General features: G+C 37.5%; 1 protein-coding gene across 1 annotated transcript; it reads right to left on the bottom strand.

Moving 5' to 3' along the window:
- Window positions 1-22756: 22756 nt before the first annotated feature.
- LOC149816741 (uncharacterized) lies at window positions 22757-62268 on the bottom strand. Its single transcript, XM_089986651.1, has 8 exons — window positions 62087-62268; window positions 61236-61352; window positions 54340-54533; window positions 54158-54263; window positions 53910-54057; window positions 53637-53758; window positions 23657-23823; window positions 22757-23112 (listed from the first exon to the last, which is right to left on the bottom strand). The coding sequence occupies exons 1-8, from the start codon at window positions 62163-62165 to the stop codon at window positions 22825-22827; spliced, it is 1221 nt and encodes a 406-aa protein (XP_089842777.1). The 5' UTR covers window positions 62166-62268; the 3' UTR covers window positions 22757-22824.
- Between the last annotated feature and the right edge of the window lie 9821 nt (window positions 62269-72089).

Here is a 72089-nt window from a genome sequence, read left to right as displayed (position 1 = left end):
TTTTATCTACAAATATCCTGTATGCAGGCAGGATAAACAAATCTCTCATTTCACGAACTTGTGCATTCATGTGCATCAATTTGCATTCATTTGCATACAATCACATTAATAACGATCTGGTCAGTATTGAGATTTCAACTATCAATCCCATCACAATTCCTAACGATTCAAGATTGAAAGACAATCACCAGAACTGAACCAAAATCCAGTATCCAAACTGGTACATTTTTAAACCGGTATGCATACCGGTATCCTTTCAAAATCGAGCACTCGTGTTAGTGTTCCACTGAATGGTCATGTCAGTCGACCTATTGAGTTCAGTCTTCGTGCTGATCACTCATCAAATTCCCAATTCCCAATTTCCAATTTCCAAATATCAATTTCCAAATTCCAAAATTCTAATTTCCAATTTCCAAATATCAATTTCCAAATTCCAAAATTCCAAAATTCTAATTTCCAATTTCCAAATATCAATTTCCAAAATTCTAATTTCCAATTTCCAAATATCAATTTCCAAATTTCCAATTTCCAATTTCCAATTATCAATTTCCAAATTTCCAATTTCCAATTATCAATTTCCAAATTTCTAATTTCCAATTTCCAATTTCCAATTATCAATTTCCAAATTTCCAATTTCCAATTTCCAATTTCCAATTTCCAATTTCCAATTTCCAATTTCCAATTTCCAATTTCCAATTTCCAATTTCCAATTTCCAATTTCCAATTTCCAATTTCCAATTTCCAATTTCCAATTTCCAATTTCTAATTTCCAATTTCCAATTTCAAATATCAAATTTCAAAATTCCAATTTCCAAATTTCGACCTTTTGGTCACCTAATACCCAATTCCAAAAAAAAGTTCTCTTGCGAGAGACCCTTTGTATAGGGAGAGTTCGAGGGAGCTCGCTCTTTTCGCATGCTATCCAATTCGTTCACTTAGCCCCTTTTCAGGGAGAGTTTGAAGGGACTCGTGTCTTTGTGAACCGTTTGCAAAATAAAATTCCAAATTTCACACAAGGAACCCTTTTTATAGGGAGAGACTCGACGGAGACTTGCTTTCCTTGTGGCCCCCCAAATTTCAGACTAGGCCATTTCATCATGAAGGACCCTCTTTTCAAAGAGAGTGTGATGAACTCGTTCTTTCATGACCAATTTACCAACCTCACCAATTCCGGCCCCCTTTCCATAAGAGAAGCCTAATGTTAGGAAGTTTTGACGAAAGCTTAATTTCTCTTCGAAAGTTCGTTTTGCAAACACCTCCTCTTCAAGGAAGAGAGGAGTAATTCCCAATTCTAATTTCTGAATCTTCTCCTTTGGGGAAAGGAGAAGAGAATTTATGTCATGGATGTGTTGCGTTATGCTTCAAATGCTCGCTTTCACAAAAGGATTTCAAGAAAGTTTTGCCAATTTGTCATTAAATATTTGTTGATTTCAAAAATCTTTATTGCACAAAATTATTACTTCAGAATACCTCCACTATTACTTCTGAAAGGGCAATGCTTTCACGAAAAAGGATTCAAAGTTCAAAATCTTTTTATTGGCCAACCAAAAGGATGAAGAATAAATCCGCGATATGGCCAGCAAAGAGAATTCAATGTTGTTGCAAAGCCATGAGTGATTGATATTGATCGCAGTCAATGGCACATTTTTAAAGACCATTCTTGAAAAATAAAGCAGTCGAAATATCCTGGGTGATACAAAAAAAATCCACTTAATTTCCATATCTCCTCAATCACCTAAGCTGCAATTAAATATCTGCAAAGGGATCTCTCAATTGTCATCAAGATGAAGGCGAATTAAGCGAGTCGACCCCCGGGGCCAAAGAAGATTTGGATCATCTCCAAGATGACGGAGTTTGTGACGGATCCTTCCAGGGAAAGTTCAGATCACCGTCGAGATGAAGGCGAGTGTGATGAGCCTACCGACAAACCCTAAAAGATATTTAATTTCTGCTATCATCAAGAGATAATCCCTGAGAGAAAAGAAGGATCGGAACATCTCTGAGATGAAGGAGTTTGTGACATACCCTTCCCAAGAAAAAAGAGAGAAAAGTCAGGACATCTCCAAAATGAAGGATGATGTAATTCCCGAAAAATCCAAGAGAGCTCCAATCTGCTAAAAAGAGAGTGCAGAAAGATCATCATGAGAAAAGAATCCCAGGATATCAGACTGACAAATCTATCAAGAATCTTCTTTAACTTTGTGAAATTCTTTTATCAATATTTTTTCACCAATAGCTCTCGCAATATCAAGAATACTTTCTTTTTCGTCCATATCAAGGAAATTGATAGCTTCCTTGAAAGAAAGTCAATCGCAAGCAATTTGAATTCGAATCTGGATTCTACGGAGTTAAGCCCAGTCAGAGGTAATACTTCAGGTAGAAAAGAGGGAATACTTTCAAAACAATGTGCATCATTTTCAATTATTTTGAATCAACAATAATTTTCAACATTTTGACAATATTTTCTAGCTATCCTGGCATAAAGCGAGAGCTTGAGGTTCATATTTGACGCATCCTGACACCATCCCTTTTAGGACTTGATAACGGGAGTTTTCAAGATTTATTCCCTTCTTTGGTATAATCTGAGCGCACGGGCTCTCAGATTCGCATACTTCCTTGTGTCCCCACTGTCCCACCATAGACAGTCCAATTTCGGCTTGAGGTTAAGCCACCAATTTCAGCAAAAGGCAATTTCAAAAGTTAATTAGTCTTAGCAATGAGATGCCCAAAATCAATCCCTTTTCAAACTTTAGGGACCCCAATTTCCTTCCTTTTGCAAAACCCTTATCGGATTCATTGTGCGAAAATCCGAAGGTTCCATCACGGTCTCTTCTTTCGAGGGTTCCGTCCATTTTCTGCCCAATCAGGTCAAGGGTACAAACCTCAGCCTCACGTGATGAGGTATTTCATTTCCCAATCAAGTTAAAGGTTAAGCCTGAACTTCGTTCCATACAAGATATTTCCCGTCCCATCCAGGTTAAGGGCAAAACCTGAATCTCATTTCTTTTGAAATAAAATTTTCTACTTATTTTCCATTTCATATCTACCATCATCACTTGAACTAATTCTTTCATACCCAGTCAAATTTATCTAACTGGGGCATTTTTATGGTTCAAATTTGGTGTGTTTTCTTTGCCACTAAGCTCGGCTTCTAACCGGCTTAGCAGCAAAGAGGGGCATCTGTAAACACCCAAACTTTTCACCCTCATCCAGTGTTTGTCCATTTCATATGTCATTGCATATCATTGCATGTATTCTGCATATCATTCCATCGCATTGCATAGCATTGCATGTCATTGCATTTCATTTTCGAGATCCAGCACTCCTGTTTTCAAAACATTCAATCCAGATTTGAATTTTAAAGCTTTTATTTTAAAATCAATTTCAAAACCTGGGTTTTTATTCAACACTCTGTCATTTTCCAACCCCAGGACTTTATATTTCGAAATATTTTCTCAAGGAAACAATCTGGATTCATTTCAAATTCAAATTTTAATCGATTTCAATTCACAGATGAGACCCATTTAGGTGGTGTCGCTTCTGAATTCCTCTATTCATCAAATTTCTTAAATTTTTGAAAGTTTCAGTCCGATCAGGACTCTATCTCAGAGTCCTAATCTGGTCAAAAGTCTGTTTTGAAGTTTGTTTTACTTCCATTTTCAATCTTTTTCGTTTGCTTTCGAAATTTAGGTCATTTTACAGAGTCCAGTTAGTTCAAAACTCTATTTTAGAGTTCGGTTGAGTTAAGAGTCTAACCCTGACTGTGTTTTCTGACTTATTTCATTATTTCTTGATAAAATCTTTCAAAAATTTTTACATTTGAATTCTAAAATTTAAAATCTCAGAGTCCTAAGAGTTCAGGACTCTAACTCGGAGTTCCAGTTCGCTTGAGACCCTATTTTCAAAGATCTTGAATTTCAAATGTCGATTCTAACCCTTTTTCAAAGCCGTCTTCAGTGTTTATTTCAAAATTTCCAAAACTCGATGTGGGCCCACTCAGTTGGCACCATATCCAGAGGAGTTCTAACCTAGTTAGAACCCTATGCCATTTCAAAAATTCTAATTTTAAGATTACTTTTGAAAATCCTTTTGAAAATCCTTTTGAAAATCCTTTTGAAAACTCCTTCAATTTCAAGTTTTAAAATCATCTTTTTGTAAAAACTCAAGTAGGGCCCACTCGGGGTGGCGCCATATTCGAGTAAGTCAGGGCTAGACTAGGGTTAGTCAGTGTCTTGGTTAGTGTTAGGGGTTTAGAAGAGTCAAAATTCATTTTAAAAACTCATTTTGAAGTTTAGTTTTTAAAACTAGTGTTTTTAAAGGTTTTTAAAAGGTGTTTTAAAATTCAAATGTTAAAAATGCCAAGTGGCATTACATTTGGGGATTTTTTAGAAGAGTCTAGGGGTTAATTAGGTATTAAATAGGATAATTTAGGCTAGTGGTAGGATAGTCTTTACACCCCAAAATCGCCCCCCTTAGAGAGTCCAAAAAATTTAGAAAAACTTAATTTTTTTTAACCTAAAAAATTTTCTTTATAAAGAGGCCCTATGGGGGATGATTTTTCCAGCCACCTCCTATTGGATTCTTGGAGCTTCTCTCTCCTCTCCAGCCTTCCTCCATTGCTGCAACTCCAAGGTAAATAATTTCTTCAATTTTTAATATTTTATTTAGTGTTTTTAATGATTTAAACCTAGATCTAGGCTTGGACACCCCTCCTTGTGAAGATCCAACCATGGTTTCACCTCAAGAACCATCAAGAATCAGCAAGAACGATCCAAGAAGGTGATCTAACCCTGTTTTGGATGATTTACAGGGATTTTAATCCATTAGAATTGATTTTAATATGATTCTTTACATTATTAACCAATAAAATATATGATTTACCCTTTTAATGGGTTAAATCTATGTTTTAAAGGTGCTATCAAATTCCAGCCATTGATTCCCTGTTTTTATTTTATTTTCATGGTTTATTTATGTTTGTTTTACGTTCTATAGCATACAAATAATTTTTATTTACTGTTTTATGGTTTATTTTATTGATTTACATTAGTTAGTGCATGGTTTTCCAAGTTTCTTAAATTTCTGTGTGTTTTAGGTTTAGAACAGTAAAGATAATGTTATTTCGGATTAAAGTTCTCATTGTTTATTTCTGATTTTTTTATATGTGGTGCATGCATGAGTTATTGAGTTACTGTAGAAAAATCAGAGGTTTTGGATCTCGGGAACCCTGTAAAAAAAAATCAGACATCAAATCGGGTTTTTAAAGCTTTAAAATCGTGGTTAAAATCAAGAAGGTAACTTGCTGTGATGATATTTCTCTCATCTTATATCCGATTTTAGATCTGTAAAATGCTATGGATTCACATTGAGTAGATCTGTTTGCTGTCAAATTTTAGGATTTTTTTATCACTGTTTACTATTTTTCCCCTTTCAGAGAATCTGTTTTTAAATTTAAAACTCATTAGGGTTTACCAAAACCCTAATCAGACTTGTGTTAGTCATAAATCCCAAACCACAGATCCGATTCATGATCTGTAAAAAGTGAGTATTGTTATTTTTTCTGTTTACTGTTCACCACTAAAATTTGAGATATTTTTGTTTAGGATTGCTATTTATGTCTGTATTTTCAATCTGAAGTAGCCGTTTTAATCCCTGTTAAAAGTGATATATTTTAGCCCAGATTGCCGGAAGGGTTTCTATCTAACCGGAGATGATTTTTCCGATTTGTAAATTGTGAAATCTTTGTTTTTCTTCTTAGTTAGTCTATGTAAAATTTCATAAATTTCCATGGAGATTTGACCCCTGGTTCAGGTCTTGGACTGAGACTGGTTGGTGAATTAGGTCAAAAATAGCATATTTTTAAAGTTTAATGCAATTTTCGGATTAATTCAATGTCAAAAAATTATTTTTATAATTCCAATTCGACATTAGAGTTATAACAAGTGCAGGTACCAATTTTATGGATTTTGAAATCCATTTGATCTCTGAATTAATAAAATTGCAAAACCGGGTTCCTAAAAGATCCAAAAACATTGCTAAAATCACAGTTTTTTGTGATATTCTTGGATTTTCGTGCATAAGCATATATTTTTAGGGTTTAATCATGTTCATAATCATATTAGGATGCTTTAGGTTTAATTTTGTGCTCATTTGATTTCATTTAGTGCATAAAACCTAAGTTTTTACCAAAATCTATTTCTAAAAACCCTGATTTCAAGGCCATAGTCTTGCTATCAGGGGCAATTTGGTCATTTGACCTCAATTTCGAAATCCCTAACCCTAATTTTCATATTTTTAAGCATGTCACATCATATTTAGTTTAGTATATTTTCATTTGAATTTCAAAACTTGCACTTTACCAAATATATTTCTAAAAACCCTAATTTCAAGGCCATAGTCTTGTTATTAGGGGTATTTTGGTCATTTTGACACCAATTTCGAAATTTCATATCTTATCTTCCTTATTTATTCAATTTTATTTCATACTTTATCAATTTTGATTTAAGGGAATCATGGCAAAAAGGCTTATATCTAGCAAAATCCAGCAATTTCCTGATATTGCTGGATAAATCTAGAAAAGCCAACATATCATCACTAACAAAGTTTTCTAGTTTTGCAGGTACATTGAAGACTTTATTTTTCATGTATTTAAATTTCAATAGTGATGTAATTTATAATTAAGGTTTGGAATAAGAATTTACATTTCCTGCTTAGCTTAGGCTGCATTGCATATAGTTTATTTTCTTCTTAATAATGTTAATGTGTGATGGATGATGATTCATGCATATTCAAACTCACTATGGTCTACACGAATGGCACATACACTAGCTTTTATGAAGTTTATAAACTTGGTGGAATTCGTATTTATGGCCATAATCAGAATATGAAGGATATCTAGATTTATGATCTTCACATTCAGCCTACACTCTTAGGCTAACTTCAAAAATGCACTGCATTTCTCAAAAATACAAAAAAGTATTTCTCAATTCCTCAAATCCATATTCATTCATTTCATGCATTTGCCAATTTTAATTCAAATCTCAATTCAAAGAAGTTCATCTTCTCAAAATATCCTAAGTCTTATAGCAAAATCGATTTTCCCAAAAGCATTGAATTTCAAAGAATATTTCAAGTGTTTCTCAAGTTCTTAAACTCAATTTTCCAAAGTTATGCAGTCAATTTCAAAGTTTGCAGTTAGAATTTTTCTAAGTTTTATTCAAAAGAATATGGATTTGCCAATGATATTTCAAGTATTTCCCAAGTTCCAAATTCAAATTTTCTAAGTTAGAATTTCAATTTCCAAGTTTGAATTCAGAGAAACCAAGTTTCTCAGAATCGATTTTCACCAAATGTCAAAGATTTCTCAAAATCGATTTTTACTTCTCTCAGAAGTACATTTCAAATCCCAATTCATGATTTTTCATGTGATATCATTTCCAAGATTTACATTTTCTAAATATTTCAATCATTCAAAGCAAACATCATGTTTTCAAATGTGCATTTTCTGAAAATTCATAACACATGCCTGATTCTATGTGCATTTAGAAATTAGAATATGATTTAGACAAGTTGAATAGAGTAGAGCATAAATTTGATCTTTGGTTCAATTACCCCTGTTAAAGGTGGTAGGAACGGTTGAACCTCATACCGACAGGCGAGTCCCATTCTACAGAATTTTCCCGCATTTTAAACGGAGGCGAGTTATTTTCAAAAACTATTTCAAAGGTCAGTTTGATTCGCAAAAGTTAAAAATTTTGCGATGATAACACATTCACATGTAAAAATTATTATAATAGGTATCATTCACATGTATAGATTGTTGTCTCATCTAGCCTACAGAGCTACAATTTTGAAAGTCTTGTTGATGGCATCATACAAATCGATATGGAAAGTCTTTTTGATAGCTTATAAATCGATATACAGAATCAGCATATAACTCGATATTTAGAATCATAACAATAACATATAAATCAATATTAAGAATCAAAATAATAACTTAAATTGATATAAAAAATCAGCACATAAATCGATATTAAGATTTAGAACAATATCTTAAATCGATATGGAACACTAGTATAGATATATATAAAACCCTACCCGACCCAACCTGACCTGTTATCCAGATGTAAAACCCTAGTCTATTTAACCTATTTTCTGCTGTAGTGCAGCTTCTTCTTCTTCTTCTTCTTCTTCTTCTTCTTCTTCTTCTTCTTCTTCTTCTTCTTCTTCTTCTTCTTCTTCTTCTTCTTCTTCTTTCTCCTCCGCCTTTGTCTTCTTCTTTTTCTCCTTCTTCGATATTTTTGTCAAACACATATCTATCTTTTAGAGACTCCCATTTTTACAGAAGAGATCACCAAAACATCCATAGCGTTCATCGTCGAGTTCATTTTCTGCTACAAAGCAATTCTATGTGCAGTTGCAGATATATCATCTCCAATAAAATGAGCTTGTTAGTAATGGCAGCCCACTGCACCATTTTCCTTGGGCTGAGGCTGATAGAGACTCCAGCAGTGGTGCACTCTTAAGAATATGCTTCACAAACTTCAGCTCAGACACTGAACCCTTGAAAGAGCGGATGAGCTACATCATAAGTCGCTTTTACATATTTGTCTTCGATATAATTTATGACAAATACATAAAAGAGATTTATAATGTAGCCCATTGACTCTTCAAGGGGACAGTGCCTGAGCTGAAGTTTGTGAAGCATATTCTCAAGGTGTACCATTGCTCAAGTCTCTATCAGCATCAGCCCGAGGGAAATAGTGTTGTGGCATGCCATTACTAATGAGATTATTTTCTTGGAGAGGATGTATCTGTAGCTGCAAATAAAATCGCTTTGCAGCAGGAAATAAACTCGATGATGAACGATATGAATGTTTTGGTGATCGCTTCTGTAAAAATGGGAGTCTCATAAAGATAGATATGCGTTTGACGGAAATGTCTCCCATAAATAGCTTTCCACATTCTCGCACCTGGATTGCATTAGAAGCTCATCATTAATTTGGACTTGGGTTTCATACTTGTGATGATATATGTTTTCTTTCTTGATGATGGTCATGTATTGTATGTAAGCCAAACCATTGGTCATGATGTATTGTATCTAAATTCTAATATTTTTTGTATATGAATGTGGTTTTAAATCATGTGGATTTGTAGTTACAAAATTGCGACGAGAACGATATGTGTTTGTAAAAGCAAATCGCGATAGCATGTGGCCTTCATACGTCATTGTGTAAATCACGTGATGGTATGTGTCATTTACTTAGACAAAGCTCATTGTCTAAAAGACAGATGTCATTGTGTAAATCGCGATGGTATAATGATTTACACAATGATGTCTATGTCGGTTACATCTGGATAAAAATCATGGTGCATGAGTACAGAGCGCGTTTATGCAAATCATTTCAGCCATTTATCAAAATTTATGCAAAGCAATTCATTACTAGTAGATTGCTTTTACGTTTCATAATTCACTGTTTCAGACATTTATTAACTCAACTATGTAAATCGCGATAGGAACAACTCGTAAAAGCAAATTAGTGGCATTTTCATTGTACACAACGCAAAATGATTGTTTCGATTTTTATTTACGAACGCCGATCATTACAATGATTTGTTCAGTGACAACAGTTTAGTTCATTTGCCTTTGTTACGAAAATATTATCATAGCATCATACAAATTGATATGAAAATTCTTGTTGATAGCTTATAAATCGATATATAGAATCAACATATAACTCGATATTTAGAATCATAACAATAACATATAAATCAATATTAAGAATCAAAACAATAACTTAAATTGATATCAAGAATCAACACAAAAATCGATATTAAGATTCAGAACAATATCTTAAATCGATTTGAAAAATCGTTTTGATATCTTAAAAATTGATATTTAGAATCAAAACAATATCTTAAATCGATATTAAGAATCAAAACATTTTCTTAAATTGATATGGCAAATCCTATTGATATCATAAAAATCGTTGTAATGTTTAGTCGATTTGCCTTTGTTACAAAAATATTGTCATAGTATAACGCAAACCGATGATCAAATATCATACAAATCGATATGGAAATTCTTGTTTATGGCTTATAAATCGATATAATGAATCATCTTTATAATCAAGGGTTTAGGTATAGGGTTTAGTTTATAGGTTTTAGGATTAGGGTTTAAGGTTTAGGGTTTACGGTTTAGGGTTTAGTAATATATTGAGGGTTTATGGTTTAGCATTACAGTTTTGTAAGATGTTAAGGGTTTAGGGTTTAGGGTTAGGGTTTAGTAAGATATTAAGGATTTAGGGTTTAGGTTAAGGATTTAGGGTTTAGGTTAAGGGTTTAGGGTTAGGGTTTAGTAAGATATTAAGGGTTAGGATTTAGGTTAAGGGTTAGTGTTTAGGGTCTAGGGTTATGGTTTAGTAAGATGTTAAGGGTTTAGGGATTAGGTTAAGGGTTTAGGGTTTAAGGTTTAGGGTTTAGTAATATATTAAGGGTTTATGGTTTAGCATTACGGTTTAGTAAGATATTTAGGGTTTAGGGTTAGGGTTTAGGGTTTAAGGTTTAGGGTTTAGCATTACCGTTTAGTAAGATATTAAGGGTTTGGGGTTTAGGGTTAGGGTTTAGTAAGATATTAAGGGTTTAAGGTTTAGGTTACGGGTTTAGGGTTAGGGTTTAGTAAGATATTAAGGGTTTAGGGTTTAGGTTAAGGGTTTAGGATTAGGGTTTAGTTTTAGGTTAAGGGTTTAGGGTTAGGGTTTAGGGTTTTGGGTTTTGGGTTTTGGGTTTTAGGTTTTAGGGTTTAGGGTTTAGGGTTTAGGCATTAAGGGTTTTAGGGTTCCTGCTTTAAACGTACAAATCAGTGCTTTAAACGTACAAATCAATGTAGAAATTGCACCCTTCATAAGTACATATAGTTGTAATGTTTGGACTTCAACATTAAACATCGTTGTACGATTTAACAAACTTGATTACAAATCTTGATAACTTTATAAATCATAAATCTCTACTGCATTAAATGTATAAATCGTTGTTGCTTTAAATGTGTAAATCATAAATCATAAATCTTCACAACGATTTGCCTTTGTTACGAAAATATGTCATTTATTTGTAAAAGACACATCTTTTCACATCATGTTCGTTGTCAAAAATTGATATGCCTTATGAGACCTGGATTTCGGTTGTGATGTTTGCGATTTAAGCAATGATGTCTATGTAAGCAACACTGATTTGCCTTTATATAGAAAATATTGGAATAGTATAAAATAAATCGTTGTTGTAGTAACATACTATTGATTTGTGAGATATTGTTTTGTTTGTTGATATCGATTTGTAAGCTATCATGCTAAATTTTCGTATCGATTCGTAATATATTATGCGATATGTATATCGATTTGTAACATATTATGTGTTTGTTAGTGTCGATTTGTATGATATTTGTATTATGATATTGAAATGTGTGCGTGCAACATTTACATTGTTGCACGATTATGGTAGCGATATGCATATTCAAATCGTTGTTCATTTAGCAATTAAAATTGAAATCACTTCGCAGTGTCGTAGATGTCATTAAATCGTTGTCTCTTGAATCGCTATTGTCAACACACATATACGATAAGTCATTTCTTTTATTGGCACGGTAAATAACAACTCGATGCATAGTATAGTGTGATGCAACTGACGATCATGATAGATAACATGAAGAATGATGTGCATATAGATTTAATTTTGCATGGTCGGCAGGAAGAAATCATTTTGCCTCATAAGTGCACATAGTTTTCGTTCTCCTCCTCCTTCTTCCTTTTCTTTTCCTTCTCTTCGTCATCCTTCTTCTTCTTCTTCATCTTTAGTTCTTCCTCATCTTTCTGTGATTGCTTTTCATCTTCAATATCTGATGGATCAGGCTCCGCATAATAAATATCCAACAATTTGTTCCTATCTTTTTCATTCTCAATATTCATTATATTTTGGTACTTTACATAACCCTCATATATATCAGATTGGCAGATGATTTCTCCAAGAGTCATCCCCTCAAACAACGAAGGCTTTCTTGTCTTACAAATTGTAGTCATTGCTAACCTGCACAACACATAAATTTAACTGCATCATTGTGTTATGACAACGAAGCCATATATGACATTTCTAGAACTAGATGTTGATGATGAACAAGTGAATAAACTACATTTCAGATAAGGCAATGAAGAAAGATGACAAGAATTGAACAATTCAATGAAGAATCTTTGAAGACAAATGTGCAAATGTAAATTTCATTAAATGTCTTAGATTCTTGTAAGAGCCTTACTTAGAGTGCATATTTTAATTGCATTTCACCTAAAAAGTCTTTAGAAAAACTTTTCTAAAAGAACCCTTCATGAAAATCATTTTAGAAAACTCTTTACTTAATTTTTTATGTTTATTAGTTGACCAACAGACTCACCAGTCGACCAACTTTCTCGTGCCAATTTTTCAAAGCAAAAATATCAATTTTATGAATTAGTCGACTAATCGACTCTTAGTCAACCAGATAGAATGTTTGATTTCTGAAAAATTTAGCAGGAGTCGACTGAAGGTTTTCTTAGTCAACCGAACAGAATGTTTGTTTTCAGAAAATTTAATAGTAGTCGACTGAAAGATTTTTCAGTCTATTGATGATTTTTATCAGTCAACTAACTTTTCTTTAGTCGACTAAGTTTCAAACTCCAGATTTTAAAACGGCTCTGTTAAACACAGTAGTCGACTGACGATAACTGTCAGTCTGCTAATATTTGATTTCAGTCGACTAACTATTGTTCCAGTCGACTAATATTGTCATTTTTTTTGTAACTTTTAAAAGGTGTGTCTTTTCATTTTTTAAACAAATTGACCATTCAAAAGTGACTGTTTTGACACCCTTTCACACCCTTAACGTATGGAATGTTTCAACTATAAATATGAGTGCATTCACACTAAAAAACAATCGAATCCAATCGAATTACAAAGATTGAATTCTATGCTTTTCACTCCTATTCATTCAAGTATTTGTTTTCTCACTCACTTGATATTTTTACTCCAGTTTTTCACTCAAATTCCTTTGAGAGATAGTGAATTCGTGAGTTGAGTATTTCAACAACCTCAGAAGCCAATTGCATTTCATATGCATTTGTAAGAAAGGCTCGTAGGTTGATTGTAAGTTTGCTTATATTTTTCTGTAAAAAGAAAGAACTTCTTAGTTTAAAGGAGTTGTTTGCTTTCAGTAGGGTTGTTACTAAAAGTGGGACCAAATTTGGTCTGTATATTCTTGTGGCCAGACAAGGTTGATAGTGAAAATCTCAAGCGGGTTTTGCTTGGGGACTGGATGTAGGTCAAGAAGACCGAACCAAGATAAATTCTTGTGTTCTTTGTGTGATTGCTTTGCGAATCTCAAAATTCCAAAGACGTTATTTAAAAGCACTATTCACCCCCCCCCCTCTAGTGCTCGTTGCCTCGATCCTACAGCACTTTCATATTGTATGTTACAACCGCTTTCCCAAGTATATATTATTACAAATTATTGCATTCATTACACAATCACCAATATTAAAAGCCGTCGTAATATTTGGCTTCATAAATAAACATCGTAGTACGATTTAGCAAAATTAAGTACAAATCGAGGTAACTTCATAATTACACATCGCTACTGCATCAAACGTATAAATCGTTGTTGCTTCAAACGTATAAATCATTGTACAAATCACACCCTTCCAAAGTACATATCATTGTAACGTTTTGGCTTCCTAAGTAAACATCGTAGTACGATTTAGCAAACTTAAGTACAAATCATGGTAACTTCATAAATCATAAATACACATGACTACTGCTTCAAATGTATAAATCGTTGCTGCATCGAACGTACAAAGCGCTCCTTCAAACATACAAATCGTTGTAGAAATTGAACCCTTCATAAGTATATATCGTTGTAAATCATAAATCGCTACTGCATTAAATGTATAAATCGTTGTTGCTTTAAATGTATAAATCATGAATCATAAATTGTAAATCGCTACTGCTTCAAACGTACAAATCGCTACTGTATTAAATGTATAACTCTTTGTTAATTTTAAACTTACAAATCGTTGTAGAAGTTTAGTCTTCATAAGTACATATTGTTGCCTTTCATGACTCTTGTTTCAGTATGAAAATAGATGTTATTTAGCATGTATAGTACAACCACTTGTAAGATTTAACATTCGGATTTACAAATCGATTTGTTTACATAACAAAAACTTACACAAAACTCACCTTCTAGGACACAAGTTTTGCTAATCCCACAGTGGAGGAGAAACACCTAGAAGGTAGATGCAGCTGATGGTGGCAACGGTGCTCCGACTACGCTCTGGCGGCAGCAGACGATGGCAAAGGGTGCTCTGGCGACAACAGACGACGACAAAGGTTGCATCATGAAAGGGAGCTCATGTTACAGTAGATGGTGCATCGTCAAAGGGTGATCCAGAATGTTTATGGTGACATATTACGAGGAGCTCCTGTTAAAGCAGATGAGTTTACTCCTTAGGGAAAAAACGATGATGATTTTAACCCTTTCTGGCGAGAGGACATTTTTGTTCTTTACTCGAAACATTGTTTTATGGCACCAATGGCGGTTAAAGGTACTTAGTATTTGCAAACTATGGTGGGAGGACATTTTTGTCCTTTACTCAAAATATTGTTTCATGGCGCTAATGGCGGGAAAGGGTACTTAAGTCTTTGCAAATGCACCGGACTTCGATGCTAAGTGATGCAGACACACACGGGAAAACGAGCCCCATGTGCTTACATACGTGGCACTCATTCAAACCCGAGAACACACACTTGCGTGTTCCGGGGGGGAACATATAACCTGCTTGCTATTCAGCCCCCTTGGTGGGGGGTGGGCAGCTCAAAGAATTAACGATAAACTGGGTTATGATAGGCACAACCTCATTGAATGTAGTAAGTCCAAGTGCCTGGTAAAATTCAAAGACTTGGAGGTTTGGGAGGATCTTGGATTTGGAGTTGGCATCCAATCTGAAAATGGAGAGATAAAATCTTGTTAACCTGATAGGTGAATGGAGAATCCGTGATTGCATAAGGTGAAAACAAAAAGAAAAAGCTCATAAGATCAAATCAGAAATGAACACCCATTATTTTTACCTTTGTGCTTCAACTCATAAGAGGATCAATGGAATTTCATCCATGGTCATCAATGGGCTCAGAAAGGAAGGTCCCCAAGTATTGCCCTGCGCAATTGAGTATTTTAAGGTGTTTCTCTTTGGTGGTTCAATCTGAATATGATGTATCCCATATACCATTTAAATGTTTGAGTGAGGACAAAAGGGTTGGCATCACTAATGCCTTCTCTTTGGAGGATATCAAGAGTGCAAAATGGCAAGTCTCCAAGAAAGGATGAATTTTTTATTGAGTTCTATAAGCACACTTGAGATAGCGTAGGGGGGGTTTGCTTTAAGTGATGGTGGACTTTCACCATAACGCTCGAATTCCCAGGGTAGTGAGTAAGTCCTCTCTCATTCTTATTTCTAAAGATATGCAAGAGGAAGATATTGGTAGATTCAGGCCAATATCTTTGGTGGGCACACATTTCAAGATCATATTCAAAGTCTTGGCCTCTAGAATCAAGCAGGTGATCAAAAACCTTATATCAGAGTCTCAAAGCACTTTTATCTTAGGCCATCATCTACATGATGTGTGTCATTGCCTATGAGACCTTCTATCAATCAGGCACGAAGTCTTTTATCTCAAAACTAGATTTGGAAAATGCTTTTTGATTGTATTGATCGAAGATTTTTGTTGGTTTGGTTAAGACGGATGGGGTTTGGAGAGAAGTGGGAACATTGGATTGAGGGGATGTTGTTCGCAACCTCAATTGCAGTGTCTCTTAATGGAGAGGAGTGGATTTTTTAAGCCAAAGAGGGGTTTAAGATAAGGAGACTCACTCTCTGCTCTTCTCTTTATCTTGGGATGTAAGGTGTCAGACTAGTATCGATAACACATTCTTCTTGGGGATGACGTCTTGATTTTTGGGGAGGGATAGAAAAAGAATTTATGAGCCTTGTGGATTATTCTAAAGTGCTTTTCAAAATTTTTTGAGTTGCGAATGAATAAGGGAAAGAGTCAGGTTATAGTATTTAATGATTTCTCGGGTGAATCTCAAAGGTTAGCATTGCCCATCTTTAATTATGAAGCGGGTTCTTTGCCAATGAAGCTTCATGTGGGGATCTCTAGGAAGTCTCATTGGAGCGAGGTGGAGTATAGGATGTGCTAAAAAATTCAGACATGTGCCTCAAGCGTTCTTTCTAGATCAGGTAGGATCAATTTGGTGAGATTTAATATTTGTTGCTTGGCCATACACTTTCTTCAAATTTTTAGAATCCCTAAGAAAGTCGAAAAGTAACCTTGATGAGAAGTCAAGAGCACTCATTTCTTGGTCGGTGGTTTCTTAATCATTGGGGGTTGGTAGCTTGGGTATTCACAATTTGGCGAGGTTTAATACCACCCTCTTTGATAAGTAGCTTTGGAGGATTTTTAGGAGAGAGGGCACATGTAACATTCCTAAAAAAATTAACTTTTTTAAAAAAATTTCAAAACTCAAAAATTTTAAATTTTTTTTTTTTATTACAAAGTTTTATATGACTCCAGAGAGTAATGTGTCAACGAATTCATCGATGACCACATGCTAACCACTCCAAATACTGGATGGCATACCTCCAAGTATCATATACAATACAAAATCAACCTTAGACACAATCCAATTGAGGTTATTACTCTAGGAATCATCACATATAAAAGCTGATGTAATTGAAAATCCTTATGAACATAAGACTAAAAAAGACCTCGATAGACACGAGCGCCACACACAACTTTGTTTCTCTTGAAGAAGCGCAGTGATTGAGATTCCACTGAGAAAAGGAGAGCCGAATGAAAACCGTCAGCTCCAAAGCCAAGTCTATAGTTTATCCACGATACGCCAATACGCATCCTGAGCTAGTATGGAGAGACCACATTTTTGGTAGCCCCAATTGATAATTTTAAGGTCATCCTTGGAATGAAATTCTTATAAAGCAACAAGGCATTGCTGATGCCTCATCTGAACACTATCAATTTTAAGGATGAAATAGTCTTGCATGATTGCCACACTGCCTGCAGAGAAGCCTTGTGAGTGTTTGGTGTCAGCACTCCAACTGAAGAAAGGTCTGAAGAGAGGTGATGAGACCTTCCTTGTGACGATCCTAGAAGTGAAAGAAGTAAGATATGTTGTTGATGTCCCAAGGGCCTTAGTGCCCATAGAGTTCGGTGATGTGATGCCCCTAAAATTGTCGAAGAAGCTACCTTCACGACATGAGAAAGCATGGACTTCATTGTCAGCTTGCCAACTGCACAGGGGTGTATCACCATGTACTTTATTGTCAGCTTGCCTATTGCATAGGGGTACAACTCAATTATTGTGGTTGTGGACACATTTTTAAAGTATGTTGTCTTTATACCTATCCTGCCACTTGCCTCAACTGCTGACACTGTGAAGTTGTTCGTGCGGTACGTGGTCAAGCATTAGAAAAATCTCAATGTGCATTGTCAGTGATCGCGATGCTTGTTTTATTAAAAAAATTTGGCAAGAAGTATTCCGCTCGATGGGAAAAAACTTGCACTTCAGCATGAGTTTTTATCCCTAGACTAATGGGCAGACCGAGCAGATAGACGATAAGCTGGAAGAATATCTTCGACACTTTTTTAGTGCCAACCACAATCCATTTGAAGTTGCAACAAGATAGCATTCGTAGACTCCATACTCTCTTGCTGCTCGAGGACGTGAAAAAGTGTCTTATGCATATTAGTTCATCAGAAACTTGCATGACCAGACGAAGTTGGTGAAAGCATATTTGAACAAGGCAATGAAGCATATGAAGAAATAGATAGACGAGAAGCATCAATGCGTAGAGTTTTGCGTTGGAGATAAGGTGTTGGTGAAGCTTTTTGCTTCATGCACAATTATCTTTTTGGGGTCACCATTGAGGTCTCATTTGCAAATATGATGACCCATTTACCATCACAAGGTGCATTAGAAACTTGGCATACAAGTTAAACTTAACAACAAACTTTCAAGTGCATCCAGTCTTTCATGTGTTCAACCAGCACAATAAGCAAAGAATTAGAAGTGATCCTGAACCACTCCAACAACTACATCAATGAAGTGAAGAATTATTTGGTGCAGTAGAAATGACTACTAGAGAGTGAAGCAACTTGAGAAAAAACATCCAGCATGAAGAAACATCACCAGCTCGTGGAGGAATACCATGCCCGATTGACGTCGAGGATAGTGCCAACTTAGCAGAAGAGCGTGTTCCGAACTGCCAAGTTTTTCACTTTGTTTAACTTTATGTAATACCTCTCCACCCTCTTTAAGTGTTGTAATGAGTTTTTTCCTAAGAACTCCAGTGTATTAAGTGATACAGAACTCTTTGTACTTGCTTTCTTTTACTATAAGAAGTTTCTACATTCTTACCTTCTCTATCTTTATGTGATTGGATGCACACATGCTTGTGTTGCTGCATTTGTACACCCATCATGTGACTGCTTGTGTCTAATTGCAGCACACTCGAGAGGCCAGCCATCGGTGTTGGGGAGCACCGGGGCAGGTCACGAGGGCTTTTCACTTTCAGCCCATGACACTATCACGGGCTAATTTTCCAAGGCCAAATTTTTCGCCTTTCAAGCCAAGGAACGCCCGTGCGGCACTAGGCCTCACGGCCTAGTCAGCCTCACAGCACGTATTTTCCACACGTAAACTTCTTACCCAGCGGAACGTCAACTTAGCAAACTCTTCTTTTCAAGAAATCCTTCCGAACATGGTCCATCGTGCATCTGATTGCCACTTACGTGCATAGTCGTCCCATACCGGCTAGCACCTTCAATCGTCGAGCCAAGCGTGCCTTACTACTCCCATAAGCAAGCTCACATTGACAAGATCTGAAACATGCCTTCGCAGCACTACCAACTTAACCAACATCCAACACGGGTCATGAGGAGCATAACACATCCCAAAACCTTTACCGATGCATGTCATGCCTCCAACAATCATTGCAAGCCACATTTCCTCAATTCCAGCCATCCGAGCCAACAATGCACGGATGCCTTAGCCTCGCATGCCGTGGAGCAGATAGCGGCCCCATAGGCACGCCCCAACCATAACCTCACCACCGAAGGGACAAGGTCTTTTGACCCCCAGTCCGAAGACCAATTGATGATTCCATGCCATAGCGAAAAGCACCACCCAAACTCATTTGTTGGCGTTGTGCACTCACTTGCACAACCCCGTGCCACCATGCACGGTTTGGACCGCACCGCCGCACCAAGAGTTGCCTACCCGCGCACCCAAGGCCTTTGCCTACGTCCCATGGGGAATTTGCACTACACACGGACACCCCCATGCACTCCCAGTGCTGCCTGTGCGATATAGGGGGTGCCTATGCCAAGTTGTTGCAACATGTGCCAGACAACTCAAATAGGAGGTCCCCTATATAGATGTTTTAGGAGCCAGGCCCCTTGCCAGTAAGAGGAACCCGAATAACACTTGGAGAACCATAAAATTTTCAACTTCCAAATTTTTCAAATCCACCTTCACTCACGCATTCCCCATAGTCCATTTACATGGTGAATCTTCGATCTTGGCCCCAAACAACTTCAAATGCTCGTTAAATTATCGCCTCAAATATTATGCACGCAATTGTGCCCACACTGCGCACATTGTTGCACATGCCAAGCCATTACCAAGCTCACCGCAACCACGTGCCCACTGCATGATGTGCTTCACACGCCACATGCATCACGCACGACAATGGTCTGTGCAACACGCGACACCACTGTTATGCATGTGCACTAAACTCTGCACACATGGGCAATGCCTGTTTGCCACGGGGTTGGCCCGACTGCCTCATGCACGCCGCAACCAACCAATCTATCACTCTTGGGGCACTTCCACCACACTTCACACACATCTGTGCATCTGTTGCCGCATCTGCACTGCACCACACCTGTGCACATGCCACACTCCTTGCACAGGATGCCACACTCCAGCACAGGACACAATCTGTGGCATGCACGCACCTCTTATGAATGTGCATTGCATCCTGCCCGTGCACATGTCACACACTCCTTCCAGTGCCATGCGCAGGCACATGACGCAATTAGTGACATGCACACACCTTTTCAGCACATGCGTTGCACCAACCCGTGCACATGCCACACCCCTTTACACAGCCCAGTGCCAAGCTCAGGCACAGGGCACTATCAGTAGCATGCATACGTCTCTTCAACCCCATGCACCGCACTAAGTTCCTTACCTACGGTACATTGCAAGGCTCTCCGAGATTTGGTGTGCAACACTTGAATTCCTTTTTTTTAATGAAGTTCCTTTTTTTTGGTGCTTTCTCTCACCATCTTTCCGGTGCTTCTTCTTCTTTGTGTAACACAAATTATAGCCTCACAACTCAATCCATTTTATAAGGCCGAACGTATTCTTGTCCCTAGAATTTTCTGGGGTTGGTAAGACTGCACTTCATCCTCTTAGGCTCTTTTCCTATGCTAAGCAACATTACCTATGCCTATGGCTTGCCAACAAAGAGAAGAATGATAACAAAAAAGAACAAAGTGGTAACAATAATATCAATACTTTGGGTAAAATAACTGACAAAGATGCATCTAATTGAAGAAGGTAAACAGGAAATTGACATGAAAGCAAGAAAACATGAGTATCAAGATAAAAGCAATCGTCTTCATGCTCTTCTATTGTTCCTGTGGTGATTATGCATGAGATAGTGCAATTTCATTGCAATAGAGCAAAACATTTGTCTAGGTCAGAAACCAAATCATCAAAAAGCAAGCCCCTTCAGAAAACCCGTAGAGGAAAGCCATTTGTGAGCGGTCTAAACTTGGACCCGTATTTCTCCTATTGTAAGGAAAGATGTCCACTCCAAAAAGCGTAGTCGGGCCTTAACGCACCGTAGACAATGAAGCACATGTGCTGCCTACACAGCGGGCAACAATGGACAATTTCACTCGAGATGTGGTCGGTCTTCATTCCTCTTTTTTCTTTTTCCATAACCTTTCTTAAATGGAATGCACAAGGCCCTTATAACTGACCCATTTTCTTTCCACTGGAAACAATTCATCGGGGGTCACTTCCTTGAGAGAATCTCTTTTTAAGATAATAGATGATCAATCCCCTTGACCAACTGCCATGGCTTCATCGTCTGAATCCGGAATCCGGATCATCGATGGATGGACCTGATACCCTTGCTACTGGATCGACTGCTTCAAACTGCTCACATGGAAGACAGGGTGTGGAAAGCAAAACGAACCGAAAGAGGCTCTATCAGATTGAGCAGAGTGAAGACCATAGTGCAGATCCCTTTAACTTTGAGGGGGTCCCATTTCGAATCCGGGTAGGTCAGCAACCAAATCATCAAAAAGCCGTAGAGGAAAGCCACCAAATTTCTTTGACTTGCACAAAGGAAGAAAAACAAGAAAAGTATACCCCTTGGACATGATAAATTTTGAAAAACACTCATTTTATCTAGTTGGCTTGTTATTTTACATTTCATTATCAAATAGAATTATTGGATAAATACCATGCCTAGGACTGTTTTAAAGGACTACTCTCTCATGTGCATCTGTCGCTCGACCAATGTTTCTATCACAGATCGGTTTATTTAAGGGCCATCCCAACCCAAACTTGGTCTAAGATATGTCAAAACCATATGCAGTTTAATTTGGGGGCTGAGTATCCAACCTAGCATACGAGGGTATCTGAGCAAACTTCATACAAAGCCAAATAATCAATTTTTTGTGCTTTGGAGTGTTTTTCATGAACAGTGCATAGACTTATTTCACAACATCAAAGAATTTTTTTCATCACAAAGCTGCTGTTCATAGGAAAAGGCAAAATAAGATGCACATCTTCAAAATCCTTATAATAGCAGACATGGTAGCACAAGAAACCAAAAAAAGTCTGAAGACATGTTTGTTCATCTTGAGGCAGCCAACTAATAGTAGCTCTGCCGCAAACACCACTCTTGAGAAAAAAATCTTACAAAATTAAGTTTAAAAAGATTAGATGCAATTACCAATTGGTAGCGGCATCAAAAAAATCAAATTAGAGTTTGTCAATGCCATTCTTGTAGCACACAACCCACTGTCGGGGAGTGGTTTCCCCACCAACTTTGGCCAAAAATCATTGGATTCGGACCATCAAGGTTTTCGGCAAAGCTGAAGCCAAATTGGGGACAAATCAAAGGTAACATATTGGACAAACAAATTAGAAGCAAACTGTCCTCCCTATATGGGACACCAACCAAAAGTAACACGTTTTACTTATTTCTCAATATAAAGGATTCAAAACTGAGGAAGAGAACGATGTTTTCTTGAGGAACTAACCCCACCACTCTCCAACTTTGTCATGCAGGAAATGCAAAAGCCCTTTTTGAGCAGCACACAACTTTCTCATGTTAGAATCAACTTGAAAAACAATGTAATAGTTTTCATCGGTCATCTATGACCCCCAAAAGAAGGGTTGTGTTTGAGCCCCTCAACACCAGCAGTTCCATCTTCAAATGGACAACCCCCTCTTATATCACTGAAAAGAAGAAAAGACCTTACATAGAGATTGGACTATCCACTATGAGTCCAAGAAACAGTTCCTTCATTTTCTAGAAATAGTCACTAAGATCAGGTGTGGAGCCTCCACAAAGAACACATAAGCTCCAAGAAAAAGCAATTTTTCATTGTGAACATTGTGTAACTTTTGATGAATGAAAATTGTCATATTTAAGCCTCCTGATGTAATTCTACAACATATTGGTTTAGTCGTTGGCCAAAGATTTTCGTTGAGAACATTTGTGTAACATGATCATGGGCATGTTTACCCATGTCCTCTGCCAAATCTGGGTTTCTCATGAGTGTAGCCATGGCAGAAGAGAACTGCTGTGGAGTTGGTTCACAGAGAAATCCTGTAGCAGCATGCTTGATTGTTTCAACAGGGCCACCACTGTTGCATGCAATCACAGGCTTTTGTGATGCCATGGCCTCCAAAGGGACAATGCCAAAGTGTTCATCCTGCAAAAAAATACTGAAGTTTACTTACATATCTTCACAATCCATATTAAAAGAATGAAACCCATCATAGATTTACAATCACAGTCAATATAACAAACAACCTAACATTGTTTTTTCTTTTTCCTTTTCTTTCCTTTTGTTACAAGAGGAGGAAAAGGCCCAACCGAAATATTTTGTACTCTGGGAAAAGAAAACTGCATTGCAGTTATCCAGAACAGCAGGTTGTAAACATGCTATGTTGAACTAGAAAAGAACATCAACATAACGGGAACCATCTCCTTTTCTTCCTTCTAAGGGGTCACTACGCAACGGGATACAATCAAGGTATGGAAGACTGTTGATAGCAGAGAGGTATGAGGAAATTAAAAACATATATTTAATGCAATTTCACATACGTGAACGTACAACCCAAGGCATTTTCATCAGTCTATTATGTCATAAGGTTTTGGCCACGGTTTTTTGCATTTAAAAAAAAAGTCAAAAAGAAATAATTGATCTTTGCATACCACTGGGTCTAACCAACATATTTGAGCAACTGACAGACCTTTGGGGTATATATAACACATAAGCATTCAGAAAGCAATTTGTTTCTTTGTGTGGTTGAGCAAGATGTGACAAATTCAACTCGATCAGCAACTCCTTCCCTCGTAGCTACACACTTTAGTTCCTCCAGGTACTGCACATTTTCTACAAGACGTTTATCAAAACCACCTAATGAACAGGAAAGAAGTTTCCTAGTTAGCCACATAGTGAACTTGTCATGCTAAATATATATTGCAAGGCCACAAATATTTTAATCAGCAGAAAGTTTTCAATGTTTGGCAAGAATATTATTTGGAGCTAAAAATCTAACGATGTTGAGCTAAAAAATTTTAAAGCAAAGGCTTGCAGACCATTCTATAAAAGCAAACTGAACTAGAATGCCATCTTAACATCTTGAATTAACATCAATATATTTATGTTATAAGTGCAGAAAAACAACTGAATAAATAAACAAAAATTTCAGAAGTAATCTATTTTTTTTCGATAGGCAAACTGGGGTTAGGCAGGCCCCTACCAGTTTATTAGAATTAGAGAACGATTGCTGTACATTTACAAAATACCTTCCTCAAGAAACCACCTAATGAACAGGAAAGAAGTTCCCTCGTTAGCCACATGGTAAATTTTTCATGCTAAATATATATTGCAACAAGGCCACAAATGTTTTAATCAGCAGAAAGTTTTCTATGTTTGGCAAGAATATTATTTGAACCTAAAAATCTAATGATGTTAAGCTAAAAAATTTCTAAAGCAAAGGCTTGCAGACCATTCTATAAAAGCAAACTGGACTAGAATGTCATCTTCACATCTTGAATTAACATCAATATATTTATGTTATAAGTGCAGAAAAACAACTGAATAAATAAACAAAATTTTCAGAATCTCTTTTCTTCGATAGGCAAGCTGGGGTTAAGCAGACCCCTACCAGTTTATTAGAATTAGAGAAGGATTACTGTACAGTTGCAAAATACCTTCCTCAAGAGGCTACCAGTGAGGGGGATGATCTTTCTAGGATTTCCTTAGCCCCAATCTAGCCAAATTGAGTAGCTTCCTGACCAAAAGATTCGTACAACAAGAAGCTTTACAATTTGGAATCTGTCAAAACAATACAAAAAATCAAGCATATAGCAGGGAACTACCTCACGTATAACACCCCACCTCTATAAAGTGGCCATTCTCATCTCCTATGGTGTATCCCAGGGCCATCCTTGTCTAAAATTCCTTTGAATGTTGATCTTTATCCAACCTTTCAGAGGAGAACGCCATAAGATCCAGGCTTCTCCACCAGGCCGCAATCTGACCGGATGAGTTCTCAAGGATACCTAATATATGCACTAACCAAATGGAGTATTTCTCACCTGATCCTGGATTCAAGTGCGTGTCTCAAAAAATAATTCACTCAGTTTCCAGATTTTCTAGACCATGATTTGGAGTGTCACCAACAAACTGTGTCAAACGTTAGACTCTTTGAATTGAACAACCACCCAGCTGACAATAGCCTGTCTCATATTTCCACTTCATGTCCATTTCTTCCCAAAAAAGAGTGCCACTTTCTTCCAATGCTGCCTCACCTTTGGACATCCCAGTAAAAGATAAAAAGTGGTTTCCTCTTCCTGACACATGTACCACAGGTCCCACAATCAAAAAATCGCAACTTCGATCCTCTTGAGTCCTTCGGTCGCAAATTGCAGTACCCGTCCTTCGGATATCCAGACCTACCTTCCGGGCCTTCTTCCAAACCATCTACCTCAGAAATTCCTGAGGGTCTAACAGGATGCGAGGCTGCTGTCGGAGGTGGTCATCTCCCACCACCATTTCCCTAATCGGAAATCTGTCCCATTGTTCCTTTCCTAAGCTTGTAAAATGGATGACAATGATAATGTCACCATTAAGCCTATAAAACTCAATGATTCTAACTATGTAACATGGGCTTCTATCATGAAGCACCTCATTTGGGGAAAAGGGCTATGGGGATTAGTGGATGGAACTGATGAGGAACCTAAACTAATGCTCACTAAAGAAGAAGAAAGAAAAGAAATACCTCTTTCAGAGGTAGAAAAAGTTAAAGCCGTTTCCACTTATGAGAAAAAGTGGAAAGAATGGAGAATGGGTCACGCCAAAATTATGTCTTGGCTCATTTCTAGTGTGGATATAAAGAAGTGTTTAAGCCTTGCGAAGTTTGAACACGCTAATGATGCTTGGGACTATCTCAAGAGAATGTATTATCTTAAAGATGTTGCCCATATATGTAATCTTCAAGAAAAGGTTCGCAATATAGTTCAAGGAGATAAAAGTATTAGAGAATACTATAATAGCTTGTCTGAGTTATGGGAAGAATTGACTCTCCTTGAACCAAAGTGGCATTGTCCACAAGATATAGAGTTTCGCCAAAATCAAATAAATGCGGAGCATTTTTTCAATTTATTAATGGTTTAAGACCGGAATTTGAGACAATCAAGTCCGCTTTTCTTCATCGAGGGAAGGTTCCCTCTATTGAGGACACAATTGAAGAATTGAGTATGGAAGAAAACCGACTGAAGAAAAGAATCTCAAAAAATGATGATGACTCAGTTTTAGCTGACTCAGTTTTAGCTGTTTCAAGACCAAGGAATCATGTTTGTCCATATAAACCTTCCCATTTTGGAAGAACATATGATGAGAAATACAAAAGTAAGGTGGAAAGAAAAGAAGTAATTTGTTATTATTGTCTTGAACCTGGGCACGTCAAGACGTACTGCCCAAAGTTAAAGAAGCCTTATGAAAAGAAGGTTGCTATTGTTGAAGCCCAGCAAGAGACAAAAGAAACATCTATTGGAAGCATGTCATTATCTCAGCTAGTGGAGGCACTTCAACCACTTCTTAAAGGAGCTTACCCATCTGCTGGAGCTACGGCCTCTTCAGTAAGCATCTCTGATCCAGGTAAACCTCTTTGGCTTCTTGATTCTGGTGCATCTTTTCATATGACCCCTAACATAGAATTATTATCTCAATATCATAACTCAAGTGGTTCAAACGTTTTGACTGCCGACAACACTTCTCTTGAGATTAAGCGAATAGGATGTTTTGAAAATTCTTCTCAAAACTCAAACAAATTTCGTGTTCCAAAAATTAGATATATACCCAAACTTAATTTAAACCTTTTATCTGTATCTCAGTTAACTGATCATGGGTGTAATGTTTTCTTCTCCTCTAGTGATTGTCGAGTACAGGATCACCAGTCGGGGAAGCTGATTGGGGAAGGCCATAGAGAAGGAGGCTTGTACTACATGGATTTTTTGGATTTTCTCAAGGGCAGACTATGTTGCAATATTCAAAAGTTGGATTTGGATCTTTTGCACAAAAGATTTGGACATCCTTGTATATCCAAGATTCAACACTTTTCGAACATGGAAAAATTTTGTAATTTTGAAACTTTTACATGTGAAAATTGTATTCTTGGAAAAATGAAAATATTATCTTTTCCGAAAAAAACTTTTGTTTCTACACGACCACTTGAGTTGATTCATTCTGATGTCTGGTGTCCTGCACCAATTATATCAAAAGGTGGGTTTGTTTATTATGTTATCTTTGTAGATAACTTTACATGATACACTTGGATTTATTTTCTTAAACACATATCCAAAGTCTTCTCGCATTTTAAAATCTTTCATAATATGGTCAAAGATCAGTTTAAAGAGGATATTTCAATATTTCGTACTGATTCAGGGGGAGAATTCCTATCAAAGGAATTCAAAGATTATTTAAATTAATATGGAGTTATACATCAAAAGTCATGTCCCTACACTCCTCAACAAAATGAACTAGCTGAAAGAAAGCATAGGCACATTATTGAGACAACAAGAACACTCCTCATATCACATCAAGTACCAAAAATTTTCTGGGCTGAAGCAGCCTTAACTGTTGTTTATCTCATCAATAGGATGCCCTCTTCGTCGTTAAACAATATTTCTCCAATCAAAAAGCTCATTAAACAAATTCCTGATTACTCCAGGTTAAGGGTATTCGGGTGCAAATGTTTTGTATTCTCGGATAAAAATGATAAGCTTTCCTCTCGAGATATTCCTTGTGTCTTCTTAGGATATGCAAGTCATCAAAAGGGTTATAGATATTTTGACTTTAGAGATAACAAATTATATGTCTCAAGAAACGTATCCTTCTTAAAAAATGAAAGCCCATTTGAAACCAAAGCATTTGCAGAAACATATGAGTATTCCTTTCTATTTGATTTAGTCTCAAAGAATGAAGAATGTAACGTTGAGCAAGATGATCAAAGTGATATTTCTCCTATTGAACCAATTAGTGATAACCAAGAGTTCATTCAATATTCTAGACGAGGAAACTCAGAAAGACCATGTGCCTTTGAAAGGTACTCTGCAGAATCAGAACCCGAGATGTCAACAAAAAAATCTACTAGGATCTCAAAAATTCCTGAGAAATTTGCGTCATATAAATCTTTTTCACCAAAATTTCAAGCTTTTATAGCCTTAATTCACTCCTATGAAGAACCGCCCAGTTATGCTATAGCCAAAACTCAACCGGAATGAGTAAAAGCCATGCAAGTGGAATTAGAAGCCTTAGAAAAGGCAAACACTTGGACTATACAAGAACTTTCGCCTAATAAGAAACTTATTGGTTATCGATGGGTTTACAAAGTAAAGACTAAAAGCGATGGCAGTCTTGAGCGGTTTAAGGCTAGATTAGTTGCCAAAGGCTACGCTCAAGAATATGGAATAGATTATGAGGAAACCTTTGCTCCAGTAGCCAGAATGACCACAGTTAGAATCCTAATTGCCCTTGCTTTTATAAAGCAACGGTCCATATATCAAATGGATGTTAAGAATGTGTTCTTAAATGATAGTTTAACTGAAGAAGTATACATGGATCGACCACCAGGAATTGATGTTACTAAAGAAAAAACTCTTCATCTAAATAAAGCCTTGTATGGACTTAAACAAGCTCTGAAGACTTGGTATGATAAATTTAGCAAAGTGATGCTTGATTTTGGTTTTCAATCTTGTCTTACTGACACTGCTTTGTTTGTTAAGAATTCTAATGCAGGTATCATTATCCTCCTTCTCTACGTCGACGACATGATCATCACTGGCAGTGACAAACAGGGGTGTGCAATATTAAAAAAATTCTCAAAACTCACTTTGAAATGAATGATTTGGGTTTCTTAAAGTACTTTCTTGGTATAAAAGTTGTTTATTCTTCTAGAGGATATTTGCTAACACAATCTAAGTTTGCTTGGGATATTATTATCAGGTCAGACATTTCAGATAAAAGACACGTGGACACTCCAAAAGTTGTAAATGTCAAGATGAAGAGTGATGATGGAGAACCTCTTGAAAACCCAACTCCGTGTAGACAACTCGTCGGGGCTTTGTCATACCTTTCCATTACAAGACCTGACATTGCACATGTTGTCCATACAGCCAGTCAATTTCAACATGCTCCAACCTCTGTCCATATGGGAGCAGTTTTGCGAATTATCAGATACATTAAAAATTTTATATCTCGTGGTCTATTTTTGTCTGCTTCTTCTAATCTCAAGCTTCTTGCTTATACTGATGCAGATTGGGGAGACGATTCGAATGATCGTCATTCAACGATAGGTTTTTGTGTCTTCTTGGGAGAATCGTTGATCTCATGGAGATGTAAGAAGCAACAGAAAGTATCCCTTTCATCAACAGAGACTAAATACAAAGCAATGGCTACTACAACTATGGAAGTAGTCTGGCTTCGACAACTGCGTTCCGACATGGGAGTTTAAAGTTCAGAAGCATCCGACATGTGTTGTGACAACAAGAGCTCTATCTACATTGCAAGCAATCGAACGTTCCACGAACGTACCAAGCATATAAAAATGAATTGTCATTATGTTTGGGAGGAATTCCTGCGCGGCAGCATCAATCTTCCCTATGTTGCTTCAGAATACCAGTTGGCCGATTTCTTCACCAAGCCACTTGCTGCTCCTAGATTTCACTTTCTCTTAGGCAAACTTTCGGTTATCCAACAATAAGTTTGAGGGAGAGTGTTAAAATATGTAATCTCATAGACAGCTCATATCTCATATGTAATCTCATAGACAACTCATGTAATCCCTTGTAATATTTTTCTTTCTTTTAGTTAGTTTAGTTCTAGTTTAGCTCTAGTTTAAACCCAAACTCACTTAAAACCCAATTTTAGGACACCTTTAGGATTCACCTTTTTGACCAAGTCAAAAAGGTGCAGCTCCAAGGGAGTCGTTGGGAGTCCAACGACTCCCTTGAGGCTCCTCTCCCCTTCTTCTATAAATATGGGGTTGTTTCTCCTTGTAAAGACATTCTTTGTTCTTTGTTCTTGTGGGAGTTCTCTCCCAAGTTTATGAAATCTTGTTCTTCATTTTATGTATACCCTTTTTTGGGTATTGTGTATGAGTATGAGCTCTTTTGTGTGAATGCCTTTGTTTCGTAAATCCTCTTTGTGAGTGTTGAAGAAACAATCCTTGTTAGGGATTGCTACATTCTTTTTCACCCCACCCAGTGCTCTTAGGCCTAGTCCACACTTTGTTCCAGCTCATAAGGTGAATGTGGTTCTACTACTCCACATCATTCCAAAAAGAAAACTTCGCATATAGCTTTCAGCTCATTAAGAACTGCAGCTTGAACATGGAAACTTAGCATCCAATACATAAGAAATGCTAAGAACACTGCATGAATGAGCATTACTTGACCAGCCATTGACAATTCAGACCACTTTTGAAATTCACAAACCAACCATATACACATTGACTTCCATAGTGTCACTTTGAATAGTGGGAGGCCCAGGCATGAAACAAGGAAGGGGACCAGATTCCACCGACTCCACCTCTCGACTTGGCGCACTTGTTCAGGGGATAAGTTGAAGGCCAAAAATACTGTTTTCGCCTTACTAACTGATAGGTTTGATGCTTCTTTGAACTTCTTAAGCATCCCCAAGTTTTGAACAAAGTGTTGCAATTTCTAAAAAAATAGTGTGTCCGCATACAAAGAGTAATGCTAGTTGAACCATATCCAGTTAATATCCCCAACATGTTCTACGTAGTCAAGGCTTGCCTCAATCATGAGAAGTGTTGTTAAAAATGTGCTTCAAGGCACAAAAAGTGTGCCTCGCCTCAAGGCGAGGGCCTTTGTGCCTTAAGGCGCAACAAAAAAGCGTATATGCCCTGAGGCGTACAAGGTGTGCCTTAGGGTGAGGTGCGCCCCTTTAATTAATGGGTCAAATGGGGGCTACAAAAAATTGGAGCTAATTATCAGGCCCCGACCCCTTAGTCTCGCTCTCTCGCTCTCCCACATCTCTCGTCTCTCTCTCTGCTCTTGTCTCTCGTCTTTGTCTGCTCTCATCTCTCCCTAGTCTCTCACTCTCACAGATCTCTCATCTCTCCCTTTTCTCTCACTCTCTCCCTGCTCTTTTGCTCTCTCGTCTCCCTGGTCTCTCGATCTCCCATCTCTCCTTGCTCTCATCTCTCTTTGCTCTTTTGCTCTCTCGTCTCCCTGGTCTCTCACTCTCCCAGATCTCCCGTCTCTCGTCTCTCCCTGCTCTTGTGTCTCTCTTTGCTAAAAGGAAGGCCGAAAGGAAGAAGAAGAAGAAAAATCAACCCAAGGTACGCATTTTTTTCCTTTTTTTCCTTTTTTTCTTTCCCCTTACCTTTTCTTTTTATTCCTGTTATTTGATTTCATCTTCTAAGCTCTCGCCTACCACTCTCTTTATTTTTCTTCTTCTTCTTCTTCTTTTCCTTCTTCTTTTCATATATAGTTTTTGTTTTTCAGTTATATACGTATATATTTTGTGTTTGGACAGGTGTATATTACATATATATTATATAATCTGTTTTTTCTATCAATCCTATTATGCTTATAATCTGTTTCTAAGTCATATAATTAGTTTCTCAATTATATAATCAATTTCTCAGTTATATATATGTTATATATTTAATTAATTATATAAATCTGTGTGTATTTGTGTGAAAAACAGATATACATACACGTTAGAACGTTATATTTTACTGTCAATCATGTTATGATGTGTAGTTTTTGACATCTATATAATCAATTTCTAAGTCATATAATCAGTTTCTTTAGTTATATATATATATATAATATATATATATATATTATATTTAATTAATTATATAAATTTATGTGTATTTGTGAGAAAAACAGATACATACACGTTAGGATGTTATATTTTGTTGTCAATCCTATTTGTTTCTGTTGAGAATAGGTGGTTTTTGGTTAAGTTCTCCTATATTAGAGGTTTTCTGAAATATTATTTTCATAAGGACTTAGATGTAATTTTTCTGTTTTGCCTCTCTCTATTTAATATAGAGAAAAGCCCTAATCTCAATTAACGAGTTCTATTGTGCAGCCGTCTCTCTCTCTCTCTCTCTCTCTCTCTCTCTCTCTCTACACTCACAGGTGGATGTACAACCCCATCTCATTCTACATGGTATCAGAGCATTCGATCGTGGGAGCGTGATTTTCATCAACAGGTTTTTATTTTTCATCAACGAGGAGCAACAACCCTACGGCTTTTTAAAATCAGGTTCGGTGGGGTTGACTGGGGAAGATCTGATCACAGATCTGGGATGTTACCCAGATCTGTCGTCAGATCTAAGGAGAAGATCCACTACGACCGAGTGTTGCCGAGACTTGTTTCTACTATGACGTGATTTTTTTTTCATGAGTTGTCGAGGTGTGTTCCTGCTGTTACAGATTTTTTTTTGTGTTGTCGTGATTGCTGAGTTCTTGTCGAGGTGTGTTCCTGCTGTTTGGGAGCAGCAGAAATTATTTTTTCTGTGTTGCCGTGATTGCTGAGTTCTCGCCTATGCTGATTGCGTGTTATCAGAATTCTGCCGTGAATTCAACTTCCTTTTTTGTGCTGATTACTTGTGATACTTACTGGATGTCGTGCCTTATATGTTGGAGAACAGCAAGTGTAGTGAATACTTTGGTTTGCAACTGCAGTCTCTCATTTATCGTGATGTGTTTGGGCCTTTCAATGTTCATGATTTCTGTGCTATCAACACCAACTGAAATTTAGTTGTTTCAGTGGATTGGTTTATTTCAGAATGTGGCTGCTGTGTCGAGTTTTTTTTTGGAAACATGGTAGCTTAAGTTTTTGTGTCGTGGAAAGTAGCAGGTGTGATTTCCTACTGGACTGAATTTTATTTCGTGTGTGGGCTGCTGTTTGCTATGGAAACAACAGGTGTGGTTTCCTGCTGAGTTGAAGAAAAAAAAAATTCTTCTTGAACACTTGCTGTTCAAGTGAGGTATTCTGTTTTTTTTCCAGTATGGCTGAAAATTCGAAATGTGATTCCAAACTGGAACATATTGGGGAGTATAAGGCTTTTGCCAACCCATTCTCATATGGCTCTTCCGTAAGGTTGAATGAAACCAACTATGCCAGGTGGTCCAGAACTTTTATGATATCGGTATCTGGACATCGTCGAAAACATATTTTGTTGGAAGGCGAACCCACTGAGAAATTGGGAAAATATGTCACTTGGGATGAAGATAATGACATAGTTATGTCATGGATCATGAATAGTGTCGAACCCCATATTGCCGATGGATTGATTTACTATAATACAGCCAAACTAATGTGGGACAATCTTCGTGATACATACTCACAAGAAACGAATGTGAGTCGTATCCTGCAAGTTGAACAGGAAATATATAACTTGCAACAGGGAGATCAGACCTTGGCCCAGTACTATGCCTCTGTCAAAGCTGCGTTTGAAAGACTTAATGCTCACAGGCCTCTTTGTTGCTCGAAGCAAAAGGATCATCAAGAACAAACCATGGTTGCTCGTTTTCTTACAGGTCTTTCTTCAGATTTCTCTGTTGCAAAAGTTCAAATGTTGACTGGTTCAGATGTTCTCACTCTTGCTGATGCTTACAATCGTCTGAGTAGACTTGCGATCTCTCAGCCACAATCTCAGCCTGTGACTCAGTCATCTGCTCTTGTTGTCCCATCTAGTTATGGGCGTGGAAATATTCAGAATATCAGAGGACGAGGACATGGACGTGGTATGGGAGGCAGAGGAAAGCTTCAATGTACATTCTGTGGAAAATCTGGACATTTAGAAGATCGTTGTTGGGATAAGCATGGTCGGCCAAACTCTTCTTCATCAAAGTCATATAACCCTAAAGCAAATGTTACTACTATTGAGGCAACAAATGCACCAGAGACTATCACTGCAAATGAAAGTAGTATCACCCTTAGTCGTGCGGAATATGATGAGTTGATTGCTCTTCGACCTTTGAGTTCCCCCACTCCTATAGCTGGGGTTGCCTTTTCAACCGGAAATCATCTCCATCCGAATGATAGTAAGTGGGTTATTGACTCTGGTGCATCCAGACATTTGTGTGGAAATTCACGTGTTTTCTCATATCTAAAGGTCATTAAGGCTCAACTTGGAGTCTCATTAGCCGATGGGAGCTCCTCCCCGGTTGTTGGTCAGGGAAATATTTCTATATCCTCCTCATTACAGTTGAAAAATGCTCTTCATGCTCCAAACTTTCCTCAAAGTTTACTTTCTGTTAGTTGCCTTATTAAAGAACAAAATTGTAGAGTAATATTTGATCCAATGGGTTGTCATTTTCAGGATTTGCTGACGGGGGAAGAAGATTGGTGGAGGCTATGAAGAAAATGGACTTTACTACCTACATCATCCAATGGGTTCTGTTCATGCTGCAGTGGAACATTCATTCAGTCCTGTTCAGTGGCATCGTCGTCTTGGCCATCCTTCATTGTCAAAGCTTCGGTCGGTCTTTCCTCAGATTCCTTCCACCACATCATTTCAGTGTGAAGCATGTCAGTTGGGCAAGCATCATCGAAGCTCGTTCCCTTCGAGTCAGAGTCAGTCTAGTAATAAAGTTTTTGAACTTCTTCATGCAGATGTATGGGGTCCTAGTAAGATTCCTACTAGGACTCAGTGTCGTTATTATCTTGTTATTGTTGATGATTTCTCTAAGTTATCCTGGGTATTTTTAATAAAAGAACGATCTAAAGTTCCAAGTCTTATCAAATCCCTAATTCTTGAAATAAAAACTTAGTTTGAATCTATTGTCAAGATTGTTCGCACTGATAATGCTCTCGAGTTTAAATCAAAAGGTCTGTTACAATTTTACCAAGATCATGGCATCCAACCCCAAACTTCTTGTGCCTATTCATCTCAACAAAATGGGGTGGCTGAGCGAAAACATCGGCACCTCTTTGATGTTGCCCGAACCATTATGATTCAATCAAATGTTCCTGCGTTATACTGGGGTGATGCGATTACCACTGCTTGCTATCTGATCAACCGCATGCCTTCGTCTTTTGTGGGTGATCAAATTCCATTACATATCCTAAAACCTGATGCCCCACTTTTTTCTTTCTCACCAAAAATATTTGGATGTGTTTGTTTTGTACACAAACTTGGCCCGGACCGTGATAAATTAGCCGCTCAAGCTACAAAATGCATATTTATCGGTTATCCAAAAAATCAAAAGGGCTATCGATGTTATGATCATATTTCTCGCCGAGAGTATGTCAGTGCGGATGTATCTTTCTTGGAATCTTCTTCATATTACTCTAGTTTTGGTTCCCCGCTGCAGGTTGATCCAGCTGAATCTTTTCCATTACCTATCCCTCCTTTTCCTTTGGAATCTGTGCCCTCCTTACCGGACCAAACTTTATCCTCTTCCAGATTTAATAATCCGCCATTGGTATATGTGCGTAGAGCTCCATGTCCGCAAGAGCCTTCATCTTCTTCTTCTCCTGAGGTAAGTTCTACAGACAATAGTGATCTTCAGGATGATGATAGCAGGCCTATTGCTCTACGAAAGGGGACAAGACAATGCACCTTATATCCCATATCTCATTATGTCTCCCATGCCAGAATTGGACATCAAATGAAGTCGTTTATTTCAGCCTTGTCTGCTGAAACCATTCCTCTGAACTATCACTAGGCAACACTCGATAATCGCTGGAAGCTGGCTATGCAAGAAGAAATGACAGCTTTGGTCTCTCAGCATACCTGGGATCTAGTTGATTCCCCAGCAGATGCTGACATTGTTAGATGTAAATGGGTATATACAATAAAGTACAAATCTGATGGTTCTATTGACAGGTACAAGGCCAGATTAGTCGCGAAAGGGTATACTCAGACATATGGAATTGACTTCTTTGAAACTTTTTCTCCTGTGGCACGGATGGGTACCATCCGTCTTGTTCTCTCAGTAGTTGTTCAGCATGGTTGGAGCTTGTGTCAATTAGATGTGAAAAATGCATTTCTTTATGGGGATCTATCTGAGACCGTTTACATGCAACAACCTCCAGGTTTTGAGATTGAGGGGGAGTGTCAGAAGGTGTGTAGATTGAGAAAGGCGATTTATGGCTTGAAACAAAGTCCTCGTGCATGGTTTCAAAAGTTGTTTGAAGTGATGTCAAGCTTTGGCTTTAATAGATCGACAGCAGATCATACACTTTTTATAAAGAAAACTAGCTCTGGCATAGTTGTTATGGTGGTATATGTGGATGACATCATTCTTACAGGAGATGATGTGAAAGCTATTGAAGCCACAAAGGCTCATCTTCATAAACACTTTGTTACAAAAGACCTTGGTTCACTCAGGTATTTTCTGGGTATAGAAGTTGCTAGAAGCCATGAAGGGATGGTTTTGTCTCAGCGGAAGTATGTTCTTGACTTATTAAAGGAAACGGGCATGTTGGGAGCTAAACCAGCAAATATTCCCATGGACCATAAAGTTCAGTTGTTTGAAGAAGGGTCAAAACCTGTTGATAGCAAAAGCTATCGCTCCCTAGTAGGGAAGTTATTATATGTAATTGTGACCAGACCAGATATTGCTTTAGCAGTAAGCAAAGTTAGCCAGTTCATGGGCAAACCAACTGAGGTACACTGGAATGCAGCCATAATGATTCTCAGATATCTAAAATCCTCTCCTGAAAAGGGGTTACTGTTCAGGAAAGGTGGAACTCTGGAGATAGTAGCCTATTCTGATGCTGACTATGCTGGATCTGTAGTAGATAGAAAGTCTACCATAGGATTCTGTGTGTTTTTGGGAGACAACTTGATCTCATGGAGAAGTAAGAAACAAAATGTGGTTTCCAGGTCGAGTGCAGAATCAGAATATCGGGCTATGGCCCAAACAGCTACTGAATTGATATGGGTTCGCACTGTTCTTAATGATCTCCAGGTGAAGGTTTCCTCTCCAATGACCATGATGTGCGATAACAAAGCGGCAACATATATAGCAAACAATCCTGTCTTTCATGAGAGAACAAAGCACATTGAGGTTGATTGCCACTATGTAAGAGATATGATTCAAGCTGGTCATATCACTACAAAATACCTAAAGTCTGAAGACCAAGTTGCAGATATGTTTACAAAGCCTCTTGCTAGGCCAAATTTCTCCAGATGTTGTGACAAGCTGAGCATGATAGATATCTATGCTCCAGCTTGAGGGGGAGTATTGAGAATAGGTGGTTTTTTGTTAAGTTCTCCTATATTAGAGGTTTTCTGAAATATTATTTTCATAAGGACTTAGATGTAATTTTTCTGTTTTGCCTCTCGCTATTTAATATAGAGAGAAGCCCTAATCTCAATTAACGAGTTCTATTGTGCAGCCGTCTCTCTCTCTCTCTCTCTCTCTCTCTCTCTCTCTCTCTCTCTCTCTACACTCACAGGTGGTTGTACAACCCCATCTCATTCTACAGTTTCTATGTGTAAATCTATGTGTTCTGTAGTTTTTTTAACTATATAATTTGTTTTTATATAATTAATTTCTCAATTATATAATCAGTTTCAGTTATATAATTTGTTTCAACATGCAATTCTTGGTGGATGTTTAATTGGAATTCATGTGTAATATATGTTGATTCTTATTGAATATGAATTTGAATTCACTGGATTATATAAATCATTGTTTCAGTTTTTTTCTTACTCTTTAAGTTTTTATAAATTCCTTTGTTAATATATATTTTTTTATATGCATTTTTGCAGTTGAACAATGGGAAGAGATGTAGGATGGGATCATGGAGCTAAAATTTCAAATCCCACTAAAGATCCCAAACTCATAGGACATGTAATTTGCAATTACTGTCATAAAGATACTAAAAGAGGCATCAACAAGCTAAAACATCACTTAGCTGGTACAAAACATGGTGTAACTTGTGTGAAGCGGTTACACCATGAAAAGGTTTTTTCAGAACCATCTAAGGGATCAGAAGCAAAAGAAACAAGAGAAAGAATAAAACAAGTTAGAAATTGGAATGAGTGTTTATTTTGGATCATCAACAGACGATAATGTGAACAAAGAAGCTAATGAATCATGTAGTGTTGCAAAAACAAGTACAACTGGTTTCATGGACCTCTATGTAAACAAATAAGCACGACAAACTACAATAAACACTATTTTCAAAAGAGATGAGAGAAAAAGTGTATGTTGTGCCATTGGTAGACTTTTTTATTCCAATGCCTTATCATTTAATCTTTACAACAGTCCATAATTTGATCCAATGGTAGAAGTTATTTCAAATTATGGCCGAGCGTTCAAACCACCTTCTTACCACGAGATCAGGACATGGATTTTAAAGGATAAGGTAGATTGTACTCATGAAATTTTAAAAGAGTTAAAAAATGAATAGCCAAAATTTGGTTGAAATTGTTGAGAAGTGTTTATAAGGGCTCGTGTTTATAAGAGCCTTTTGGGGTTTTTATATTATTGTCTCCTTATACGTTATTCTCTTATATATTGTGGGTCTTTTTTGTAATTTGACACAGATGGTTAATCTCTATTTAAGTAGAGATTAAACCTAATATGAAGTAAGTTATTTTCGTGTGTTTCTATGGGAGTCGACTTCAACATGGTATCAGAGCATGGTGAGGTCCTTCTCGTTTGAAGCCTATTGACGTATGCCCATCTTCTTCGGCAGTAGCAGATCTGATCCCTATTGAAGCCTATTGACGTCTGAAGCCTATTAACGACTTCAACGTCGATTAGGCTTGTGCCCTAGCCTTCTACATCATCGATTGGGTGGAGGATGTCCCTCACAGAAGAATCAGATCTGATGTTGGGTCTCTGTTAGACGAAGCACCATTAAAATAGATATGGTGTCGTGACAGAGATCTGGATCAGATCTGATCATTGATGTTGATGTCGAAAAGTCACGATCGTTCTTCCTGTTGATGTCGAATAGTCACGATCATTGAGGTTGGTGGAGTAAGTTCTGCGTGATTGTGGTATGTACCAGATCAGTTTTATTTAAAAAAAAATATTGGACTCATCTAGGCAAGGTTGCCCTGGATAGTATAGTTTGGATTATGAATCAGTTGGTGGATCAATTCGTGTGGACAGTAAGAGCTGTGTTGTGGAAAATTTTTTTTAAAGACAGTTTGGATTGCATCTGCCTATGCCTAATCTCTTGTTAGTACCCTATCATTGAAAGTTGCGTCTGCCTAATCTGTTCATCGGTCTTTATTAGTGCATCAGTTTTTTTTTGTGACATCTGCTTATAGCAAAAAAAATTTTGTTATATCTTATCTGAAATCTGATCTCAGATCGTGTGAAGGTCAAGTGACTGCTGTGATATTTTAACTATTGCTATAATGGCTAAATCACAAAAAGGGGAACAGAAAACAGAGGCTTTGGCAGATTATAAAGCCTTCACAAATCCGTTTTCGTATGGTACATCAGTAAAATTAGATGAGACTAACTATGCAAGATGGTCTCGAACATTTATGATGTCAGTTTCAGGTCATCGCAGGAAGCATATTTTGTTGGAGTCTGAACCTAAAGAAAAAGTTGGAAAATACGCAACGTGGGAAGAGGACAATGATATAGTTATGTCCTGGATTATGAATAGTGTGCAGCCACATATTGCTGATGGTCTTATTTATTATTCTTCCGCCAAACAGATGTGGGATAACTTGAGGGATACGTACTCACAAGAAACGAACGTGAGTTGTATTCTTCAAGTAGAACAGGAAATCTATCAACTGCAGCAAGGGGATCAAACATTGGCACAATACTACGCATCAGTAAAGGTTGCATTTGAGAGGTTGAATGCTCATAGACCTTTGTGCTGCAACCAACAGAAGATTCATCAGGAGCAGACCATGGTGGCTCGATTTCTTACTGGGCTATCATCAGAGTATTCAGTGGCTAAAGTTTAGATGTTGACAGGATCAGATGTTCCTACACTTGCTGATGCATATAATCGGCTGAGCAGGCTTGCTATGTCTCTTCCTAATTCTCAATCAGAAACCCAGCCCTCTGCTCTATCTGTTTCATTTGGTCGTGGTCGAGGAATTGTCCCGAATTTCAGAGGAAGGGGTCGTGGTCATGGTACTGGAGGCAGGGGCAAGTTTCAGTGCTCCTTCTGTGGCAGATTTGGTCATTTAGAAGATAGATGTTTTGACAAATACGGCAGGCCTCCTCCTTCAATGGCTAAAACTGCTCCCAAGGCTCAAGTGGTCAAATTAGATACAGATTATTCCAACATAAATTTTACCAATGATTCAGTGACTCTTAGCAAGACTGAATATGATGAGCTTCTAGCCTTATGGCCATCTACTTCGAGCTCTCCAGTAGCTGATGTTGCGTGCTCTGCAGGTGATGGCCTACCTAGTCCAGGTGGTAGGTGGATTATTGATTCCGGGGCATCTAGACACTTGTGTGGAAATTCGTGTAATTTTTTAAGTTTAAAGCCTGTTTCTGATCAAAAGAGGGTAGTCCTTGCTTATGGCAGTTCTTCCCCAATTGTAGGGCAGGGAAACATGTCTATTTCCCCTACTCTTCAATTGTCAAATGTTCTTCATGCCCCTTCTTTTCCACAAAATTTATTATTTGTCAGTCGAATGACTAAAGAGCTGAACGAGCTGAACTGTAGGGTGATTTTTGATCCCATGTGTTGCATATTTCAGGACTTGCTGACGGGGAAGAGGATTGGTGGTGGCTGTGAGGAAGGTGGCGTTTATTATCTACATCAACCAGTGGGTTCAGTCTATTCTGTTGTGGCATCATCCTCAAGCCCTTTGTTGTGGCAACATCGTCTGGGTCACCTTCCCGTGTCAAAACTTCGTCGTGTCATTCCTCATATATCCTCTTCAATTTCTTTTCAATATGAAACATGTCAATTGGGAAAACATCACCGGAGTTCTTTTCCCTCCAGTCAGAGTCCGTCGAGTCAAAGATTGTTTGATCTTCTTCATGTTGATGTGTGGGGTCCAAGTAGGATTCCTAGTAGGTCTCAGTGTCGTTATTATTTGGTTATTGTTGATGATTTCTCAAGGTTATCGAGGGTGTTCCTGTTAAAAGATCGGTCTCAAGTTCTTGTTATTCTCAAATCTTTAATTGTTGAAATAAAGACTCAATTTGATGTGTGTGTTAAAGTTGTTCGCACTGATAATGCTTCTCAGTTCAAATCCAAAGATTTATTTCAATTCTATTTTGCAAATGAGATTCAACCTCAATTTACCTGTCCTCATACATCCCAGCAAAATGGTGTGGCTGAGAGAAAACATAGACAAATCTTGAATGTTGCTCGTTGCTTAATGATTCAATCCAATATGCCTGCATCATACTGGGGTGATGTTTTAACTGCTGGCTTTCTTATAAATCGCATGCCCTCAACCTCGATAGAAGATCAGATTCCCATTCAAATTCTTCGTCGAGAGGTTCCGCTTTTTTCGATCTCTCCTAAAGTTTTTGGATGTGTGTGCTTTGTGCATAAGTTGGGTTCTAATCGAGATAAACTTGCTTCGCAGTCTATTAAATATGTTTTCCTTGGATATCCTAAGAATAAAAAAGGATATCATTGCTATGACCCTACATCCCATACAGAATATGTCAGTGTGGATGTTACCTTCTTTGAGACTATTCCCTATTTTTCAAGTACTACTCCAAGGCTACAGGAGAGCCAGGGCGATATCCTTCCTCTTCCGGTCCCTCCTTTTCCGTTAGAGTCTTTTCCCTCTCAGTCTTTGGCTCCATCCTCTGTTGTGTCTCGTTACCAAAACCCTCCTATCGCCTACTCTCACAGGTCGCCACCTACCTCAATGCCTCCATTATCTACTTCTCCTGAGGTGAGTATCCCTGAACATACTGAAGTTCTTGTTCTTGATGATGATCTTCCTATTGCTCTGCGCAAGGGAAAGAGACAGTGCACCCTTCATCCCATTTCTCAATTTGTCTCAGAAGTTAATCTCGGTGCATCCATGAAGAATTTCATTTATGCTTTGTCTGTCTCCTCTGTTCCGCTCCATCACAATCAGGCTCTTCTCGACCCTAAATGGTTGCAGGCTATGCGAGATGAGATGGATGCCCTTCGCTCTCAGGGCACATGGGACTTGGTTGATCCACCTGTTGATGCAGATATTGTTGGCTGCAAATGGGTCTATACTATTAAATATAACTCAGATGGATCCATTGAACGTTACAAAGCCCGATTGGTTGCCAAAGGCTATACTTAGACTTATGGTGTCGACTTCTTTGAAACTTTTTCCCCAGTTGCTCGTCTTGGCACTATTCGTCTTGTTCTTTCAATCGTTGTGCACTATGGATGACACTTATGTCAGTTGGATGTAAAGAATGTTTTTTTGTACGGGGATTTGCACGAAACAGTATACATGCAGCAACCTCCAGGCTTTGAGGTTCAGGGGGAGTGTCAGAAGGTGTGCAAGTTGAAGAAGGCTATTTATGCCCTGAAGTAGAGTCCTCGAGCATGGTTTCACAAATTATTCGAGGTAATGTCGGTTTTTGGCTTTGTCAGATCAGCCTCAGACCATTCCTTGTTTATTAAGAAAACTAGTGCTGGAATTGTTGTTATGGTGGTATATGTCGATGATATCATATTGACAGGGAGCAGTGCCCAAGATATTTATGCAACAAAGGCTCATCTTCAGAAACATTTTGTTACTAAAGATCTTGGTCCTCTCAGATATTTCTTGGGTATCGAGGTGGCAAGAAACAAAGAGGGCTTAGTTTTGTCGCAAAGGAAGTATGTTTTGGATTTATTAAAAGAGACTGGAATGCTAGGAGGGAAGCCAGCTAACATTCCTATGGATCCCAAAACTCATTTGTTTGATGAGGAGTCTGAATATGTGGATAGTGTCAGTTTTAGATCCTTGGTGGGTAAGTTGTTATATGTCACTGTTACTAGACCTGACATTTCATTAGCAGTGAGTAAAATTAGTCAATTCATGGATAAACCCACTAAAGTTCATTGGGATGCAACTATGATGGTTCTTAGGTACTTAAAGTCATCTCCTGGTAAAGGACTGTTGTTTAAACAAAATGCATCCTTTGATGTTGTTGCTTACACTGACGCAGATTATGCGGGGTCAATTGAAGATAGAAAGTCAACAACTGGATTTTGTGTTTTTGTGGGAGGAAATCTAATTACCTGGAGAAGTAAGAAACAAACTGTTGTAGCCAGGTCAAGTGCTGAATCTGAATATCGAGCTATGGCTCAAACCGCAGCTGAGATGATATGGGTAAAATCACTTCTAGCCGATCTTCAGGTGAAAGTATCTCTACCTATGTCGATGGTGTGTGACAATAGGGTTGCTACATATATTGCCAATAATCCAGTATTTCATGAAAGGACTAAACATATTGAAGTTGATTGTCACTATGTACGTGACTTGATTCAGACTGGTTATATTTGCACAGATCATATATCTTCTGAAGATCAAGTAGCTGATGTCTTCACGAAGGCTCTGGCGAGTGCTAGTTTTTCTCATTGTTGTGACAAGCTGAGCATGATTGATATCTTTGCTCCAGCTTGGAGTGTTGAGAAGTGTTTATAAGGGCTCGTGTTTATAAGGGCCTTTTGGGGTTTTTATATTATTGTCTCCTTATACGTTATTCTTGTAGAATGATGTAGGATGTTGTACCGAACCCTGGTTAGAGAGAGAGAGAGAGGAGGAAGGGAGGAAGAGAGAGAGAGACGGCAGCACATGAAGAGAAAACTCAATTAATCGACATTAGGGCTCTCTCTATGTTAAATAGAGAGAGTCCAAAATAATAAATTACATCCAAGTCCAATATTTAATAAACTTTTCAAATAACCTCCAAACTAAGAAGGTTTAACTTTAAACCACCTACTCTCAACACTCCCCCTCAAGCTGGAGCATAAATATCAATCATGTTCAGCTTGTCACAACATTTTGAGAAATTTGGTCTAGCAAGGGGTTTTGTAAACATATTTGCAACTTGATCTTCTGACTTAAGATATTTGGTATTGATATGTCCAGCTTAAACCATATCTCTTACATAGTGACAATCAACCTCAATGTGCTTTGTTCTCTCATGAAAGACAGGATTGTTTGCTATATATGTTGCAGCCTTGTTATCACACATCATGGTCATAGGAGATGAAACCTTCACCTGAAGATCATGAAGAACAGTACGAACCCACATCATTTCAGCAGTTGTTTGGGCCATAGCCCGATATTCTGATTCTGCACTTGACCTAGAAACCACATTTTGTTTCTTACTTCTCCACGAGATCAAGTTGTCTCCCAGAAAACACACAGAATCCTGTGGTAGATTTTTTATCCACTACAGATCCTGCATAGTCAGCATCAGAATAGGCCACTATCTCCAGAGTTCCACCTTTCCTGAACAATAACCCCTTTCCAGGAGAAGATTTTAGATATCTGAGAATCATAATAGCTGCATTCCAGTGTACCTCAGTTGGTTTGTCCATAAACTGGCTAACCTTGCTTACTGCTAAAGCAATATCCGGTCTGGTCACAGTCACATACAGTAGCTTCCCTACTAGGGAGCGATAGCTTTTGCTATCAACCGTTTTTTACGCTTCTTCAAACAACTGAACTTTATGGTCCATGGGAATATTTGCTGGTTTGGCTCCCAACATTCCTGTTTCCTTTAATAAGTCAAGAACATATTTCCGTTGAGACAAAACCATCCCTTCACGGCTCCTGGCAACTTCTATACCCAGAAAATACCTCAGTGAACCAAGGTCTTTTGTAACAAAATGTTTTTGAAGATGAGCCTTTGTGGCTTCAATGGCTTTCACATCATCTCCTGTAAGAATAATGTCATCCACATATACCACCATAACAACTATGTCAGAGCTAGTTTTCTTGATAAATAGTGTATGATCGGCTGCTGACCTATTAAAGCCAAAGCATGACATCACTTCAAACAACTTTTGAAACCATGCGCGAGGACTCTGTTTCAAACCATAAATCGCCTTTCTCAATCTACACACTTTCTGACACTCCCCCTCAACCTCGAATCCTGGAGGTTGTTGCATGTAAACAGTCTCAGATAGATCCCCATATAGAAACGCATTCTTCACATCTAATTGGTACAAACTCCAACCATGTTGAACAGCTACTGAGAGAACAAGACGAATCGTACCCATCCGTGCAACAGGAGAAAAGGTTTCAAAGAAATCAATTCCATATGTCTGAGTATACCCTTTTGCTACTAATCTGGCCTTGTACCTTTCAATAGAACCATCAGATTTGTACTTTATTGTATATACCCATTTACATCCAACAATGTCAGCATCTGCTGGGGAATCAACTAGATCCCATGTATGCTGAGATACTAAAGCATCCATTTCTTCTTGCATAGCCAGTTTCAATCGATTATCAAGTTCTGCCTGCCGATAGTTCAGTGGAATAGTTTCAGCAGATAAGGCTGAAATGAAAGACTTCATCTGATTTCCAATTCTGACATCGGAGACAAAATGAGATATGGGATATAAGGTACATTGTCGTATCCCCTTTCGTAGAGCAATAGGCCTGTTATCATCATCATGAAGATCACTATTGTCAGTAGAACTTACCTCAGGGGAAGAAGAAGATGAAGGCTCTTGCGGAGATGGAGCTCTACGCACATATACCAATGGAGGATTATTAAATCTGGAAGCGGATGAAGTTTGGTTCGGTAATGAGGGCACAGATTCCAACGGAAAAGGAGGTATAGGTAATGGAAAAGACTCAGCTGGATCAACCTGCAGTGGGGAACTGGTACTGGAGTAATATGGAGTGGATTCCAAGAAAGATACATCTGCACTGACATACTCTCGGCGAGAAATAGGATCATAACATCGATATCCCTTTTGATTTTTGGGATAACCTATAAATATGTATTTTGTAGCTTGAGCAGCTAATTTATCACGGTCAGGGCCAAGTTTGTGTACAAAACAAACACATCCAAATATTTTGGGTGAAAAAGAAAAGAGTGGGGCATTAGGTTTTAGGATATGAAATGGAATTTGATCACCCACAGAAGACGAAGGCATGTGGTTGATCAGATAGCAAGCAGTGGTAATCGCATCACCCCAGTATAACGCAGGAACATTGGATTGAATCATAATAGTCCTGGCAACATCAAGCAAGTGCCGATGTTTTTGCTCAGCCACCCCATTTTGTTGAGAAGAATAGGCACAGGAAATTTGGGGTTGGATGTCATTATCTTGGTAAAATTGTAACAGACCTTTTGATTTAAACTCGAGAGCATTATCAGTGCGAACAATCTTGACAATAGATTCAAACTGAGTTTTTATTTCAAGAATTAAGGATTGAATAATACGTGGAACTTCAAATCGTTCCTTTATTAAAAACACCCATGACAACTTAGAAAAATCATCAACAATAACAAAATAGTAACGACACTGAGTCCTAGTAGGAATCTTACTAGGACCCCATACATCTGCATGAAGAAGTTCAAAAACTTTATTACTAGACTGACTCTGACTTGAAGGGAACGAGCTTCGATGATGCTTGCCCAGTTGACAAGCTTCACACTGAAATGATGTGGTGGAAGGAATTTGAGGAAAGACTGAACAAAGCTTTGACAATGAAGGATGGCCCACACGACTATGCCACTGAACAGGACTGGATGAATGTTCCACGGCAGCATGAACATTACCCATTGGATGATGTAGGTAGTAAACTCCATTTGCTTCATAGCCTCCACCAATCTTCTTCCCCGTCAGCAAATCCTGAAAATGACAACCCATCGGATCAAATATTACTCTACAGTTTTGTTCTTTTATAAGGCAACTAACAGAGAGTAAACTTAGAGAAAAGTTTGGAGCATGAAGAACATTTTGCAACTGTAATGAGGAGGATATAGAAATATTTCCCTGACCAACAACAGGGGAGGAACTCCCATCGGCTAATGAGACTCCTCGATGAGCATTAATATCCTTTAGATCTGAAAAAACAAGAGAATTTCCACACAAATGTCTGGATGCACCGGAGTCAATAATCCACTTACTGTTAGTTGGATGTAGATGATTTCCTGTTGAATAGGCAACACCAGCTACAGGAGGGGTGGAACTAACAGAACGAAGGGCTATCAGCTCATCATATTCAGCACGACTGAGGGTGATACTACTGTCACTAGCAGAGATATTTTCCTGTACCTTTGTTGCCGCAAGAGTAGTAACATTTGCTTTAGGAGCATAAGAATTTGATGAGGAAGAGGTTGGCCGGCCATGTTTATCCCAGCACCGATCTTCTAAATGTCCAGATTTTCCACAGAATGTGCATTGAAGCTTTCTTCTGCCTCCCATACCTCGTCCACGACCTCGTCCTCTGATATTCTGAATATTTCCACGCCCATAACCAGAGGAGACAACTAGAGCAGATGACTGGGTCACAGGCTGTGATTGTGGAAGAGATATCGCAAGTCTACTCAGGCGATTATATGCATCAGCAAGAGTAGGTACATCTGATCCAGTCAACATTTGGACTTTTGCAACAGAAAATTATGAAGATAAACCTGTAAGAAACCGAGCAACCATAGTCTGTTCTTGATGATCTTTCTGCTTCGAGCAACAAAGAGGCCTGTGAGCATTGAGTCTTTCAAACGCAGCTTTTACTGATGCATAATACTGGGTCAGGGTCTGATCTCCCTGCTGTAAATTATATATCTCTTGTTCGACTTGCAGGATACGACTCACATTAGTCTCTTGTGAATACGTATCTCTAAGATTGTCCCACATCTGCTTGGCTGTATTATAATAAATTAAACCATCTGCAATATGGGTTTCAACACTATTCATGATCCATGACATAACTATCTCATTATCTTCATCCCAGGTAGCATATTTTCCCAATTTTTCAATGGGTTCTTCTTCCAGCAAGATATGCTTTCTACGATGTCCAGATACTGACATCATGAACGTTCTGGACCACCTGGCATAGTTAGTTTCATTCAACCTTACAAAAGATCCATACGAAAAGGGATTGGCAAATGCCTTATACTCTCCAACATGTTCCAATTTGGAATCACATTTCGAACTTTCAGCCATACTGAAGATATACTTCTATTTCAGCAAAAAAAAAACTGGAGAGACTTCAACCAATACAGGGGATAGCGTGCGTTACATTCACACGACAACCAGCAGTTGTTCACACACACAAAACCACGACAATAAGAAACCGCAGCCCACAACAAAGTTACTTTCTCAACACAGTTTCCACGACAGTAGTGAACAGCAGCCCATACACATGAATAATAGTTCCAAAATATAATTTTTCTTCAGCACATCAGGAAGTCACGACCAACACAACTCTGTATATGCATAAATTAAATCATACCAGAGGTTGTTCCCAGACATATAGAGCTCGACAGTCATATCTTAATCACCAGCACAGCACAACAAGTGCAATTGCTGTTTCTCCCAAATAGCAGGAAGTCACGACAAGAAATAAACAAATCTCGACAAGAAGATTGCAGGAAATCACGGCAACAGGAATCACAGCAATAGTAATCACAACAGGGAATCACGGCAACAGAGAATCACGGAGAAAAAAAACAGGAAACTAGAGGCACGCATCCTGTTCCTTAGATCTGATGACAGATCTGGGCCATGACCTTGGTCAAATCCCAGATCTGTTATCAGATCTTACACAGAAAACACAAGCAGCTAACCTGAAGAAGAAAAAAAAAATTCTTCGTTGGTGCAGGGAGAAACTCGGCAACAGTTTGATCACGATCGAGTAAGATCCCACGATCGATGCTCTGATACCATGTAGAATGATGTAGGATGTTGTACCGAACCCTGGTTAGAGAGAGAGAGAGGAGGAAGGGAGGAAGAGAGAGAGAGAGAGAGACGGCAGCACATGAAGAGAAAACTCAATTAATCGACATTAGGGCTCTCTCTATGTTAAATAGAGAGAGTCCAAAATAATAAATTACATCCAAGTCCAATATTTAATAAACTTTTCAAATAACCTCCAAACTAAGAAGGTTTAACTTTAAACCACCTACTCTCAACAATTCTCTTATATACTGTGGGTTGTTTTTGTAATTTGACACATATGGTTAATCTCTATTTAAGTAGAGATTAAACCTAATATGAAGTTATTTTCGTGTGTTTCTATGGGAGCCTACTTCAACAGAAATATTATGACAGATGGTTGGACAAATGGAAAAGGAAGAAACTTAATTAATTTTCTTGTTAACAGCTCATCTGAGAATATTTTTGAAGTCTGTTGATAACAGTGACATGAAAAAGCTGTTGCAAATTTGTGTAAGTTGCTAAAGAAGTTGGTGAAGGGAATGTGGTGCAATTCATTACAGATAATACATCAAATTATGTGGCAGCTGGGAATATGTTAACAGCAGAAAAAACATGTTTTTGGACACCACGTGCGGTGCATTGCATGGATATGATATTAGAAGATATTGAAAATACATCAATTTTTAAAGATACAGTGAAAAAGGTAAAAAAAAATTACAAGACATATCTATAGTAATGAATGAATATTAAATTTGATGAGAAAGTTCATAAAGAAAAAAAAACTTCTACGTTTAACTGTCACTCGTTTTGCCACAACATATCTCACACTTCATAGTATTGGATATTACAAGAAAGAGTTGAAGTCAATATTCTTGTCTTCAAATTTTAGAGCATCTAATTACTATAAGAAATCTTATGCTAAGAGCATTTCTTATATTATTCTTAATGATCATAAGTTTTTGGTTGTCATATCATATGCAATTAAAGCTACATTGCCTCTCGTGAAAGTATTGTGATTAGTGAATGTGAATGAGTCTGCTATAGGATTTTTGTATGAGACAATGGATAGAGCAAAGGAGGAAATTGCTTTAAACCTTGACAATGTTGAAAGAAAATATAAACTTATTTAGGGCATCATTGATAGACGATGGGACTTGTAACTTCATAAGCCTTTGCATGCAGTTGCCTATTATTTAAATCCTCAATTTCATTATTTTGACAACTTCATCTCGGATGGAGAAGTTACGAGTGACTTTTATGATTGTGTTGAAAAATTAATTTTTGATACAAATGATTAGTTGAAAATTATAACACAAATAAATGCATTTAAAAAGGTAAAGAGGTTTGGTGGAGAGACAGTCGTTATAACAAGAAAATTAAAAAATCTTGGTAAGTTTGCAATTATGTTGTTATTTGTTAATATTTTGTTTATGTTTTATTATTTTTTTGTTAATTGTGACATTCTTAATGTTTTTATCATTTTTTTATTTTTTTATTTGAATACAACTGATTGGTGGAGTTCATTTTAGCACGAGAATCTTAAATTGATGAATTTTGCAATTTGAATTCCAAGTTTGACGTGTAGTGCATCGGGCTGTGAGAGGAATTAGAGTACTTTCTCATTGGTTTGTGACTTTATATTTTATTTTTGAAATACATTTGTATAAGTTTAATTATTTTATAATTGATTATCAATGAATTGGAATTATAGGTGCATAAAAAATAGAAGAATAGACTTGACCAAGAGAAGATGAATGCATTGGTTTTTGTCACGTCCAATATGAAATTAAGAGAGAAATATGAGGAAGGCTACCAAAGACCCTATATGTCTAGATCATATAGACTTAGACGATGAGTGGATTGTGGAGAAGGAAGATCTAATGTTGCCTAGTGATCCCAATTGATTGGAGGATTCATGGTTTGACCCGAACTTCGACATAAATGTCATTGAGCATGTGTCTATTGAAAAAGTCACTTCACCTCATAATTCACAAAGTAGTTATAAGAAAGAAAGGTCTTTAAGAGATCCAGGTAAAGCTATATTTCTTTTACCTTGCTATGAATATAAATGTATTTTTTTAATTAGATAACATAGGTATTTAATACATGATTTTTTATTGAAGAAAAAAAAGAAGCAAAAGAAGTGACCGAGGATGTAGAGGAAGAAAGTACAGATGATAAAGAGTTAGAGAATGAGGATGAAGGAGAACCTATTTATATGGATTTCTCAGATGATGACATTGAAAACTTAGATATTGATGATGACGAGATACAAGAAGAGCCTAGGCCCTAATTCATATCATAGGGCTATGGGCATTTATATATTTTTTGGGGTCTTTCATTTGCACTTGTGAATGTTATCGCTCTCATTTTGAAGAGTTTTGGATAAATATATTAACATTTGGTTGTTAATGCCAATATGCATTTTATAATGATGACATGACGTTGTTAATGCTAATATGCATTTGGTTATTAATGTTAATTTTTTATTGAATAAATGCTCATATTTTATTTCTTAGATACTTATGTAGATCAAGTTGTTTAATTAATGTTACTTTTACATATTAATCTCATATTTTTTCAGTATTTATTTGAGATTTTTTATTTCTTGTTGGTTGTTGCTTCATCAATAAAGCATTTTTTATTTATTTATAATTTTAGATATATTTTTTTATAGTTTTTTTAAGTTCTTCTCTAACATAACGACAGCCCATCTCAATATGTTTAGTGCACTCATGAAATATATGATTTCTAGCAATGTAGATGGTACTCTTATTATCACAGCATAACTGCGATGACTCTATCACAATCACTCCTATATCCTCGAGAAAACACCTCAATCATACAATTTTAGATTTGGTAGTTGTCATGGCTCGATGCTCGGCTTTTGTAAAGGATAGAGATACTTTTTGTTGTTTTTTATACTTCCATGATACCAAAGAATCTCCTAAAAAAACACAGAAAATAATAGTTGAGTGTTTGTCATTAGGGTCTTTTCCCTAATCAAAATAAGAGTATGTAATTAAATCAAGAGGAGAAGAGAAAGATAAGAATAATCCTTTAGAGGTAGAATTTTTCAGATATCTGACAATACGCATAACAACACTCATGTGCATAGTGGTAGGAGAGTGCTGAAATCGATTGGTCGTGTGAAATGCATGTAATATGTCTGGTCTGGTAATAGTCAAGTATGTTAGTGCCACAATCATCTGCCGATATGGAGTGGGATCATTCAGTGGAGTTTCATTATAAATTTTCATCTTTGAATTTATTACTTCAGGTGTGTCCACTCTTTTGTCGTCAGTGATTCCAAATCGGTTAATAATTTCAACTGCAAACTTGGAGTGGGTCAACAAATATCCTATAGGAGAATATGCAACCTCAACCCCTAAGAAAAACCTGAGAAAGCCAAGGTCAATCATTTCAAAATTTTGCTTAAGAATAAATTTAATTTAATTTACTCCCTGCTTATCTATTACAATTATCATCATATCATCAACATAAAGTAGTAGGATAACAATACCTGCAGCAAAATTCTTAACAAACAAAGCAGTGTCAATGTAACAAGAAATATATCTAAGTTTAATCATAACAGAACTAAAGCGATCATACCAGACCTTTGGTGCTTGTTTAAGACCATATAAAGTTTTTCTTAGATGAATAATTTTTCCCTTAGGAACCTCATATCCAAGGGGTGAATTTATACATACTTCCTTTAATTCTCCATTTAAAAATGCATTTTTAACGTCCATTTGATTGGTTATTTCCTAATAGAAGCCACAACTATGAGAATTCGAACAATGGTCATCCTGGCTACGGGAGCAAAGGTTCTCTCGTAGTCAATCTCATATTCTTGAGAGTATCCATTGACTACTAACCTAGCTTTATGTTTTTCTAGGGTTCCATCACTTTTAGTTTTAACTTTAAAGACCCATTTATAGCCTATTGTTTTCTAATTGATTGGTATGTTTGATAATTCTTAAGTTTTGGATTTTTCCAATTCTCTAATTTCTTCATTCATAGCATGTTTCTATTCAGGATAATTTTTTTTCTTAATTATATATAGCAAGTTCAAAATACGAGAAGATTCTTGCTAAACAAGCTCGGTAATGAGGTTCAAAAGATTCATATGGCACAAACCTATCCGGAGCTCTATGTATCTTTTTGAGTGCCTAATGGTTGTAGTTTCTTGTCCTTCTATATTTGAATATGTTTCAAAGGCATTCAACCCTTCATTATCTTTTCTTCTTTGATATTGAATGACTTTTGGGTGATCCTGGGATTCATTATACTGGATGTTAGGTTGAGATTCATTGCAAATCGGGTTTTCAATATCCATATCTGATATGTCATTGTTTTCATAACCTATTTCCAAAACCTTATACTTATTTTCAGTTTTTGATGTATTAGTAACATATCTATTTTCTTGTTCTAAAAAGGTAACATTTCTAGAAATATAATTTGTTATTTTTAATATCATAGCACCTAAATCCTTTTTTACTTTCTCTGTACCCTAAAAATACACATGGGATCGCTCTTGGAAATAACTTATCATTTTGTGAGTAAGCACAAAGCATCTACATCCAAAAGTTCTTAGTCTAAAATAATAACCTTCACTGAATCACATTCTAAATTGTTCCTACTAACACATGGTTATCTTTCTCTTTTTAATGACAACCAGATTCCTTTGGAAGGTATGAATGATTTGAAGCTGGAAAGCAAATGTAGCCGCTCAATGCCAGCATGAAAGCCAAGACCATCCACATGCAATTATTCATCTGTCATCACAGGTTCACAACCTTTATAACACTAGCACTTTTCTAATTTTTTCCTTTGTTGATTGGATGTCTTAGGTTTTTGTCATGAAATCATCAACTATAGGAATCAAAACCCCAGCAAAGAACTGAATTCAGTGGTAACCATAGAATAAAAATTACCTGCAATAGTCAAGGATGCCTGAGCATGAAAGTTTTCAGAGGAGCTAAGGATTGAAAATGCTGAAATTGCTAACTCAATGTTCTTTTTTCTTTCAAAGCGGTTTATGGAAAGAAAATTTATCCTGAAAAAAAAAACAGAAAGTTGACAAAAAAGAAACAAACAAACTATGCAAGATTTAATCACGATGTTTTGTAGAAATTGGTTTCTGACTCTCCTATAGCTTCCAACTCATGCTCAAACTCTAACGACATAGGCTATAAAGTACCAGCTACCTATATGAGTGGGGCCCACTAAACTGCTCCACATTGACTGCTGGATAAAGCACAGCTGGGCGAATGCCCTTAGCATGAAGAGATTTGAATGTATTTGCAAAAGTGGATGCAGTAAAATTGCTGTTGACCAAAATCAGATCAGCCATTCCTGAGGATCAAACCATTCAGTTAAAGGGAGAGAGATTCCAAGCATATATATTTGCTTTTGAAAAAAAACATTTAGTGAAGAAAATCAGGCAGAAGGAGACCAGTAGTTGCTTCTTCAAGCATGTCAATTGGCTTTCGATAAATTCTTCTCGCAAGAGTTGAATGCTGTGCCAGCAACGAATCCGGAAAATGGCAATAGAATACAATCTGAGGCAGAGAAATAACAAAAATGATTCTCCAATTCCAAATGCTTGACTATGGAGACAAACGAATGATTATATACCTTGGCCGGTCTTTTAACTCTCAAGATAGGAATCACAGCCGAAACTTGATCTACCAATATAATGTCAAAGGCAGGCCAAAAAAGCAGCACACACAAAGCAACAACTATGCAGCGAAGATATGCACATATCGCATGGAAATGGTAGAACAAATGTCGAGGCAGGAAAGAACCATATACTGTAACTGGAAAATATCCTGGATCAACCAAAACAAAGTAATTTATGTCATAAAACCCATCAATGATAGACATAAAAAAGGTAGCTTCTAGTCACATTCACCAATGCCAATGAACCTCCATTTCAATCTAAACCAGAAGCAACATACAAGCACTAAAAAATCCATTCACTTTTTGTGTCATTCTAAACTTGAACCTCATGATGATCACTAAGATGTACACTGATTTCTTCATGTTTCGTTCAAGCCCACTATCTTATAAACAGATGTATAATAACTTTAGCTAGTTCAAGGTTGTAAGTAGTGTCGGTCGACCCAATAGTAACACTGTACTGTATCATAAATTTTTAATAAAAAATTCAAAAAATATTAAAAAAAAAAAGAAAAATAAATAAAAATTCTAAAAAAATCATATCACATGAAATAATGATGAATTGCATAAACTACATAAATAAAATCACATTATGAAGCATTTATGTCCTATTACATACCACAAGAGTCATACTTTCATATTACATCAACAAAAACATCTCACAAGAACAAGTTTTCTAATAAAACATGAATACATGATACATCATTAATCATAATCATCTTCATTATCTTCTTCTTCTTCTCCTTTTTCGACATCCACATTGTTCCCAAGATACGTGGGGTCTTCACCATCTACCTCTTGTGCTCCTTCCATATTAATCCATTGAATGTCCTCTTTATTCAAAAGAGCCTCTGCTTCTTTTTTAGCTCAGATGGGATCAAACTGCTCTTTGTGCCTCCTTGCTTATAACTTTTCGATTTACCTAAAAAGATATGAAAAATTAAAATTCTTTAAGTTTTGAATAAAAATGACAAATAAACTTTACAACTTTATATACCTCTACCTTAGTCGTATGTTGTAGCAAATGTAGACGAGGTCATGAAGCCTTTTGTGCTCCAATCTGTTTTTTCTTTTGGTATGGATTTGCTCGAAGACACTCCAGTTTCTCTTGCATCCACTTGCACTATATGTTTAACTTACAATGCAAACGACAAAAGCTCTCAGATTTGGAACATCATTTCCAAACCTGGCCCACTACAAGTCTTAAAAAAAAACAAGAAAATGAGAAATCAATTATAAGACTATAACAGATATACAGTCATACAAAACATCATAACTAAATAACAATTTGAAATTAAAATTGAAATAGACAAAATAAATTACCTGAAACATTGTGGCACGGTTTCACACTGCTACATGCCTCCTCATATCATACAATGCATTATCATAAGTTTTCATTTCCTTATCTTGAATACTATAATTAGGGTTCAGCCTTTCGATGCAATCCAAACGTCCCTTATTGACTTCTCTATCTATTTTAAAAGTAAAGAAGTATCTAAATGCAAGATTTAAATAGTATGTTGCAGCATAAAGAGGTTGATGAAATTGCTCAGTCCACTTATGATCAATGATGTTCCATATAGGTATGTAAAATTTTTTCTTCCCCTTCAAATTATCTCTAATGGCCTCTTTTGCCTTATCCATGGCCTCATAGAGATAACTCATAGTTGTTTGTCTTCACTGTTAACCAATCGAAGCACCTTCACCAAAAGTATAATTATTCTCAATAACTTCATGCATGAATACCAGGATTCACTTTTGAATACAATATTTACAATTTCTTTAGGCTTTCTTTTTTGTCTACGGGGATATACATTCCGCTCATTTGATGAAACATTTTTTTTAGTGCAGCTTTATTCTTTACTAAACTTTGTACTGTCAAAAAATTTGTAGCAAATCTAGTAACTGCGCTAAGAATCAACTCAACACCACTAGTGTACTTTCTCATTAGGCTCAAAATCCATGCATGGTTGTAAATAAATTTAGTAATTTATTGGTAGCATTCAACTGTTTGATGTACCTCATCCATGTTTCCAATGTCCTCAAGCATGAGGTCTATGCAATGGGCAGCACACGAGGTCCAAAAGAATAACCCAAAACTTTTTGCCATGAGGTTGAACCTCATCGATAACCTGGTCAAAAACCCTGAACAATATACATCTCTTGTCTTTGGCGTACCAGACAAATCAATTGATTTTAAAAACATGGTTCCTTTGAGGCAATAGACAAGAAAATTTATCAAGGTCCTCGACTTTCTATCTGTCCACCCATCTACCATGATGCTACACCTAATCTCTCTCCATGACTGTCTCATCTCATTACAATAAGCCTTCACTTTATTCACAGTAGCATCTAAATTTTTTTCTCTTAAAGCATGATATGAAGGCATCTTGTATCCAGGCCCGATTCTGGTTATGACATCTACCATGACCTGAAAATGAAAGGAATTTGTCGCATTGAAAGAAATGCAGGCATCATAGAACCATCTCCCAACCGTGACATCTACATGCCCGACTAAATGTTGAGGAGTCATAGCAGTACAAATGCCGAACCGCACCCCAGGGGCAGTCTTAGGAGGAAAAAGCTCCTAATAGAACCTCTAGCTTTAGCTCCAGGTCCTCCTCTCGAAGAACTCCCTCCTGCTTCTCTTCTTTTTGTGCTCGCGGCACTACTACCGGCACCATCCACACCTTTTCCTTTCACTGCAAACTTTCTACTTCTGATCCTATACTATGGGCGGTAAGATCAGAAGTAGGGAGCTCATCTTCGTAATAAACATCCTCCCAGGACTCCGCATACCTCATTTTTGCCTTTTTATCTCTTTTTCTTGTCTTTTTTCTCTCAGATCATCAAGTAATTGTTGTCATTACCATTTTACGGCATCCGACAATTTCCTTGATATACATGCTTGCACATTATGATGTTTCCCGGCTAAATGATGCTTCAATCGAGAGATACCACCGAAAAACTATTTGGCAATAGTTGCATTTGATTCTTAATCGATTTTCACTCGTTACTTGAGTGCATCATTGTCATGCCGAATCTTTTGATGTCATCTTCCCCCAAAAACACTCAATAACAAGCAAAGAATAGGGATTTTTTACCTTAACCCATTTTCGTGGAAAAATGGGTGGAAATGCACTCTTACTTGAAAAAATCGCAAAAGCCCTCTCCCTTGCACACGAATTGGCCTTGAAATCGATCTCACAAAACCTAGGATGCATGGGTTCCCTTCCAAAAGCCTCTACACGTGTGTAGAAGTCGGTCCTTAAGAAGGCTTTTAAACCCAAAATGAAAAAGTACAAGCTTCGGGTCTTTTTAAGTACACCAGACCCATACAGGTCGATACAGGGATGTATCGTACGATAAACCCAATACGGGTACGATACACACTCATATCGCGATATGAGTGTGTATTGTATCATTAAGTCAAAAAGTAAGGATACTTATCATGTCGTATCGTTCAATACGGCACGATACGAAGAACCTTGAGCAAGTTCATATTACATCCTAGTACACCATACCACCACAATATGTTATTGAAGATTGACATGTTACCTCCAAGGATGAAATCTTGCAATAATCTTAAATAAAAGAATCAGATAATGAATTCCAAGCAATTCCACATTGTGTACTAATCAAGGTTGCCAAAGAGGAAAGCAGAATCAAGAAGCACAAGTGAGAAACTAGGGGTCTATAAGTACATGTGAAGTAGAAGGCAAGAAGTGACTTATTATTCTTTTAAGGAATTTACATGTAGGCACCTCACTTATGGAAAAATTACATTTAACCACCTATGTTTCAAAACTTTTAAGATAAGCATCTAGCTTTTTCAAGAAATTTCTCAAATGATTACCTATCTCGATTTTTCTTGCTAAAGTTACTTATTTGACCTTAATTGTATAGTCTCTACTACAACTACAAAAAGTGGCATCCAATTATTTAAAGAAAAGAAATGGTTAAAGTGTCATCTTAAAGAGTCAACTAGAGTGAAGTGATAGAAAAAGTAACTTAAGTTGGTCATATGAGCAATTTGTTGAAAAGATAGGCACCTATTTGAAAATTTCTAAAAAGTAGGCGGTTAAACGTAATTTGGCCATAAGTTAGGCGTACCTATAGGTAAATTCCTCTATTTTACACATAATTATAGCATTAGTTTATTATACATATATCAAATATAAAAATAAATATGGTGTAACATATCTAAACAAAATTCATTATTTATCAATATCATTATTAATATCATAATAACTAGTAAGTAGCAAAAAATAGATGAAGATTAGCATAACAAACTTATGGATTACGTACAAAATAGTATATAATAGCATACATGTTTTTATAATGAGCAGAAAGCTTTGAACAGTTGTGCCTTGGATTTTAAATGAATAATCTAAAAAATTATGAGTTTAATAAAAATGAAAACATTTACTTTTTAAGAAATTATAGAAAATGTATTGCCATTTAAGATTTATTCCTATCCAATTAAAACAGGTCAACTATGGTGGTGGTGCTGTTATAAGAAAGTTTTATAAGGGCTTAGCCTCAAGCTTCCAAACAGCTTTTAGAAAACGAGTTTCTCAATATAGGTAGAAGCTTTCAGTAACCATAGTACTAGTGCAGTTTAGCCCAAAGTTACCGGAAATTTCTTAGGTAGGTGGGAAGCATGCTTCCTGTAAACTCGCTTCGGAAGCGCAATACTACTCGCTTCCAAAACTTCATGGGAATCTTGATTCCCCACGCTTCTTCTATGCTTCCCACACGCATGGTCTTTGCTTCCTATATGTTTTTATCACGTTTTTTTTTCATGTTTTTCATGTATTTTCCCTCACACTTTCACTTACTTCCCATGTACTTTCTCTAAATTGGTAACCATCATTGTTAGATTTTAATAAAAATTTAACTCTTTTACTGAAAAATCATGAAATATAAGTAATCAATTTTATTTTAGTTTTTATTTGGTTCTTGTTCGATTCCTATTCAGTTACCATATTGCTTCATTTTTTATTCTTATTTCTCTTTCAAATTGATACTTCACTTCCCGCTTCCTATAAATTTTAGAATGCTTTGTTTCTCGCTTCTGCTTCCTAGTTTGACAACCTTGGTTTAGCCATTCCGTGAAAGAGGGTACACTTGAGACATAAGAATGCTTGAGAGAAAAAACACTCTTAAATTGTACATTGGGAAATACCATACACCACACCCCCACACTCCAGCCCCCTTTACCCAACCCTACTTTGATAGAGCAAAAGGAAAACGGAGGTCAACTGGTTTGGTTGGCCCCGGATTTAGATCCAAGAATGGCACATATTCATAGTAGATCAACAGGCCTATTAGTCACAAAAGAAGACACACTTAGGTATTGCAAAACCACATAAAAAATGTGGAATATGCATATGTGTGCATCTCTTTGCATATATGTCGCTATGTTACTTGCAAACAGATCAAGCAAATACATGACAGGCCATATCCAACACTGACACTCTTTGACATGTGTTAAACAAGGCTATTTTAAAACTTGAAAAGTGTCAGATGCTGTTGGACACATTTTATATTGCATGTAAAGTGTACAACCGTACATGTGTAGTGTATAGGCACTCAAGTGTTCAATACTTTTTCTCTTTTCCAAGTATACTTCTGACACCAAAAAGGCTCTTCGGTGTTACTCTTCTTACAACTTATCATCTTTCTTTTTAATCATGCTCTCTCTCTCTCTCTCTCTCTCTCTCTCTCTCTCTCTCTCTCTCTCTCTCTCTCTCTCTCTCTCTCTCTCTAATACATACATATATATAGATATATGTAGTTGTGTTTGATCATCTAACTTTTCAAAGTCCAAAGCTACCGCTTCAAATCTGTCTTACACCGAAGCTCATATCAATGTCCAGGTAATGTAAATTGCTCATATTTTTAATACAGCATAACATTATTATCACCACATTTTTTTATTAAATGTGAATGCTATAATTTTTAGATTTTTAAAACTATTTTACCTCTTGTATAGATTTATAAGAGTTACTACTAAAGCATATTTGTTATTATTTATTTTTTAATCTCTGAGATTTTCCAAAGAGAAAATCTCATAATGACCTAAGAAATTGCCTCATTGAGCTGAGACTAACATATGTGATTATATATTTATTTATTTATTTTGGGATAATCCAAGGGAACCCCCCACCATCATCGATCGCACATTGGCTGGCCTCCGGTTGGTAAAACCCTTGAGGTCCCCCCTGCCCACTGGGAGTACGCCCAGCTTCGACCTTGCAGCAAGGGACGCCACCAGTGGGTTTCGAACATGTGACGTCCTGTCAACTTGGTGACATTCACAAGTTGCCCCTACCAGATGAGTGGAGCCCTTGTGGCCTATTTATTTACATTTGAGTTAAAACTATTGTTGTCAAGTATTCAAGTAGTTATGACCCTTGGTGGGAAAGCAGCAGTTCTCAGACAACTTAGAGTGCAAAAGATTCAAACATGCAACTGCATTGACAAAATGAAACTGACATATTTATGTCCAGGCTGTTGTTTCACATTATTTTATCCCTTGTAAGATGTATAACGCATATGTAATAGCCAAAAGAAAGCCTTTCCAAGTCATCCAACCATTACTTCTGACATGGGATGACATATATACTTCTCAACCATGATTATTCCAAATGAGAGATCTAACTGCACATTTTTTGTCCACACCAAACAAATGCCAAGAATTCGTTGAACGAAATATTTTGATCTTTCAATTCTGTTACTATTAAGTTGAATAATTTTATCGTGGAAAACAAGAGTCCACAAATTCCAATGGTCTAATTGAGGAGAAAAGATTCCATAGTGATAAAATACCAACATGAAAGACCTACCACCAAGAGTCTCTTCAAAACAACGGTTCTTGTCATGGTGTGCAGTGAAAACATGCACCTTGTGGCCATGAGCTGCAAGCTCAACTGCAGCATCGACAATTAACCTTTCAGCTCCACCTGCACATACAAGAGAGAAGAAAGAAAAGGGAAAACAAAACAATCACCATACAGCCAAATGTTCATAAAGCACCACCATAATTCAAACAAACCAAACGGGAAAAAATAAAAGGCATGAATTAAACAATAGACAAAATTCAAAATATTCACATCAATATCTTTACACCAGAAGCCCGAACAGCTAAAAGACCAACATTATAAGTACGAAGTAAAAAATAGACAAAATTCAAATTGTTCCCATCAAGATCTTTCACCAAAGCCCAAGCAGCCAAAAGGCCACCATTGTAGTTCCAATGGCTCTTTACCGACATTTGAACTCATAAAGCTGCATTCAGTTACCACCCGCACATGGGTTACACCAACAAACAAGTTGTACAGAAAAATACAGCAAATTGGCAGAGCAATGCCTAAATTCAACTGCACATCAAAACTTCCAGCAGAGTCTGATTAACTAGTGTCGCATAAACAATCAGCAATTTGCTCATAATAAGCTCAGGAAAGATCAAACAGAGAGCATTTTTTCCACCTTTACATTTCTTAAATAACTAGGGTTGAACTTTCCCTCTCTTTTACCCCTTTCTTTTTGTGTGGTTGGGTGCATGTTTGTATAGACAATACAGATATTTAAACTCAAAACCAGAAATAGACAACTTCACAACACAAAAGGTGTCATCAATAAATGGGTGAAGCAATTATAGTCAAAAAGAGATGAAACAAGAGAGAGAGAGAGAGACCTATGCCAAGGTCAGGGTGAATAATTGCGATGCGGAGCTTCGGGTTTTGTTCATTCATTTGTTCCCCTCTGTTTTTCATTCCTTTTACGTACCTTCCCTTCCACGATTGGCGTCCCAACCCGACAGTGGTTCGATCTGAAGGGGTAATGCAGATACTTATTCTGTCCAACACATAACCAATTCCAGACATCATCAAGGCTTTTGTAATAGGCTAAATAGGGATGTAAACGGATCGGATTCGGATCAGATGTGGCCAATACCAAATCTGACTAATTGGATGTGGCCTAATCGGAGTTGGATTCAATTACTAATATGAAAAAACTTAAACCAAATCCGAATCCAACAGCTATAATCATACCCGAATCCAACAGCTATAATCATACCCGAATCCAAACCGAAATCTGCATAAAGACATGGATTTAGTCATATGTGAATCCGAGCATGGAAAATCATCATCCAAATTCGAATCTGATTTCAAATCCGATGATGGACAATCATAATCCAAATTCAAATCCGAGTTTGTTTACATAGACACCTGCTTATATGCCAAGGATGGGTCATAACAGAACATTCAAAAAAAAAAAAACAGCCTAGTCAACCAACCACACACATCACACACCTTCACGGTTCACATGCTCAAACAAAAAAACAAGAAAAAAACTTTTACTGAACAAAATAATATGTTAGTCACAATGAGATGCATAAAAATCTCAAGCACATAAGCAAAACCGCCACTTCTGCATACCATATACATTCCATCCTCCCTTCTTACGCCATTTAATTCCCCCTGCATGAACCCTAAGCTGCCCCGGTTTCTTTCTTATGAATCCAGACGATTGTCGTCATCACAGTTATTTACTGAACCGATTGTCGTTATTAAATTTATTGTCGGCAGGCGGTTCTTAGTCCGACAGTTTTAAAAAATTGGCATGTCTGCCTTTATCCCTGCGATCAGTGAAGGTTCATGATATTCCTATGAATTTAAAACTCACATAAAATTTTCCTTTTCTTTTACTATGTTCTCTGCAGATCCATCAATAGTTGCTGAGAAGTATCAAGTGATGCATCTCAAGGTTGTCTGCGAGAAATTCATCACATCAAAACTCAACAATGTCAGTGCAGTATCAACTTTGAATTTGCACATCAGCACAATGCAAAACATATGCTGGAAGCAGCACTTTCTCTTATCGCAGATAATATGCACATTCTGACTATAAACATTCCTTACAGTGATGTATGTGAAATCAGCAAGTAATATTGGACTGAATTGTTTGACTTTAGTGTAGCTCTTGTTGTTGGGTTTCCCTCCTTATGAGAACCATCTATCTTGAAAATAGATCGCCTAATAACTGATCATTTATGGCATCATCATTAGTTCGATGCACATTCATTATCGCGGCAGGATTTTTAAGTATGACGTTTGATCTTCTTGAGGACGTTTTGGAGTATTTGATGGATGACAATTTGTAGAAGTCTTCATAGGTGAATGACGATTCAGTTGTTCAGAGTTTTGAGGATCAACGATTTGTCGATGACGATTTGTGGTTAATGCTTTAAGCTTGATAGAGATTTGTTTCAATACTCGCTGGATAGCGATTTGTTTCAGTATTGGCTGGATAGCGATTTGTTTCAGTACTCGTTGTGTAACGCCCCAAAAATCCAGGACTTGAAACTTTTAGAATAGTTTAGGAAGCTTTGAAATCATACAATTATCAGAGTCTAAATAGTACTTCAGCAGAAAATGATATTTTTAAAACAACAAGTCGATGGACCTTGAGCGCATTACAGCGTAAACTTTCCTTTACCGAATTTTGCACAACTATTGAAATCAAAGGGTTTTAAAATGCAATTTCAATGATTTAGAATTTGTTTGTTGAAACCAAGAAGAAGTTTACTAAAACAGTTTTAGTAACTCAAGGTTTTATAAAAAGAGAAATTTGAAATATACTTTATACCAAATTTACCAACATGTCCTCAGGAGCGAAATGTCAGGGAAAGAGCTCTATCTTGAACTCATCGCGCCATCGTGTCATCGCAGAATGTATCACCTATACATCATCTGCCCATAAAATGGGTCAGTTTCACTAAAAACTGGTAGGTGCACATACTGGACAATATTGAACATAATTAAGCAAAATAATTTAATATGTCAAGTAGACAGACAATTATATAGCAATTTAATTCTACCAGATTCACGGAGCAACTATCATGAGCACAATGCTAAAATTATTACAAGCATTTTACTGGCACAAGTAGGCTAACTAGTACAAGCAAAGAACTGCATAAGAAATTTAACTAGCAAAGTACAATGCTTCATCAACCACACACACAATTTCATAACTTTCATACGCGCATAACTCAAAAAATTGTGTGATCGGATTTAAATTATGTTTCGATATTAACTGGCCAAGTGGGTACGCACAAGGCACGACTCTAGAAACAGCCTAGACTGATTCGGGGGTTTATTATGCTATATATTTTATGCTAACCAGGATAGCTGACTGAGTCCACACCTAAGGGGACGGTCGGTGACCAAGAGAGAAATCCTCAAAGCAACATAAACAATGGATGCATCCCAAACATGAAGAGCTACTACCTAGGATAATTATGGTAGTCTCATTCCCCTAACTCCAATGACTGGGGAAGCTGAGTCTTTTGCTCGTAACTGCCATTAATGGCCTGTCCATCGAAGTTTTGTACCTTCATGTCCTTTCTCCTGGCAGGAGTCAGCGATTCGAATGATTACATCAGGGGTAGATAACTGAAGACCCATTCTACATACTCTGGTCTTTCGACCAACTCGAGTATCTTACCGGTGAAGGCGAAAACATCACTTATTTAGGTGATCACAACATTTTGTTATTTGCACTCATCGAGATTGTCACAACCTACTCATCCAATCATCACAACGTAAGAAGACGTACTTGTCAAAAAGTGTGGTTGTACTTGTCAAAAGTACGACTACGATGAAAGGGAAATGGTTCCACCAAAAGAAACCCCAACAGATATTATCTGCAAAAGAATTAATACAACACAGCCTGGCAAGATAAGTCTTGAATTCACTTCAACAACATTTTTCATATTTCATGATGCAAGGTCATCTCGGATCTCTCATCCGATCAACAAAGTACTTAACATGTTGTGCATGTCTAAAAGTACGCTATACTGAACCAGGGAGGTGTGTGGGCTTCTCAAAAGGAACACCCAGCACACAACTTCATAATGATCCAAAGAATAAAGGAGTGACACGATTCATCATTAAAAGTCATAATACCACATTAAGTCATTCACGCATGGCACAACAGTATCAATCTTGCATCCAAAATTTATCTTAGTATCGACATGTGACACTAGATTGATAAATAAAGAATGGGTCCTTCAACAGAACCCCACTCATTCATAGGCTCATGCCCCTGATCGGAGTTATTCGAATCGGGGTTATTCGAATCGGGGTTATAAAATATTTCTCCCAAGTGTGTGGACCTGGGAGGGCCTATATGTGACTTCGAAATCCTGCGAGGATTAAAACTTAACTTTGCAAAAGCTGTGTCATTTGAAGAGCACTGGGTTCGCAGGAGGAAACCCTCTTTTAAAGTACAACTTCTAGTGTTTTGAAAACAAGTGATAACATGATAGGCACAAGACTACATTTATGTAAGTACATATTTACCATGAGTGTGAGCATATGCAGGTTATAACATGACGACAAGCAACTCTCGACTTGCGATGCCGCACATCGAGCGAAAAGCACATAAGTAACACACGAGGTACCAAAACCATAACTTGACCACTTAGATAGGCAAACACATAAGGTCATAAGTAATACATGAGACACAAAGTCGTGCCTCACTCAAAAGAAACATGCAGGCAAAAATATATGCAAGCAAACAAGGGCATAGGTATTGCACGAAGTACGAAACCACACCTCAAACTCATAAGCAACTATGCAAAATAATGATCGAAGAATAAAATTGTACCTCGACCCATGAGCATGCAAACAAGAAAATACGCAATGCAGAAGCAATATAACTCTAAGCATGTCTAGCATGGGCATCTTAATTATTTCAACTTAAACAGGTTCATTTATTGCCCTTTGTGCGACTTTACCCTATCTCGGGATGTCGTGCAACTGCGTACGTCTACGGGTGTGGATGATATGAGGGTCGGGCCGCGAAGTGCGAACTGGACTCGTTGCGTAAATCTGCAAGAGTGTGAAATATTCAATTATGCTAATATAATTAATGGTGCGACGAGGGCAAGGGTAAAATTAGGCGGCACAGATTGATCCCCCGACTGCCGACGACAACAGAGCGACAGAGAAAGAGCCATTGTCAAACATAGCGAGGCGGCAGGGGGCGAGCCCCTGCAGACAGCATTGAAGCGGTAGGGGTCGCACCCCTGCCGACAGCACTGAAGCGACAAGGGTCGCACTCCTGCCGACGACAGTGAAACGGCAGGGGCTAGCCTCTGCCGACAGCACTGAAGCGGCAGGGGTCGCACCTCGACAGCAGTGAAGTGGCAGGGGTCGCACCTCTGCCAACAACACTGAAGGGGAAGGGGTCGTGCCCCTGCCGACAGCACTGAAGCGGCAAGGGTCGTACCCCTGCCGACGACAGCGAAGCGGCAGGGGGCTAGCCCCTGCCGATAGCAACGAATTGGCAGGGGGCTAGCCCCTACCGACAACACTGAAGCGGCAGGGGTTGCACCTCTGCCGACAGCACTGAAATGACAGGGGGTCGCACCCCTGCCGACGACAGCGAATCGGCAGGGGGTCGCACCCCTGCCGACGACAACGAATCGGCAGGGGTCGAGCCCCTGCCGACGACAGCGAATCGGCAGGGGCCGAGCCCCTGCCGTCTGGCGAAAGGACGATGGCAGGGGGACAAACCCCTGCCGAAGAGAGAGAGAGAGAGAGAGAGAGAGAGAGAGAGAGAGAGAGAGAGAGAGAGAGAGAGATCAGGGCGAGGGGGTGTCGCAGGGGCCATTGGCCCCCTGCCGGCACTCCGGCGACCCCCCCATGGAGAAAAAAGGGGACGACAGGGGCCCATAGTCCACTTGTTGGGCCTCCGATGGGCACAGGGGAGGTGGGAGGCGCGGCTGGGGTCTATAAACACCCCAAATTTTCACTCACCTCCCCGACATTTCCACCCAGCATCATCATTCACCTCCCCGGAAATCACCGAAGGGCAAAATGGTCATTTTCTGAGCCCGGAACTTACAGAAGTCTAAATTTCATCTGAAACTCTCAAAATTTCTCTAAATTTAGCTCAGATGTTCAAAATTCTACTCCTGACAGGAGACACGAATCTCCAAAGCCCGATTCAGGATTACATTTCATAAGACATGTCATTGCATAGCATTGCATGAACATTTCATATCACTGCACTGCACTGCATGTCATTTCGAGGTCCAGAACTCTCGATTTCAAAATTTTCAATCCAGATTTGAATTTCAACTCTTTTTAAAATCAATTTCAAAACCCTGGGTCTTCAAAATTATCAATTCTTCCCATTTTACCCCCAGAACTCTGAATTTCAAAATATTTTATAAGGAAAACAATCTGGATAATTTTCAATAAATTTCATCTCAGATTTTGCCCTTTTTTCAAACAATTTCAAATATCTTTCTTTTACAAAATCACCCTACAAGGGCCATCTCTTTTCAAAATTTCTGTTTTGCCAATTAGTCCAGATTTTATGAAAATTCCAAAAAAAAGAGGTTTTACTGTCTTGTCTTTATTTCAATAAAGAAGCAATGTGGGACCCACACTGAGGTGGTGTCACATAGGCTTTTTTTTTGAAAAACCTGAATTTAAAAAAACCCAAAAATATAGGAGCCTTGTCCCTGGATTGGCACCACTGGGTCTTTTTCTCTCTCCTCCCATTTTCTTGCCATGTGTCAGTGTGGGGTTCACCTAGGGGTGGCGCCACATGTCATTAGATATTCTCTTCATTCCATGCCACGTGTCAGTGTCCACCATCTTCACCCTGTGCCATGTGTCATTCCAAGGTCACCCTGAGATGCCACGTGTCATGTGTTGTCCTGTTCAGAAAAAGTAGAGTTTGTCTCCCCTGAGGTGGCGCCATTTGAATTATGTCTTCTGCAAGTGACACATGTCACTCTCTCATTTTCTCAGGAAAAGCAGACTGACACGTCACCTTCTGCTTTTCTCAGAAAAGCAAGTGACACATGCACTCCAAGCTTCCTTCAGAAAAAGTAGAAGACACGTGCCACCCCTGGCCTTCTTCAGAAAAAGCAACCATTCAAAAAAATTCAAATCCAGGCTGAGGTGGCGCAAATCCCGAACCTTACCTTTTCTATCTGGCCTAAGATGGCACCACATGTTCCTTGTTCCTCCCTCCTACCACATGGCATTGTAGGAGCCACCATGAGGTGGTGCCACATGGCCAGACCTCCCTGCATCAGAAAAAGTAGGAACAACTCCCCTCTAAGGTGGCATCTTCTGCTTCTTCAGCTCCTGCCTCCTGACACATGTCAATGTGGAGCCACCCTGAGGTGGCGCCACATGTCAGTCTCTCCTTTCTTCTAGAAAAAGCAGAAATTTAAATTTCAAACTCTCTCTGAGGTGGCACCATCTGAATCCTCTGTCTTTCCTTCTGACACATGTCAATGTGGATGCTCTGAGATGGCGCCACATGGCAGTCTCTCCTCCTTCCAGAATAAAGCAGAATTTGAATTTCAAACTCCAAGACAACACCCTCTGAGATGGCGCCACATAGAGGGCTCAGATTAAGCCTTTTTGAATTTCAAAATTTTCCAAAAATTTCTTTAAATACAAGGCCCCACGCCCAACCTAGGAGAGCTCCTTTTGATTTTGCATTTCAACTTAAATCTTCTTCAGAACACGATTTTGATTTCTGAGTTCACGCCCCCTTTGGGCTCAGTTGAGAGGGTGCATTGAAGCACCAAGCTTGCTCGCATCAATTCCAACTCGATCTAAGTGTGTGGATCGAATTTCGTGAACCTTCCGAAGCTCGGATCGAAGGACGAGAGAAGCCATTCATACCCACTCATTTCGGGAGTTCCAAAGCTGCGGGAAAACACAAGGTGCACTTATATCCCTATTGATTTCATTATAGTAATATTTTTATTAAATTCGTATTGTCGTTTTGAGAAAAGGGCTCATCCGAAGGATGGATCGAGCTATTCTCGTAAAATGACATATAGCAAACGAGTTTTTCATGCTTTCTTGATTCAAATTTTAGCATTTTGTCACATTCATGCATTAAAATAAGGTAGATTTATGTCTTATTTCATTAAAATAGCATCGTTTAGGAATTTATTTGATGTTTCATGTATCCCGTGTTATTTCAGTGATTCTCTGTTTTTGTCAGTCAGTCCACTCATCATTTCATGTATTTAATTTTCTTTAAAAATGCCAAAAAAATTACAATACGCGGTATTAGGTGTCCCTAACAATCTTCCAAAAATTCGGAATGATTTGAATTTATTTACTATAGTAAATGTTCGAAATGGTAGGTCGGGTTTTGTTACACGGGACACATTTTGAAAAGTCATTTTTGACTTGTAAAATCGCGATCTCTCTCATATGAGGTCTTATTTTTTATCCAAAAAATGTTTTGAACTCGAGATGATGTCTAGTTTTTAATATGATTTTACCAGAGTTTTATGATTTTTTTTGACATCTGACAAAAATCTGAGAGTTTGGGACACGTGTCAGAGCCTGATTTGGGCCTCTAAGACTTTGGATCAACTTAAGTCAATGGGTTCTCTTTGGATATTGCTCTAAATACAAATTTGTAAAAAGTGAATGTCATGTTCGGGATGTTCTTTGATTGCATCTAAAAGTTTATGATTTTTAGAATAGTATTAATATCTGTGTTAGATTTTTCTTGTCAGTCTTCTGTTTTGTCATATTCGTCTGCTCTGTTGATTTAGGCATGAAAAGTCGTATTTTTATCTCTGTTCCTGTTGATCAAATGCCAAAATCATAAACATGAAAGTTGTTTCTGTGTGTGTCGTTAGTTTCTCAGTTAAATATCAAAAAATTTTATGGTAGGATTTTATTTGTTATGCAATTTTACATCGGATCGAGTTGATTTTGCCTCCGTCAGAACCAAATTCTTGTTACCGAACTCACCGTAGTTCAAATCCTGGGGCTGTAAAAGACAAAATTGCTTATTTTCATGTCATTTAGCAGTCTGAAAAATCTCAGATGTCTATATGGTGGAATTCTCATATTACTGCATTAAGTGTTGCATTTGTTTCGGGTCCGTAGGCGAAATTCGCCCTTTTTAGGATTTTCTTTAAATTTTAGTATCTAAACCATGTCATTTAATGAGTTTGAGCATTCTAGGCTGTTTATCATAATAGGTATATACTTCATACCGAATTTGGTGTGATTTGGAATTCATTTGAGGCTCGGTTTAGCCATATCATCAAAATAGGGCCCCACGAGACCCTGATCCAAGCGAAAATCAAGTGAAATTCGTTATTTTTGACAAATAGTAGCATGTCAAAATTCTGAGTTTACAGTCCTAATGTGTTTATCAACATGTCATCATGTCTCATCATGCATTTCATCATCATTTGTTTCAATTTGAATTTCAAAATCTCAATTTTACCAAAATTTCCTTCAAAAAACCCTGATTTTAAAGGTGTAACTTCAATATTAGGGGTATTTTGGTCATTTTGACCATAATTTCGAATTTCAAACTATTTTCTACTGAATTTCTTGCATTTACATTATTTCAAATATCAAGAAAGCATGAAAATAGGGTTTATATCCAACTAAGTCCAATAATTTCAGAATATTATTGGAAAATCTTGGAAAAACCCACATATTTGAACTAACCCTATTTCAAGTTTGGCAGGGACATCCAAAAGAGGAAGATGAAGTCTGCAATTTCTTTTCTTTCATTTATTTAGTGATGTAATAATGTAAATTTTGGAATAAGAGATTTAATTTTCTGCTTAGACTAGGATGCATATCATATAGTTTAAATTCTTGCAATATCCTGTTTATGTGATTCATGCATTTTATTTCAAAAGCATTATGGATGTACACAAATGGCACGTGCACCAACTCTTAGGGAGTTAATGAACTCGGTGGAGTCCATATTTACGGCCCTAGTCGGAATATGGACGAGACCCAAATCCATCATCTCTCTACCAGTCACATTGAGCCTACACTCTTAGGCTATCTTAAAATGCACATCATATTTCCAATTTTGCAAAGTATTGTGCATTAAATCAATTAAGCTCTGAACATATTCATGGCCACAGTCAGAATATGTGAAGGATTTATTTTGACTTAATACACATTTTTCCAACAAATTTCTCAGAAAATCTTTTTAAAGTGCATTCATTCACTCATATCATTTGCATCATGAAATCATTGGTTTTCTCATGATTTTCTTAAGAAAATTTCATTCTCAAGAAATCGATTTCTCAAGAAACTCTAAGAATTTTTCAAAATTGGTATTCCCAAGTCAAGTTTTTCCACAGTTTTCCATGGAAAAGGTTATTTTCTCAAGATTTTCAAAAGAAGTCTCTCACCTTTTTCAAAGATCAAAATCGATTTCCAAGTGTTTCAAGGCTAAGATTCTCAGGATTTCAGTTTCCCAAGTTTCAATTCTCCTTCTCCAAAGAATTTCCCAATGAATTTCAACCATTTTCCAAAGAAAGCTTTCAAAACTTGAAGCTTTTCCTGACAAGCATTTTCCCTTCAAAGGTTTACCCTTTTCTCAAGAATTCTTTCCATTTTCTCAGGATTTTCATCCATTCATGATTTTCCCACACCTTTATGAACTTTCTCGTGATTTCAAAACCCCTTTCATTTGAGTTTCCTGAGAAATTGACTTTCACCTTTTCCCTGAGAAATATCTTTCAACTCCAAATATTTTCCAAGCATACATCATGTTTTTCCTACTTCCATTTTCCAAAATCTCATAGCACATGCCTGAATTCTCTGTGCATTTAGGATATAACACGATTTTGATAATTTAACGAAGTCAAGCAT

The sequence above is a fragment of the Nuphar pumila genome, chromosome 14, assembly GCF_984573655.1.
Source record: "Nuphar pumila chromosome 14, dmNupPumi1.hap1.1, whole genome shotgun sequence".
Classification (NCBI taxonomy): Eukaryota; Viridiplantae; Streptophyta; class Magnoliopsida; order Nymphaeales; family Nymphaeaceae; genus Nuphar; species Nuphar pumila.
Note: the sequence above shows the minus strand (reverse complement) of the source record. Positions and strands in the feature narration are given on the sequence as shown.

What these genes read in the sequence shown, in the direction of transcription:
- LOC149816741 (XM_089986651.1), bottom strand. Translation starts at nt 62,165, where the DNA reads ATGAAAAACAGAGGGGAACAAATGAATGAACAAAACCCGAAGCTCCGC. An exon ending in GAGTTAAAAGACCGGCCAAG is followed by an intron (nt 54,264 to 54,339) that starts GTATATAATCAT and finishes TCTCTGCCTCAG; the next exon opens with ATTGTATTCTATTGCCATTT. An exon ending in GGCATCCTTGACTATTGCAG is followed by an intron (nt 23,824 to 53,636) that starts GTAATTTTTATT and finishes CCTGTTCATTAG; the next exon opens with GTGGTTTTGATAAACGTCTT.